Here is a 72,089-nt window from a genome sequence, read left to right as displayed (position 1 = left end):
TCTGAAGACACCACAACTGGGGGTATCAAGGAAACATTTTCTGTCCTTAAACAAGAGGTTTCTACCAATGGGAAGTCCCTGCACTCACACAAGATCCTTTCTGTATTCTGGCGATAGTCTTTGGCTATTATTCTTTTCTCCTCTTTCCATATCTATTTCATGAATACTTATTTATTGTTAGTAAATCAAAAAAAAAAAAAAAAAAAAAAAAAGTGAGAAGATTCCATTCGTCTATTTTTATTCTAAATTTTCTCTACTACTTGAAATGAGTAGTGACAGATTATTATCACTTTATTAGACAATATACAATTTCACTAAATATTATCCTTCTTATTAGGATACTCATTTAGAAATGTGCTTATACCTTTTTGTCTTCTAATTAAAGCAAAAGGAAGAAGATTAAAATAGAAATTATCACAGTTGAAATTTGCTGACAGAAAAGAGTGGTTTAAAATAACAGTAAATAAGCTTTTACAATAGATGTGAATGATACTGCAAGTCAAATAGTTCTTTAAAAATCCCAATGCAAATTTCCTCATAAAATAGGTTTTCTTCTTAAATCTAAACCTTTTCTATAGTTTCTCAGAAGTCAAATAAAACAATAAAATATGAACATTAGACCTATTCCTATAGAGCAAAAAAGGCATTGCTCTGTAGTAGCTTTTTTTTTTTCTTTTACATTTTGCCTTATTGCAAAATTTTCTTCAACTGGCTGAAAGCACATTAACTGCTAGATAGGCATCACACTGATGTCTCCATGCTGTAACTTACAGCCGTGAATTTGCTACGATCTGTTTAATCATCAGTGTATTGATTTTCCTCAGCTTTCCTTCATTTTAGCCCCATAGCAGGCTTCTGTAATTTCCTTTGGACAAAGTGTAACCAAACTGTGCTAAGTGATGTTGATTTGCAGGCAAAAGTAAAGGGGTAAATATAAATTAACAAGCTATAAACATTTTACAAGTGGGGAGTCAATAAAAACAGTGTCTGCAGTTCTTTAAAAAAATGATTTGAAGCAGATTGTTAACAAAGGTGTCCAAAGAAACTGACATGAGTCTGAGAATAATTTTTGCGCTTTGTGATTAAGAATTGATCAGTCTAAAAGCCTCTGATGCAACTGAATCACCCATAAGCTGCTGGCCTGAAAAGGCTCAGCAGGGGCTGGTATTTGTTTGCTCAACTCCCATGATTCCAAGTAGATAATTGGGCTGTGAAGTTCATGGCAGAATCTGAATTTGCTTTCTTGCTTCCCAGCTGGCTGAGCACTGGTTTATAGACTTCTGTGTACAAATTTAGCCAGCAGCAAACCTCACATCTTTAATGTAAAAGGTGTTTTGTTGTGTTTTCCAGGTGCTGAGTGGAAAGCCCACACTCCAGAAGCTCATTAAAAGGGCCAAGTTACAGTACAGGTTTATTTCTGTCACAGCGTTTCAGAAAACAGTGACAAGGATTAATATATTTCTGTGGTACTGGAAAAAGCCTGATACGATCCCTTGTGAATTTGATCATCTGTTTCATTGCCTGTAAAAGATTCAATCTCCTATTATATCCTGAAGTTACAGCTGTAAGCCAAGGCTGATAAGAATTCAGACAGCACCACTAGAGCCTTTGCAAAACTAATTGTTTTATTAAGTAGCAGCTTGTTTATTTGCAATTTATTTCATACGTCACTCAGAGAACCAACTCTTCTTTAAAATGATAACGCGTGATAAATCAGCTGTACATTATCCATGACAGGCACTATATTGTATAAATATGTACAAGTAATGGAGTTTTAAAATCTCTCAAACTGTTACTTCTATTCTGTTGTTGCTTATGAATAGCTATTTTTGAACACTTATGGAATTCCTTCCAAGGCTTTTCATAATTCTGACAGTAAACTCAGATCTACAGATTGCCTAAAAAGTCATCTCCATTTGAAGATAGAGCCTGACAGTGTAATTGCATGCTCTGGCCTGAGCTGGGGAAAGCATCCCGATGCGAGCACTTGGCAGATTCACAGACCCCCTCCTCAACGCACAGGTAGCCCTGTTTCTGGAAAGCACTCTATGGGCACTGCTCTGTCCTGAAAGATGGGCAACAGAGAGGGGCACTGGGTCTTTTTTGACTGAGATTTATGTTCACATCAAAGCCCCTCGGGCATTCTGGGCCAGCATACCTGAGGATAATGGCAGCTTTACCATTGCCTCTGATACCTTTTTGATTAGACCTAGAGACACTAGAAAGAATTACAAAACACTTTTAAATCACAAGCTAGAACAGATGGGCTTCACTGCATATTTATGAACTACCAGTATAATGGGATCGTTCCTGGGAGTAGGAGGGAGAAGGCTGAAGGTCCACTTTCATTTCTTTAGGATTTACGTGGGGAACAAATTATGTTGTCCCTTAAAGAAAGCTTGCTTCATGTTCAAGCTGAAACCTAAGCTTCCTTTTTTCCTTGCTTGCATGTAGTAAAATGTGTTTGTATGACTAGTTCCACTGGTTTCATGGGAATGCTCATGTGAACAAATGCTTGATTGGTGGTGCTGAGGGTGGAGCTTTGGTTATTTGTCTTTTTTCTGTGATTTGTTATCGTGCATGTGAAAATAGGCTTCAATATATTCAAATATATATATATATTCAAAGCCCACATCTCTATAGAGAAGGATTTGAGGACTGCACATAATCAAAGCAAGAGACATAAAGATGCATATTTTTCTGCATATGTCAGAAATTAGTCAATAAACCCACATTATTCTTAACAGTAGTTGTTATTCCTAATTCCTTAAGTGCCACACCAGCATTTTAACCTGCAATTGATTGTATATGATTGTCTGTACAATACATAGCTAAACAGAACCTTGTTTGCAGCTGGCAATTTATTGCCCTCATGCATTACAACAAAGAAACCCAAAATGGTAGCCAAAGAGAAAACTGCCAGTCAAAACACTCTTGCTCTCTTATTCACACTGTTGCTTTCTACCTCCACACTCCATTTTTCTCTAACAACAAATTTAACTTATGAATGAGAAAGGTTAAAGAAAAAATATTTAGTTGCCAAAAACATGGCAAAAATATTATAAAAAGATCTGTTACTGTTAAACACTGTATGTCCTTAGAAAAATGCTAGGAACCACAAGAGTTACACTTTTATCTAAGAGGTAGCATATGTGCCATATAATACATATGTTGCAATCACAGCAACTTATTTTGCATGAACAGCAGCAAACTCTGAAAAAAAAAAATTGTCCAGTGCTCAAACGAAAGCTGTCATCATGCCTTCATTTTAAATATGCATTCAAAGGAAAAGCCGTTTTGTATACTTTCCCTGACAGATTTTTTTTTTTGGACAACGGTACCTGTTATCATAAAAAGAAAAGAAGCACAATTATATTTTTCTATTATAAGATGTTTTGAACAGTTCCATAATGTCATAATTTTTATGTGGAATGATCTATGTTGAGTTAAGATAATTATTCTCGTTCACATGCTCTTATTCCATTCTTCCAACGATCACCAAAAACGAGCTTTCACATTTACCTCATAAATAAATTGGCATTCCCTTTAAATATTTGCTATCCAGCCATTGTAAAATCTCATCATCCATGTAAAATAAATATTAAAAAATCCTGGAAGTTTCTGGACATAGTAGGCTGTGTAGTTAAGTGCTGAGTATTAAGTATTCAGCATCCCCTATTCTGCGTGACTGTATGTGTCCATTTGAACCATAATAAATTTATTCTAATCCTGTTCTGATAAAATTTGCCCCTGTCCTCACTGGGGCAGTATTGCACTAACTCTGTATATTCATGTAACAAAACCAGCATCTCCATCCTAGCCTGTCTTGATAATGGACCAATGTCTCACCTCCAGGCCATTCTTCAAACACAGGGATGATCTTATAAAAAGTAGAAAGCAGGAGTTTGCAGAGACACAGTCTCTGGAAAGACACTCACAAGTCCTGAAGTCTGGATCACTGTTTTCATACACAACTACGTGAAGTAATCTCAGAAACTTAACACGTTAAAACCAGACAGATTTGTCTCCATATTCCTCCTATTAGAAGGCTGTATCCTGAGCCTTTATGCTGCCAGCAATGATGGCAGATAGCCCAGCTACCAGCCTTTGCAGGTTACATTTGCTTCAGACCTTAGGCAAGAATGATTGATATCAGCTTTTTAAGGAGATCTTCTTCAAATAGCATAAAGGCAATGATCAGAACAATTTAAGATTTGATTTATTAAACAGCATTCTGATTTGAGTTTGTGTACTATAAAAATGGAGTATGAATGAAACTAACAAAGTCAAACTGTGTTTCAAAGCATCAATTTTATGCAACATTCTTACAAAATAACCCCAAATTATCCTGCACTACAGGACAAACATCTTTTGCCAGCTTGGTACAATTATAGATTTATCCAGGTTCATTCGTAGCCTTATCACTTTGAATGCAATGGTCTAGATCCTCAAAAGGCACAGTGGCACTTAATTCCAAAAAAGACCACCCTGAATTCTTGCAATCTCAAATTAACAACATCTTAAAACTAATTAAAAGCTCATAAAAACTCATAAAAATTTTGATTAAAAATTTAACCACTAAGTACTCTCACATATGAAAAGAACAATGCTATGGAGACAAAAAAACTGTCACTAACCACAGCCATGTTATCATATTTGAAGAAGTGTGACCACATCAAAACAACATGAACACCCTCTCCAAAGATCTGCATTACTGTATTCTCTAAATCAGGGAAAGGATAAAGAATATTTCTAAAGAAGTAAATCCTTTAGGAAAGTGGCATGGATAACCACAACACAGTTTCAAGGAAAAATAAGTTTATGTTACTTCACAGAGAAAGACCTTTCAATTGCCTGGAGGACAAAACCAATCAAACAACCAAACAACCAAACAAAAAAAAAAATAATTTTTCGAAAGAACCTTCTCTCTCCAAATAACAAATTGGCACAGTAATTAAGAGAGTTTGCAGTTAAACACACTTTTACTTCTACCAGACCCTGTAACCCTGTAACTATTTGTCTTATATTTTTCCTCCTGACATTTTGCAATACTGCCTTCACAGTCCCTCAACCAGAGGGACACACAAAGTGTACAGTCCACCTAGCTGTGGGGGAAGGTACTCAGTGACACAAAGCCCTACTCCATGGTCCTTTAAATCTCTTGGAAGCACAAGTGTTACTTCTGGCAAGTAGATGGAGAGTCCTCCACAGACAGGCTACACATGTGCTCTTTAGCCACATCTTTGTGTGTGAAATACAATCTCCAGAGCTTTCACAGAGCCTAGATGCTGAGTCTACCTATTCAAGCCGGGCAGTGGAGTGAGACTGAGGTTTTATTCAGTGCTCAAATATGAAAATGACTGTAATATGCGTGATGGACGAGGACTTGGAGAACAGTAACTCCAATAGATCTGAGTATTTGCACACATACACATTCTATTCAAAGCATCTGTAGGCTATAGAATGTTATCAGAAGACTAATATATCCCAATCAGACGGGATTTATTTATAGAGAACGCTCTTTTCGCAGTGTTAGATGCCTCATTAACTTGATTCAGCTTGCACACAGCAAAAATATTCCCTCCCTCTTCAGATTTTTGATAGGGAATTATAATTTCTTGTTTCATTTGTTAAAATCCTTTTGCTATGAGGACATTTCAGAAATGCTTTATCACACATGACTTTTTAAAATGCCAGAGTATTCATTTTGACCAAAAGGCTCTCCTTTTGCTGATTTCCTCTTAACAGAGATAGCAGAAAGGATTGTCCTATTTCTTCTTTTCATTTGCCTCTTCCAGAAGCCATTAATAGCCAATATTCTATCCTCCTACACAAAAGTTCATGATAGCAAAGTTGAAAGAGTGGGTTATACATCGTGCTATGAACAGATTATAACTTTGGTATGTCACTGCTACTGTCACTATAATGCTGAGGGAAATTATACTGTAAGAATTTTAAATACTATCTAAATTTAAGTACAAACTCATTCCTGCAAGATTTAAAGAATCTATGGCTTTATCAAATTTGGAGACTTGAAACAGCATTTCAGGTTAGTGTGTGGAGGTTTACAGGAGTTACCAGCAGAACCTAAAGTAAGGAGAAATTGACAAAGGAGTATAACTCAATTTTTGTTAGTTTATTATTTTTCTCTTGATTTCATAAAGCAGCAGGCTCCCAGACCTCTTTCTCACTTGTTTCAACTCCACAGCCCACTGTCATTACTGATTACAATTAATGATGGAACAAACAAAAGACATCCAAAACATATATGATCCTATAAATGTATTGAATTCACTGAATTCCAGCCTAGAAGATCTCTTTAATGACTGGAATGCAATAGGGAGTAGGGTCTGGTTATGCTATTTTTAAGAAATGAATAGGCAATGCATTCTTTAGGAGTGGCAGTTCATTTATAGTTTTATCTAAAACTACTGATATCATTTTACCTCAGTGTGTTACTAATCAAACTATCTTAAAATCTTTCAGATAGATGCAGCCTCCTTTTTTAGTATCTCTTACACACATGCGCACGCACACAGAAATTACGTATATTCAAACTATTGGCACAGCAAGTCCTGTTCTCTTTTCTTAACCATTCTATTTTTTCAATATCTGAATATAGAGAACTATCCTTTAGGGATGGCTTATTGGATTTCTTTTTTGGACACCATATGGGAAGATGATATGAAAATAATTCTCTCCATCACAAGCATATTTGTTGCAATACTGCTTAAAGAAAGCTCTCATTCTCTAAAAATCAGTGCAAAACAACCTTCACATTAAGACACAGCAAATATAAAGTTAATTTTGTGTCAAGAGTAATCTGAAGGCCTAAAACAAATAACTAATGTTGCTGAATATTGTGATTTGGTTGCAAATTTTCATGATGATTTGGTGGCTTATTAAAAACAAGACTGAAGACTGTGAAAGCTATGAAAGTTGTGAATCTTCAATCTGATTTTTTTTTTAATAGACTTCTGTGTAGGTCTTGAAAATGTGATCTGAATTAACGCAAGACAAAAGAACTGTAAATATCTCTAGCTCTATTCCTATCTCTGTCTCTATCTCTACCTCTCTAGTTGTCTCTCCAGTTCTCATTCTCTGTCTCTCCAGATGTGTCACATTTTTTAAGGCAATCTCATGATTTCTGCACCCACGACATAGCTCTTGAGCATTTCAAGTATGTGCATAATGTTCTGGAATCCAAAGGTCTTTGAAAGAGAAAGAAATTATTACAGAGTAATCAGTTATCAGGTGTGATCTAATCTGTGGCAAACGTGTCTGAGAAGTCCCATAGCTCATATTATAATGATGGTGAGCTATCTTGAATTAGCATTATAGTAAGAATAAAGACTTAAAGGCTTAAACACTTAACCTGAAGCAGCTGATGCATGGCAAATCAATAATTACGTTAATTTTATTGCAAAGTTATTTCTGCTCAAGCTTTTTAAGTTGCACAGAGTAAAGAAAGTTATGTATACATTGCAGGCACCATTGAACACCATTTAGAATAAAAAGGAAACTGATTTGCTGAGTGCCCTCCAGCACCATTCTGGTGTCCCACAACCCAGGGATGACAGGGATTTCTTTGGCTGTGTCTTACACAGAATGTCTAGATCACAGACCAACTTCTCTCTAAGCAATATGACAATGTTAAAGATTTTTTTTAGTTGCTCATGTGTGTTTTATTTTTCTCTGTAAGAATGCTTCTTTCATATTTTGGCAATACAGCCATACTGCATTTCTGTCTGTATTTCCTTCCTTGGTGCACTAACATTGATGAGCCTGTGCAATTTCCTCAGTGACGAACAAACCTGCCATTAAAAAGACTGTTTAACCTAAAACATATAACTAGGATAAAAACAGCAGCAGTTCATAAAAGAGCCTGAGTTTCCATGGAGGTACTATAGATCTTGCTTGTGTCTTAATTAGCTTCTCTGCTCTTTAAAAGTGCATTCTGGCTAATCTGATGGTCTACTGACCATTCAGACTGTTTTTATAAACACAGATACCTCTTTCTTCCTGTATATAGTAACTGAGATGATCAGGATGGTCAAAGATCTGAAATCTACAGTCTGCTGATGTAACTACATAAGGCATTCATCCAAGCAAAATTTGCTTGAATACAAGGTCATGAAAAGTGGAAATAACAGTAACAATAACTTAATTTGAAGATCTTAGAAGAAACTTTTCTTTTTTACCTCCAAGTTATTAAGTTAAAAGACACAAATACTATTTTTTCCCCTGTAATATCTCCCTAACATCTACCTAATGTAAACTTAATGAAAATCTTACCTGTAAGGAATACAAGATGGCTGAAATCAGTTGTTTAAATGAATAAAGGAGGATACATACATCAGTCATGAAACCCTTCTACTAAAATATATTTATTGTAAATTTATAATAAAATCTGGAGCATTACCACATAAAGATCAGATGAAAAGTGCAAATTCTCCAGAGAGTTTGTGAGTTTCAGCAACCCAAGTGAAATTTTCATTATACCCTCTCTTTTCATCTGTATACCTCCTCAAAAAATTATACCAGTCTAAGACTCACAGTCATATTTTCCAGTTGTGTCATATATTTTCCAGTTGTGTCATATATCTGTGTATACCTTCTTCCATGGCTCACAAGAACTACATTTGGCATGGTCAAACCTTTCCAAAGGATCATCAGCAAGATTAGTAATTACAGAAGAATATTGGATATTTTTCTGATACCTGATCAGCTCCATTATGTATTCAACCGCAGTGAGGCTTAGTTTCTTCCATGCTGTAGAATAGCACAAAAATAGTCAGCAAATGTTACAAGATGTTATGTGTGTGGCAAACTGGTGTTGTTGCTGGGAGAACTGACCTTCATTTATGGTATTTCATTTTTTCTCTGAATACTAAGCCAGCACCTTTCTGTGACATATTGTTGTCTTCACAGTTTCCAAGGAGGTTCTCTGTTAGCTGTTCTCTCATTGCCAGAATGTCGGGCCTTAGATTCATATGAAGCCATAATCTCTTTTGAACCAACACGGATTGTCATTATGATAAATTATTTCTCTGCAAATACTAGAACAATATTTGACATGCCAAATAACATCTGATAGGTAACTTCTGGAGGTCCACTACCTCTGTTTTAATCACCACTAGATTCAATGACAACAATAATCATGTTAACTGGAGTTATTTTAAAGACAGGTTCAGATAACACAGACTAAAATTGTGTTCCCTTATTAGATGTGTTAGGCTACTGTGAAATCGTTCCTCCTGCCTCCATACACAAATCTGAAGTACTAAATAAGCTCACAGTAAGATTCCAAGAGGCTTGAACATGCACCAGAGGTATTGAAATACTCATGGAACAATGTGGGAGTCCAGATAAATAGACAGATAGATGGACCTCAGAAAAATTTGTGTTGATGTGGTGGTATTCATGAACTAAAAGAGCAGCCCCCACACAGCCCAAAGTGAGTCAGGCTGATCATAAAATGCAAGGGATACAGCCTCCCACATCTGATTCTAAATTCCCATTCATTCTGCCAAAAAAAAATAAAAAATTAAAAAAAAAAAATCATTTGCTCAATCTGGTTTGAAGATTGTTAAGTACTTCTGTGGCCAGTGAGAGCATAGCAAAGCATGCTACAGCCTTTAGACATTGCTGCTTAATGAATTAGACTGGAAAAGTGTTTTTGAGGCACCATAGTGGGAATTAATTTTAAAAGAAGAACAGGAATCAATGTGTCTAAGCAGCAGAAGCAGATTAGAGAGACAGAAAATCTCCACGAGGAAAGGTGTAAATGGCTGCACAGAATACTTGGGAGAAAGAACATTTTGGGGGCAATAGAATGTGGAAAGGTGAAGAGCTGCTCAGAGCTGGAAGAAATATGCACAAAGAATGTAGGGCTCTCTGGGTCATGAATTGCATGGAAATATAATTTATATGCATAATTTCCCTATATGTTTTTTCAGGTTGCCATTAGCACTTTTCAGTAGCCATTCTTCAACCTGGGAAAAATGAATATATTTCAATCTGTATTAAATCCAGGCTTAATTGCAAGATTAAAACAGGCTGTACTTCAACGCATGATGTTTGAGAGCAAAGTACTTCATTCCCTTCAACTCCTACTGCTGAGAAAGTGAAAGAATATCACAAATATAATACGAGAATATATTAAGTACTGGCAAGGCAAATATAAAATTGTTCTTTGCTTGCCTTCCATCTTCATTGTCCAGTCCAATGACTGGAGTTGGATCCTTTAGCACCGGGTTCAAACCATCACAATCAGCTGCACAACTTCCACTGCCACCTGCGCTCCTCCCTCCTAGTGAATTTCACCACCTCACTCATAGCCAGTCTTACCTACACGCATCCAGGGACTGTGGTATAACATTAAAGTTAGTGCAGTATTAAAGGTAGTGTAGCCCTAAAGGCAGTAATGGCTGAAAAAGTAACTGGCAGAAATGAGACATAGTTTGAGAGACGTACTTCTGTAGTCCTTAGTCAAATCTTATTTCAGATTCTGTTTTGTCTCATTTCCATTTAATTATGATTTTGGATTGTATCCCTCTAAATCTGTACTTCATTATTACCACAGTATATCTGGTTTTTTTTGAATGGCACTAATTGGCATGCTTGCTGGCAGTCTCAACAGAGGCCAAAGATTGAATGTGTAGGAAGAATGAATTGTCACCTTCTTCGAAATTGTTCTTCTTAAATAGTGCAGAGATATGCAGAGTTTGCGGGCACTGATCATGCTGAACATGCACCCTGGAGGCTGGCTGGAAATGCTAGCAACCCATCAGCCACCAGCCAAACTCCTCTTCAAGAGGCCTCACACACAGCCATTTCCAGGACCAGAGAATAGATGAACAGCAGACTTCACCTTTAGAGGACTTGTTATTTTTAAAAGTAGCAAAACTCAAACATACAGTTAAAATATAAATGCCCAAATACCTGTGACTTTCAGCTTCTGCTGCAGTATAAATTGGATATATTCCCATTCATATTGAAATGTTAATGCAAAACATAAATCTAAAAGGTAAAAAAAAAAAAAAAAAAATGGCCAGCTTGGAAAAAGATAACGTTTTTCATCTATGCAGAAGATAATGATACAATATTCAAGTTTTCCACTCTAAAGGTAATATTTTTTGTCTAAGTCAACATACTTTACCATTTTTAAACTTTTCTCATCATATTTTTGACAGCAGGTTTTCCAATTTTGACAGCTTTTAAAAAGTAATTTTAACAGACGAGTGATTTCTCCTCTCAGCAAAGTCAGATTATGTGAAATGTCAATGTAAAAACTATATACTGTGACACATAATCATTTTTCATTGAATTTACTTATTAATTTTACTTGCTATTGCTAATAAAATGTAAGTGCTTAGCTAATTGTATTGCTTATTTAAATTTTTTAAAATAATGTATTCTAAAACTGCATTTTTTTCTGACTACAAAATTTCTCAGAGGCAGCTATAATTTGTCACCCTTCCGATTTATTTAAAGAAGAAGAATTACTATCACAATTGATATTCCCAGCTGAGCGGCCAAAGAATGAATCAGCAGAGAGGGGTTAAACCAACCTTTCATCCGTAAGGGTGGGCTCTTTCATTTAAAGGTTGGCACCTATCTGCAGAATTCTGCAGGAAAGCTTTTTTAGACATGGTGCATGTACTCCATAGAAAGCTTCAGACTTTTATTATCTGTGCTGTCAACCAGGCACCTTCAGTAACAGTAAATTCAGCAAACAGGAGGAAGGGAAAGCTCAAAGTTTTCTCTTCCAAATCAAGCTCAGCTCAAGTGGGTCATTAATGAGTTGGACTTGTTGCTACCTCTAAGGCATTCCAGTGTTTCTAAATCTCAATTTTATATTTCAATTTTGCAGTGAGTTTTATATATAATTGTCTGCTCCAGAAATCTAAAGGGATTAATTATTTCTATTCTAGAAATCTAAATTAAAACAAACAAACAACAACAACAAAACACCATTCTCAAGATTGGTACAGTAGGTAGATCTTGTCTTCAAAGATTTTGTGTTGCAAGTCCAAAGTCATGGATTCACTGCTGTTTTGTTCACCTGCAACAAAGACTGGAATGCAACCCCAGTGTACATGTCTTTGTTTGTCTCACTGCATTCAGCAAAACTCCAGTGCCCCAGAGAAAGTACCGATATGAGAGAAAAGAAAATGAAAGAAAAAGATTTTCCCTTTTTATCAGTCCTTGCAGAGTCAAATAATCTTATCAAGTATGTCTCCCAGAACGAAAAACTTTCAGTGTCAGTCCCTGTAATTTAAAGTATTTCTATATCAGCTCAACTTAACTGTCATTACAATCTATTTTGTGTTCCGTTTTGATCCATCCTCTTCATATATCACTGGGCCAAAAGCATGCTTGCATTTGAAACCACCAAAGAACTTCCATGATGTAGGCTGCTCCTTCACAGCATTAATGTAAAACTGTTCTAAATCAAGCAATGTTCAATTATCCCTGAGAGTACAGATGACTTAGTTCTTCGTTAACTTAATTGTTTTCCAGAAAAAGTGAAATGTGCTGTATGCAAATTAAATAATACCAAGTGTCAGCACTTAAAAGAAATGCTCATTTAGCTTCAGTAGAGGGTTTTTTATTGCAAATTTTGTTCATTTATTTTGTAAGAAATTGTGTTTGCCTTAATTTGTTCCGAGTACAATACAATTGTGAGACACATTGCCTGCTGGCAAAGTTGGGATTGTTGTCAGCAGGAAATGGCAAACTAATAATACATGGTGGTAAAATATTTATGTTATAGTTTACTGGGAAAATGAATGTCATTTTCTATTTCATTCCTGCTTGAGACAGTACACAATAATGTAGTTGTTTTCCAAAATAAGCGGATAGGTTTCTAAATGCTGTGGTCTTATCTTGTAACCATCAGTTGAGAAAAAAAAAAAAAAAAAAGAGAGAAAGAAAGAATTTATAAAAATAGAGCCTTTTACTTGCTCCAATATAAGAAGTTTTAACTGGGAGTACATAGTGCAGTAATTAGTAGCATCTCACATTCAGTGTCATCGGACACTAGTCTGATAGATCAAATGCTTGTGTATGTAGCCTACATACTTCATTGCTCACTCATAATTTTCAATAACAGTGCTGTTCTCATGTAGGGAGGGGTGGTCCAGAGCCACTAGAGCACTCTGCAGGATGGTGATGTTCAAGTACAACACTCTGTTTATGTACTCCCCAAAGTGTATCAAAGCTCAGATCCACAGAAATAAAAGAAAAGTCAAACAAAACAAGCATTAGACTGCGTAAAATAAGGTATGGACAAGGCAAACAGGTGAGGTATTGTTTAGGTGGCTAAGGTAGATCAATATCTATGCTTGCAAGCCAGGAATTCTGCCTACTTTCCTCTAGCACTATGCAGATCATCTTACGGGCTGCAGACAGACTGTCGCCTAAACCCAACTGACAGACAACCTATTTCACCCTTGCAAAAATCATAGCCATCTTCATTCCTGCAGTTCATGAGAGAAAAATAAAAGCCTCCATGTGCACATGAAGTCATACTGAAGTATAGGCATGAAACAATGCTGCAGCTAACTTTTTTTTTCTTTTAATGTTATGTATATGATGAAAACAGTTAAGTTTTCTATTTCTTCAGCTACCAGACACAAGTCCACACATTTTTCCTAGACTGGCTTATCAAACACAATACAGTAGTCTTTCAGGTTTGAAAAAGATTCATATGACAAGCTGTTACCATTCCCTCCTCTCTCAAGTGATCTGTTTTATTATCAGAGATGTTTTGTAATTTCAGACAGGTAGACAACCAGACAACCCAGACCACAGCTACCAGAAGCAGAAATGGGATTTTCTAGGAAACCATAAAGTACTTCTCCAACACCAGAACTTCACATGAGAAAACCTACCTATAGAAGAGGATTAGCTACAAATCATGCCAGCTTCAGTACATAAGAGACAACTCCAGAAGCCTGCATCTTTTAGGTCTCAGATACACTGTATCACAACCTAAGTTTGGGGATGGAATCCAGGATAAGAAGACCTGTTTAAAACTTTAGAGAAAGCATCACTGGTGCTTTTATTAAAGATGGTGTACAGATACTATGTTCTGTTCACTTTTTAAATTGAAAAACCTACTCATTTCTAAATGAATTAGCAATGAAAATGCAGTCACAATTTCAAAATAATGTATATATCCATGTTTTAAGGGGGTAAAATATTCAGCTTTAATCTCTAGAGTGTAAAAGGTCACCTTTGTAGACTGATGAGTATCATATCTCTGAGCAATGAGAACAAGTGTGCTTTTCCTCAGTGCAACAACCCTAGTTACTCTTATATTGAAACCATTTTCCTGCCTTACCTTTCTTTATAGTAGAGGAAATGTAATTTACTTGTCAGATTGAAATGTTTGATATAAATCTTTAGCCTTTCTTTCAAACAAGTATTTCTGAAACATTATATTATAAACAACTGGCATGTTTAATTAAACAACTGCTTTATTTTCAGCAGAACAAGGAGGTATGATTATATTAATTGAATAGTAGGACCTGTGACCAAATTTAAAGAAAACATTTTCAGCTCGACAAGGAGGTATGATTATCTTAATTTCAAAGCAAGACATGTGACTAGAATTGAAACAAAATATTTGTCTCTGTCTTCACAATTATTAAAAAATATTTGCATTGTAAAGAAAGGGAATACATGCAATTTACAAAGTATATAAAGATTAGTACTCTTGCTTCAAACCACAAACAGGCTAACAAATCAAAAGGAGTAAAATAAAAGTCTTAGAGAAAAGTATTTCTATAATGAAGAGTATTTTAACTGAACTGCAATTTTAACATATTTACTTTTGAATTAAAATACTATGATTCTATTGCATGATAGCAAATCTCAATGTTTCGTAGGAATATTTTTCCAACTATGGAAAGAACCAATACATAAGTTTTCATCTTAAACAAAGCTTTTATTTGCCTGAAACAAGAAAAAGCAAGACATGCACAATGTAAATGCTTGTGACCAAATGGAATTATCAATGAAAAAGAAGATGCTGTTAAAGGAAACGTATATTGATTTATAGTCCTAATTACCCATGTTTAGATTTGTTTATTTAAGTAAACAGATTAAATATTTTTGATCCAGATGTGCCAATTTCCATGCTGTCGTTTGCCTTGCAGAGATCATAGAATTTTTGCTTTTATCACATTCCCCCGAGTACTTTCATGTTTTTGTTAAAAAGCAGTAGTTGGGAAAACATGTCAGATGCTAAGCACAAAATCCACAATGCAGCAACATGGAAAAAAATGTAACAACTGTTTTGGAAGAAATGTCTGTAAGTCAACCTACATACTTACAACCTACATACTTACATACTTACAAATGACTTGCCAATTAATGTTTAATTAGCTTTAAAGTTACACCATGGCATGACTTTGTGTGCTAAATAAAACACTTGCTGATTTAGCTGTTGTATGACCAAACAACAAAAATTAACGGATATGCTTTCAGAGAACAACTCTAGGTAAAGTTTTATTGCTGTTTGTGATAGCACTGGGATCCAATGCTAGCTAGAAATGAAGCCAAAGGCTAAGTAATATCCTCAAGCAAGTTGTGATCATTAGAGATGTGATTTTTTTCTTAACAACTGGCTTAAAATGGAGCTTATACTGAAGTGCATAAAACATGCTACTGTCTGGGACTAGAACATTTCTCATCCTATGAAAAAGCTTCATATTTTACTTCAGCTGTAACTAATGAGACTCCTCAGGGATTTAAGTTGAGTATACTATATGAGTTCACTGTATCAGTAGCCAACATATCTAACAGTCTGTAGGGTACTCATTAAGGATATTTCCCATCACAATTAAGTTGAATATGAACATTGCTTAAGTAACCTAAAAACATCAATAAACATCAGAAGTATTATGTAATAGTATTTTGTATAGTAATGTTATTTTGTTAAATGTAGACAGAAGATTATCTCCCTCTAATTTATTTACCTTTATACAAGTAACTGCAATATAAAAGGACAAGTCTTCTTATACTCACACAAATTGCTTAGATGTCAGTGGAATTATTCATGAAGAAAGTTAATGAAGTTTAGTGCAAGATTTTGAATTGTTAATTTACTTTTGGGGAAAAAATGTATATGGGTTAACGAAGATGAATTTTTCATTTTCCTGATAATAGGATATCTCCTTAGACTCTTCCATGACATATCTCATCAAGATTCATCATTCAACAAATGATATAAAGAAATCTTAAGCAAGCATTCACATTTTCTAATATATGTGAAGCCTGTTGAAAAGAAATAAGAACTGTCTTTATTTTTGTGTTGATGTACAAGGCTAAGCCGACTGTCCACACTAAACAGATAAATGAAAACAACTAGCTTGCAGGAGAAGAAAGAGACAACAAAATGACAATGAAAATTTTAATGGTAACTTTTGAATATTTCTTTGTAAGGCATATTTATATACCTTTATATTCAAGACCCGTCTGGACATCAACCTGGGCAATCTGCTCTAGAGAACCTGCTTTTGCAGGGAGGTTGGACCCGATGATCTCTTGAGGTCCCTTTTAACCCCTAGAATTCTGTGATTCTGTATTTTTCTAGTTCTGAAGTCCTTTCATGAAATCAGTAAAATGCTTTGCTGATTCAAGTTACACATTTAACTAATGATTCTTTTCTACTTCTACCACTATCATTTCAGTACTTTACTTCTTCCCTCCTCTTTGTTTCAACCCTTCCCTCCTTCTTTCTGTCTGTATCCTCAGCTGAATTTTGCAGTTGTTCCCAAATCAAGCTGTACCTCCTTCTCTTTTGAGAAAGGAAATAGCTTCTATTAACACTTGTGATCCCCAGCCTACATGTGGTATTGACAAGAAAATAAAGGTCAGCCACTAACTTTTGTGCTCATCACCCCAAAACCCTCTTCTGCACTTTAACACAGGAAATCACTGATCTTTGTGGGGCAATACAAATTTGCTTTGGTCGTTCCTGCAGTTCAGCAAATTGTGGCTGCTCTTTCTGCCTTTAAGGAACTGCAGTTTAAACTGCTGTTTGCTATAAACTCTGTCCCTGTTTCCTCCCAACAGTTGAAGTCACTGATCCTGAGAAGTCCTTCTACTCAAGTGAGCCTAAATAGCACCCACTCCCTTTCACACACCATGCAGCTTGGATAATTGGATGACTTCCTGTCCTTGGTCCCTGAACTTCATAATTTGGAAAGGTAAATCAGAATGACTGGTATTGAGCTGATCTTCCAAACTGCAAACTTGTTCACAACAGGAGGTATTTTTTTCAGACCTTTAGGACAACATCAGCATTGTTTTTTCCTAAATTACTTTTTTATTTTGTATTACAAAATTTCAGGAAAATCTCCATATTTGCTTGTCATTTTACCACATCTAAGCCAACATCCATGTTGATCAGTAGTATTCCAGGCATCTTATAAGCAGCTGCAATATAACAGTGAAAGCAGCATATGTTCCACTTTTCTGGTACACCTGGAAGGACTACCCACATTCTTCAGTCAACCAATAACCCTACTTTGGATTGTCCTTCTCATCCCTCTTTCTCCCTGTAAAACAATACGGTTGCTTAATCCTAGTAGTCTTGTCTTTTACTCACCAACCTTACAGTTAGAAATATGATAATATCCCTGTTATCTTTCATTGCACTGACTACAACCTGCATCTTCTGGATTTCTATTCCATACACTCAAAATCGTTCACGTTAGAATAGCTTAAGCCATCTTTTTCACCATCTGTTGGGAATGATTCCTTTCTTGGTATTCTTTCACTCTGACTTCCCACCTAAAACTAAAGCCACATGCCCTCTTCTTTGAGTCTTTTCCTAGCAACACCACACTTGCAACTATAATACTATACTCCCCAGTCACACTTCTTGGTGGATCAGTTATGCCACAGTTTTCTGATGCTGTTGCTTCTGCTTCAGACTCTGTATCTTTGTCTGTCCCATGGTACCAGCCCCCTTTTTGGACACTTTTTTTTTTTTTTTAGAGTACCTTCCAAGCTTCCTAATCATTTTCTCTCATTGTTTTTACTTTACAAATATATTTGAAAAAGAATCCATTATCAGACCTTTTTCTCAGCGTGGCTTTTATCTTGCCCATTTAATTAGACTGAAGCAACCCTGGGCTAATAAGCCAAGATATATAGTTTTAAAACAGAAGCCAAATGTTAATTTAAGTGTGAGAAACTGTGCTTTCCAAGAAACATGGTAAGTCCTACATCTTTGTAACCTGTACTTTAAAATACAAGAACTTCATTCTATTAGAATACATGTAGATACTCACAATCCACGCACATCGCTTTTGAGAGTCTACAGCAATATAAAATATAAATAAATAAATAAATAAATAAATAAATAAATAATCCACCCTCGGATGGGCTTGTGCTAATTCGTCACATGTGTGAAGAGCAAGAACGTAAATGGGCTCATAAATGCAGAATAAATTCTTATATCTCTTAAACACAGGGTAGCTGTAGAATCAGATTTGTGGAATAACATTATAACTTCAGCTTGGATATTTAATTTTGTGCTGCTTTCTTCTTGAGTTCTTAAGTTTTATGCCGTACTTTAGAAATCTTAGTTTCTGAAAGATCAACTGATTGTTCTGAAATTATAACAGTTGAATATGAATCAAATTACAGTATATTCAGATTCCCTTCATGTTAGTAGTACATGGTAGTACATGCTCTCCTGAAGGCAGAGATTAATTTTAGTCTCTAATTGCAGAGAGAGAAAGGTGTTCTGCATGGGAATCTTATGCTTTCTTGTCACAGCTTACTATTTGCCTTTATCTTACACAGACTTCTAGTCCCACAGATGACTTATTTTAGAAAGATGAGATTTCCCAATAGTTTATCACTCCTGCATTTGCCATTTCCTGTGTCCCATGCATGCAGCTAAGTAAATGTATTTGAAGACTTTCTGTGCCAATTTCTTAAGATAATGATTCGATCTTGTGGCCATTAAACAAGGCTACTGTCTATACAGTTATTTAGTCAATGACAAATGCTGAGCCCCGAAAAACAATAACCAGAGCAGTATTACACAAAAAATAAATATTTTCCCATGTTTCTGAACAGAGTGTTAACATTAGGCCTAGCTATATATAAAAAATAAAAAATAAAAAAAAAAATTAATAACTACAGCTAAAGATATAGCTAAAGAATGGATAGGGGTCTGTGAATGAACTCTGCCCTTTTTAATAATCTTAAAGAACAACATTTAAAGATAGTGCTTGAAGTAACCATAATAACTGCAGGCAGAATATATCTAGGGGATCCAATGACAGAGACTGTATATGAAATGGAAACCTCCACAACTTCCCATTTCCTAAGGAGTCTAATCTTTTCTTACTGCAACTGAAGACATCTGTCCTCTGTGAGCTTTTCTTCTTAGGTAGAGGGATGTTGGCATTACTCAGGACAATTCAAATGATTTCATCTGAAGAATCTGTAGAAAAAGTATCATGTAAATATTAGCTCAAATTTGAATATGAATATCAGTTTGACTGCATTTGTAACAAGTCAGATTTTATTTGACTTTTTTTTTCCTCATCTAAATATGTCTTTCCATTGAAGCCAAAATGTTTCATAAAAACGTGTCAGTTTTAATGAAGTTTTCAATGGGAATGTTCTAAATATCCTGGCTTGTCTATTTAGTCATTTCCTAATGAGTGAGTGAAACAAAGAAAGGAATGGGAAGAGAAATACATCCAAAAAAAAAAAAATCTTTCTTTTTTTGGCCCATAAACAGTTATATGTAATTTTATGACATAAAAATGTTATGGAGAGTTTTGTTTTATTTCCAGGGAGGAACAAAAGAGACATCTCAAACCATAAATATTTTCATAGACTAGGAAATAGCACGTTGCCCTTAGGTATGACATTTTGATTTCTTCCTGCAAACAATGCAGTAAATCTGTAATAAGGAATACATAGGAAAACTTTTTTTTTTTCTCCAGCTTGAATTCATTAGTAGTCACAAAAGCAAGTTCCATTTGACTGTGATTTTTATATCTACAATTTGTTACATATATTGTGTTGGCCTATATAAATCAACAATTTAGAGAAAATAAGCAGTGCTAACAAACATAGCAAACACAAAAGACTGTGAGGATTATGATCAATGACATTTCAAATATCAAATATATTGACTACATACATATATCAGGTACCAGATATATTACATTCAAATATACTTTAATATCATGTTTATACTGGTTTCTACCAAAAAAAAAATGATTTAAGGACTAAAAAAAATCAAATTTTAATTCAGGATTTTGAATTTTCCATTCCTGGGTAAGAAGAAGGAACAGAAATTATCTATAAGGCACTACATGTAATCCCCTATAGCAGCTAACAATTCAGTAGGTGCAAGGACTATATGAATTTCCCTTGATCTTCTCAAGAGCCAAGAAATTCAGCATATAATGGCTGATCTTCCTGCCTCTAAAGATCTACAATATGAGCAACTGTTTGCTGCAAACTGTGTCCATGGTTCTTCACAATGTTCAAAGACACTAGATGTCCAAGGATGTCTAGTATGTCAAAAATCACATCCCAAAATTTTAGGATTAACTTAATTTAGGTTTTATAGCAGAAGGTCAGAAACTGGAGTTAAGACATGTCAGAGGTAGAGAACAAATGCCATAAGTCTCTGTAGTAATTTTAATATGTTAAATAGAATTCCTGTATAATCCATGGAATACTATCTTATTCTTCATTACAAACGAAAAAAATATATATATATTCAGTGGCTCTCTAGTCAGAGCTGGAGGAAAGTAACCTTCCTAGTTGACATTTGGCAACTGGTTTTACCTTCAAAGTCACAAGTACGATATTGTAACTTTTGAAAATGAATCAATACAGCATACATGTACATTTGAGTCATTACTCAGATTTTAAGCTGAGGTAAACTAGCATAATGTAGAGCTAACCATCTAGAAAATGAGAGCACAAATAAATTTGCATAGCTTTCATAATTAATAATACAATATAAATTGCAAATTGCCAAAATTAACAACAAATAGGAATGGTTTATAGAATAATAATTGTTCCCTGACATAATCTACAAATAATTTTGCAGGGTAAAAGTAGTAGAGAATTTTGCATCGTGTTTGCAGACAATTTGAGAAAAAAAAAAAAAAAAAAAGGAAAGGAAAAATTGACACATCATTTATTCATTCTATGTTGATCTGTTCAGTTTAGCTGATAATACAGCAGAGACATTTTCTATTGGCTTTTTATAGTGCAGTGATGTAACGCATGCAGCAGAGAAATGAGGAAGGCCATTTCTTGGCCACATTTTTTTTTAAACTAACAACTGTGTAGAGTTTCTTGAGATTACCCACACTGTTTACAAGGTGGTATATAAATCACCTATAAAAACATCTGTGAAGCACAGTATCTGCTAAATGTTAGTCGAGAATCGCTTCCTTTCAAAGTGATTATTGAACCACAGTTAAAACATCTTATAAAAACAACTATTTTGGAGAAGACTTACATCTTTCTACTGCTATTCCGTTACATACTTTAAAGAGTTATTTTTAGAGGAAATTTCAATATTGCCAAATAATTTTTTATCTAATTATAGATGCCTATGAGATCTAGGAATAAAACATTATTGGTATTATTTATATTTCTACAGTAAGGAAAGATAATGTCCAGGACGGGCTTTTAAAACTATTAATGAGCTCTGGCAATGTGAAAAAGAGATGGATTAGGTAGATGTAATGAGATATGATTAAAGGGTGTAGCCACTGAAGGGTGTTGGAGAAATTCTTTTCAGAAAGAGTATAATTAGTGTCTGATAAAAGTACTTAGTAGATGAGATTTTTTTAAGAAGAAAGGTTAAGATAAACACATACCATATGACAAACCTGTTTAATTTTTTTTCCCTTTGGTTCTTTGCATACTCAATAATCTGTTGAAGTTTTATACATAAATAACATTTGTTGAATGCTTGATGAAACATCACAAGACAATTAAAGGGGTTTTTATTGCAAAAGATAGAAAGCAAAGAAAGTGTTGAAGTGTCCTATTGCATTTCAATTATGCATTTTTTTTTGATTTATGGAACAGATAATAACATGCAACCTTTTTCTGAAATTAAACAAACAAATGAACTTCTCATAAAGCAAGATTTCTAGAAATTACTTAGCAACTTTCAAAGCACTTTTTATTAAATTAGAAGCTACTTCTCTTAGTTTAGGCTTTAAAATATGCAGCAGCCTACCCCTGCCACCTTTATATAAGTCTTGGATTTTTTATTTTTTATTTTTGTTTGAGCAAATATTATTTGGCTATTGAGCCAATAATATTTTGTACACTTTAAAATATCTGTCAAAATGAGGTATCGGGCCTTTGGTGCTTCACAGTTAGTTGTTAGCTTTTGGACCACAACTGAAAGCTGAAATATGCCTCATGTTAGTCCAGTTAGAGCACTCATAGATGTATGGCAGGTGAATACGATAGATACTTAGTGATCCAAGATAAAGGTTCAACATTAAGGGTCTTTCAGAGTGCACTTATGGTCATGGATCTGTGTAAGGAATTTATCACACAAAACATGAAAACCTGAAATAACAAGTGCTGCTCCCCATGCACCCAAGGACTTCTCACTGAAAGAGTTAGCGTTTCATGATCTTCATTCTCTATTTCCAAGACCGGCGATGATGGATTCCCCTCTTGTTTTCCTGCCCTTATCATATTCTATAATTTTATAATGGTTCATTACAACAGAGCAGTATTCAGGATTTGAAGCATTTAAAAGTGTTCTTCTACTCATGTCTTCATAAGATTTAGTAAAGGTCAACCTTGGAAGCTGTAGCCTGACATGTGACTTCTGAACTGTCTTCCCTGAAAGCTAATTCAGACCATCTACCAAGAAAACCTACCTCAAGATAGCTGCTTCTGCACTTTTGGACACAGAATAAAGAAACTTTTTTAACAATAGCAGAGCAGAAAAACAAAACAGTAAACCTGAGATCAGCTTTTACATGGGAATCACATGCTAATCGCACTATCCCTGTTTCAGGTTTTCCAAACCTGTAAATAATGAAATAATGAGCATCCTGCTCCTTGCCAAAAAAAAAAAAAAAAAAAAAAAAAAAAAAAGCTTAAAGGACACATCAGGAGCAACCTTTCTTCCTCTCTCTATATACAGGAACATCCATAGTTTCATGTGTCGGATTTGCTGTTGTGCACACAATGCATGTGATACTGGTGTCCTTACAAGGAAAAGAGGGCAGTTTATGAAATTTGTTTCTTCTCCAAACATCAGGAAGGATTTCCAATAGTACTGAAGGCAGCTCCCTACTCTAGGTGCCAGAAAGCAGATTCAAAGTCAGTCTTAATAGCCCTAAAAAAAAAAGTTTCTTGTCATCAATATATTATTTTTGAAGTGTAATGATAACACTCTGTAAGTCACCATTGTTCAGTGTTGTCAACATTGTTCATCACTTTTCTAACTTCAGTTAAATCTGAAATCTGAAATAATGAGTATCCCAAGCTAATATGCTAATTGGCCTATTATTTTCATGAAAATGTATATTTTGAGAACCTACAGATGGAAGATCCTGTTAGGTCATCTATTCTCCATCAATAAAAGTACATTTCTTTCAAGATCAATGACACCATTTCATAGTTTCAACACAGGTCATGGTGAAAGAGTACAGGAAAATCCAGGATGGCATTAGTATCTACATGAAAACAAAGCAGCAAGCACTTCTCTGCTTTGCTTGTAGGAGCAGAGATGTATCAGAAAACTTTTAGGAACATTAGTGGATGTGGCTTCCCATGCTGGAAACCAGCCAGCACTCAGACATCCATGACCATCACTGTCTTCTGTTGTCACCTGTCTGAGTAGTACAAGCTATGGTCTGCTGCATATTTTTGGTAGGATTTATATAGGCTAGAAATCAGTAGTACTGTCCTGCTCTGCTAAACATTTATATTTATCTTCACTGCTGTTCAGATTTCTTTCCTCTTCATTCTTTCTTTTTTCTTGATGTGGTCTCAATGTTGCTGTTGCTATTGCTGATGCTGCTGCTGTGCTTGAATCAGGAACAAAAACATGACTTTTCCTAGCTATCTTTCTTGCAGTTCCTGCTCTCATCAGACTGATGACACAGCCTCCAAAGCAGCAGTTCTGGACCTTACATTGGCAAGACTTGAAGGTGCAGTACAAACACACCATAAAGGGAAAGAAAGGAGTTTGTCGATAGTACTCTACTCTGCTTTTCACTGGACACATTTTAAGCTGATGGAAACTGGCTGCAGAGCTTGAGTAACAGAATTTACCCCATCCAAACTGGAAGTCAGAGCAGAGGAGAGGAGCATCAGAAATATAATGAAAATCTTTACTAAAAATGTGAAGAGGAGTCCCATTTGGGGGTAAATATTTGTGGACTAAACCCTGCTAGCCTTAAATGCTTTATGAGTTTCTGCAAAAAGAGAACTGAAACTCATCATTGATTTAATTTCTTTACACAGGAAGATTATGACTAATGTTTTCTGCTATGGAATTACCAGTGTATGTGGTTTAGTGTTCCCTACAATTGTTACATATCATTTCATGCCTCTTTCTTTTTTTTTTTTTTTTTTTTTTTTTTTTTTTTTTTTTTACACAGAGAGCTTGAAGGGTCTCTCTTTGCTGCGTTCTAACTCATTTTTTTCATTTTTTTCTTTTTTCTTTATTTTTCCTTTTTTTCCTGACTACACATAAGTAGATTCTACTTCTAGGTGAAGGGAGTATTTCCCTCCTCCCCTCTTCCCAAAAGAAAAATAATATCACTGTCCTTCAGAAAGCTCCCTGCAATCTGTAAGAGATTAAGGACACATTGTATGCAGGAACGAAGTTATCGGGAATTATATCAGGCAGTGGAAAACAAAACAAAACAAAACAAAACAAAAGCTGATCTGAGAGACTGCAAGGCATCCAGCTCCTTGTATAGTAGGGAAACGTGTCCTTTCCGCACCACTGAGGAAAAGAGTTGAAATAACTATTTGAAAAATAAGGAAAATTGCTCCTCACCTCGTCTTAAAACAATAACGAGATTAGGTACTCATCATTCTGAGCTGAAGCTTTAGGAAAATATTTGCCCCCTTTTCACCTCTCAGACTGTCACAAAATTCTTTGCATGTTCTGTTTCAGAAAACCTCACAAATAATGGATAGTTCCTTTCAGAAATTGCCAGTAACACCCCATTCTTCCCAGGTTTTCAGAGCTCATAGTAGTGGCTGCATAGATGAGGCCATCATGAGCTAGAGACATCATCAGCACAGAACACTGTTATTTATTTAGACTCTGAAAACGAGCCTTCGCGCTTATTTTCCTAAAATAATTAAAATGCATCACTTCAGTCCCTATTTGTTCAAAAAAAAAAAAAAAAAGACGTGGGAGCATAAATGTTTTGGCTCTGAGATGACAGTAAATATATCTTCATATCATGTTTTTATTTTACCATCTTAACGCATCCATCCTTCCTAGCCTCTTCCCCTCCCCCACTAATTCCTGAAGTGTTTGAAGGAGTCCTGGAGCCTACAATCTCTCTTTCTCCCCTCTTTGCAGCGGAAGATCAAATGTATTACTTTCTCCTCTTTGCATGCCTGATGACGGGATAGAAACATTGTTTCACCCGAGATTTACGGGCCTGCGTCTACAATGATACCCTGGGAGAGTGCGCCAGCAGCCCCCGCTGCTCGGAGCCGCAGGAGGCTCTGCTCGTCGGGGTCAAACCCTAGGCAGGGCAAGCGCTGGGGCGCCCGGTCCGTGCTGCTGCCACGGGGCTGCCGGCGGGCACGGCTGCGCATCACCCGTGGCTTGCCCTGGATCGATGAGGGTGTAATTTTTTTTTTCTGTTCGTTTATTTGTTTTTATGGTTGGTGGTTGGGTTGAGTTGGTTGTGGGTTTTGGTTGGTTGTGAGTTTTTTGTTGCTCGTTTTTTGTTGTTGTTGTTGTTTGTTTAGGGTTTTATGTTTGTTTGGTTTTTGTTTTAATCAGGCAAAGCAGGTTGAGGGGCCAGCATCCCAAATTCCTGCACTGCTGTCTGGATACAGTGGGAAAGGAGTTTCTTGAATTAAATCACGGGAAAATACACACATATATAAATAAATTAAAATCTTCCTTCCCCTCGAAAGCTAAGAAATGTTTGTTATTTACACGTTGTGCAAGGAAGCTGGCTCGATATTAAATTAAGGAGGGTAACTCCAGCACTGCTGGTGATGTTCATTTGCAATTCCTACACACTGGCTATTATGTGCAGTGAACTAATCCTGCCTTGCCTTGGAAACAGAGCTTCCACTTAGCTCACTACGCTCCTCAGATTTCCCTTACAAGAGAGCCGTTGTTTTGCTGGGATTTTATGATTAATAATAATAATAATAATAATAATACATAGAGACCTGAACGCTCTCTACACTTGTATAGATCTTCCCTCTTTTTTCTCTTTTCCTGGCCTTCTCTCTTCTGAACTTTTGGGGAAAGTGGGCAGTGGACGCTGGGAGCACCCACGTTCCATTTCTCCTCCCTGTTGCTGCTGCCCGGGGTGAACACCGACCGCCGGCGCTGCACGACTGCCAAGCCCCTCGCACCGTGTATCGGTGTCGGGGCGCAAAGGAAAACTTGGTTTAACCGCATCCTATTGCCGGGTGCACCCCTGGGAGCGCCGGTTGCATCGCAGGCCTAGGCAGACCCATGCAAGGGTATGGGTCTGGGTGCCGGTGCAAAACGATGGAGGCACAGCAGCCCCCCGCCCATGCACGAAGAGCACCCGAAAGCGACCCCGCAGCCCCGGGCCGGGTCAGAGCCGGGCCGAGCAGGGCCGGGCCGGAGCGGAGAGGCCGGAGCAGCTCTGGCCGCCAAATTGAGCCGTGCTCGGAGCGTTTATTGGCACGGCGGCAGTACAGTGCGCGGTCACAAGCAACGCAAGACGGACGGGCTCGGCCACTGCAGCCTTCCCAGCGAAGTCCGAGGGAGGAGCGGGAGATCTGCACCAAGCTAAGCGAGGAATTAAATGGGGTTTGCAGCCCTAAGGCTGTTTCATGCCACCCCCTCCGCGTCCTGTCCCATCCCCAAGCCTGGGATGATCTCTGCGTCCCTCCGACGGCACTGCGGTCATCGAGGAGCCCGGATGGACCCGGGGAGACGTTCGGGACTGGCTGCGGTGCCCAGCGCTGCCCTGCAGCCCTCGGGGCTTCGGACGAGCGGCGGGGGCCCGGGGTGGGCCGGGGGCGCCTCCGCCCCTTCTGCGTCCTGCGGCTCCGCGGGTCTGTCGAGCGCAGCCGCCCTTCTCCCGAGGAGCTGATGGACTCGTGTTTACACTCCAGACAGCCACTAACTTCTCTGATCTCTCCCTCCCAGCCCCCACTGCTTTCCCTCCTCGCCCCCCTCCATGTTTCTTTTTGGTTGTAGCGAACAAAAAAAAAAAAAACACGCGTTTGGTGCCAGCACGCCGTCCCGCTCTGCCATCGTGACCACGCAGCCCTCGTCCATCACGTAGCCTTCTGCCGGGCAGTTCCCCGCTCTGGCTGGCAGGCGGTTCTCGTCGCGGCACCTTCTTCCTCCACAGATACCTAATCAGGGAGAGAGCACATCCCAGGCACAGCCGCAGGCGAGAAAGCCCGGCCTCCCCGCCCCCCTTCTCCCCCCCACCCCCGTGCTCGGAGCTACCGCCCTTCAGTCCCCATGGCTTGGCTTTCCCAGGGCTCAAGGAAGCGCTCGGGGACTCTCGAGAAAGGCAGGAAGGGAGAAAAAGGGCCAACGTTCAGGACCCGGTGCTAACGCGGCTTCCTCGGGCCCCAAATTAAGGGTATCGATTTATTGACACATTCCCCCAGCCGTGCAGAGATAGCCCCAGACACCTTTCTGAACGGACTGGTCGCATCAGTCTCCGCCAAAGTGGCTTTGATGCCAAGGAACAATCCTGTTGAGACACTTAAGGGCACCTGAAGGTAGGCTAGGAAATACTGAACGGCTGCTTAGTGGGGAGGAAAAAATAAGAAAAATAAGATCCCAAGGACAGGCATTCAGAGCTCCTAAGAAAGCCCCAGTAAATCGCCAAGACTCTTTTTTTTTTTTTTTTTTTTTTTTTTTTTTTTAGAAGACGATAAAGGCATCTGTTTAACTCCCTTATTAGTATTTTGAAGAGCAGGAAATAAGGTAAAATCTTTAAATGATGGTTCTTGAGTCACACGGTTGGTAGCTTTTCAACTATCGGCTACTGCAAGATGTGCATGTGGCATTTTAAAAATAAACAGGAACTGGAGGCCCTAACTCCCGTGAGTCACAGTGTTTAATAACTACCTAGGCTCAGTTCTGCGTGTCTATCTGTGTTTGTGTTTCCATTGTCAAAGAACAGGGGTGTATGTTCTTCACATGTTAGATTCGCGATTTCATGTTGATTTCGACATTCCCTAACGACCCATCCCACAGAGGTGTCTAAAAGCACCTACAGATTATCTCCCATCTCTCTACGACTCTGATGTGACACACCTACCTACATTTTAGGGGTACATCATTTGAGACAGATTTACAGTTCAACCCTCTCGGCAGACAGGAGGAGAGATCTGTGTGGAATATAAATTCAAGAATGTAATTCTTTCTCAAACAAATAATCTGCTCCCTTTCAAATATAATTAATGTTTTGATAGTGCATTTCTTGTGAGAGAGAGATACAAAAACAGAGGCAACCTCTTGGATCTCTGTTTGTATATCTGCAACAGGAATTTACAGTACCTATCTTGTGAATGTGACAGATAGAGTGTTTTAAACATTTAGAAGTTTATTTATTAGCAGAACTACAGCAGGAAACTGATAGGTCGTTGCTATCCACTGTGCCCATTTTACGCGTGTTTTTGTTGCAGAGGAAATTGCAATTGCAGTAGGAGGGCATTATTCTTTCATTTGGATGAGAAATGTTGCCTAGCTCTCAGGATGCAGTCTCCTGTCCTGTTGTGTTCAGGAGCCACATGTTCTTCTGCTTTGTCTTTCATTCTCCTCTATCTTTCCTCTGTGGGGCTGATCCTACATCCCTTTTTCCCCCGCAGAGCCAAGGCAAAGCTCCCCAGTGCAGCGGGAACAGACAGCATTTCGACTTTGACAGTCTTCGCCAGTCAGACTGGCCCGCACAACGATGTGTTTCAAGTCCTACAGTCCGAACAAAGCCATGCTTGAAAATGCCCAGAACATTTGTCAGATGCTCGTTAAATACTGACATATGATCGTATGGCTCATTCGTTATAGATCCGCTTCCAAATCCTGCGGGGTGGGTTATTCTTTTTTTTTTTTTTTCCTTTATTTTTTTTCCCTTTCTCTCTCTCTCTCTCTTTTCCTTCACTCCTGTCTTTCTAACACTGCTCTCAAAGTACGAGCAACGATTCTGCCGTGCTTAGGAACACGAAATGAGCGATATCCATTCCTAAAGCCTACTAGACTGCTCCTAAAGACCAGAATAAAATTGCGTTGGTAAAAATAATAATAATAATAATAATAATAATAATTTAAAAAAAACCACTGTTTTAATTAAAATGTTACAAACTCTGGAGATATCGGCTTGAGACTAAAGCCTTCTTTATGTTCCTATTCAGTTCACGAAGGGCCAGATTCAACTTCCACTTGCATCAAAAGTAAATTTCCCATTCGTACCACTGGAAACTGCACTGGGTCCCGCTTCCATCTATAGACTTAGGAATACATTTTGTCATGCCTTCTATTTTCTGTTGCCATATTAATTTTGAAAATACGAGTATTAAATGCAACTATGTTATGGAGAAATTTTTGAACAGCCTAGGTTTCCAGCTGGGGTTGCTTTGCCTCACTTTGCTCAAACTGGTATTTTCAGAGAAAGGGAAGACACACCTGAAAACGAGTTTTCACAGAGAGAACCAGACCTGTAGTTGCTCTGGAAGTCCAGCAGCAATAATAATAAGTAATATGAGCCATTAAATAATCATCCTTAAAAAAATAATAAATTGACTTAAGGAGTGGGTTTTACATTTGCAAAATAGTGCAAGGCCCTCGAGTTGTGGAGGAAAAAGACCTGGCTATTCTCATGGCAGAGGTAAACTCCATTTATTCTTTCTGGAATTTATAGTCCCTATATAGATTACTGCAGAACACAGTGTTACTTCCCCACACGGTAGGAAGAAAACTTTGACTTGGTGTGTACAATATTGTAACCACGTTTTAATTTTATGATAGGTATTCTCTGGATTTACCTTTTCTAGAAATGCCTAAAAATTCTTGCAGACACCTGGACGTAATGTCAGAGATAACCTCAGTTCAGCACAATGTTACCGATCTCAGTCACTGAGATCCAATTAATTCGATGTTTGCCTCCAGTGATCTGTGAAAAAACATACGGGGGGGAGAACACAGAGGGAAAATATTTACCGTATTATTCTGATAATATCTAGGAAAATGTCAAACACACTTTTAAATTCATTTTTTTAAAATAATAAGAAAATAATGGAAGGAGCTTCGATACCTTTTGAATATTCAAATGGTCTTTTTTTTTTTTTTTTTTTTTTTTCGTCAAAGGCTAACATAAGGGACGGTCGCACTTACGTTCAGAAAATATTGTTATTTTTCTTAATGGGGAAAATTGGACTCCCGCGACTTAGATCTGTGGTATTTAGAACTGGGATGGAAATTGGACTGACACCACTTTGCACTTTAACAATCGGATTTCGTCAGGGTACAAGTTGTTTGTTTAACCCGACAGCTCCGTGCACCCCGTCGCACGCTTTTACACACTCATTAAAACGATTATTCACGACCTGTCGAGTGTTTTCTCGTTCATTCACAGGAAAGACTTAGCGCTCTAAGATTCAAGCGCATACGGTCAACTATACGAGGGACCGAGGGGAGAGATTACTTATCTCTGCGATCATCTGATGGGAGGCCGTCTTATCTCTACAGGTTGTAAAGCAGCAGCTGCTGGAGGTAAAAGAAAAAAAAAAAAATCACCCCCCACCCCCTTGACAACAAACAACAACAACAACAAAACTTGCCGAGAGGGAAAGGAGGAAAGAGAGGGCTCCGCCGCTCGGGCAGCACCGCGGGCCGGCCGGCTCCCAGCGCCCAGCCCGGAGCGCGGAGCCCCGCGACCCCTGGGCAGCGCCCCACGACCCCCAGGCTGCCACCCCCGGGCAGCACCCCTCCCCCCGGGGATCGTCCCCCGCACAGAGGAGAACCGCCGGGGACCGTCAGGAGGCAGCCGCGGCTACCACCGGGCCCCGGCTCCGGGGGGACGCCCGTGCCGGCGCTGTCGAAGTGGAGAAGGAAAGAGAGGGATAAAGCGGAGCTAACGAAACGGCAGCTAAAGAACATGCCTGGATCGGGGGAAAAAAAGTGGATTAAAATGTATAACAAAATATCAGCCTACTGCCGTCCTGGGAGGGGACGGCTGCAAAGCAGGTCGTCCACAGAGAGGCTGGGGAGGCAGCTTTAGAACAGATTTAATCACTAAACCAAAAAGCAACTGAAAATATCGCCTTCTTTGGAGAGCTCCGAAAATCCGAGTGCTGATCCTTTTTTCCTTTTTTCCTTTTTTTTTTTTTTCCTTTTTTTTATTTTCTTTTCTCTCTCTCTCTCTCTTTTTTTTTTTTTTTTAATATACCCTTTCCTGATTTTTATACTCAGATTACTCCGATTCTTAAATTCCATCCAAGAGGAAACCCCAGGGGCCACTGTATTGCTGGAAAGGTGCTTCATACTGACAAAAGAAGGCCCGGAATGCAAAGCACACATCGACTCCTGCTCAGCCTCTGCGGATCCAAAAAAAATCATTTTTAATTCGGAAAATATCTAAACAGAATGCCCCTTTATTTAAATGAACCGACCCCGAATGCAACAAGGGATTTTAATCTGAAACGGTTTCCTAATTGCTCGAAAGGCAAGCACGTATAAGTAATTTGTTAAACTTATTGGATTGCAATAATCCACTATCAGGTTAGCTAAGAATGGATCTGTCAAGTGTGTTTCCCAGTCTAAGCTCTTTCTTTCAAACCAATCTGGTATAATAATTAGCAGACAAAGAACTCGAAATATGTAAGCAAATAGCTAAAGTTCTGCATAAATAAACATACTAATCAATAGCAAGCTACTCAACACTTGTCTTATTGATGAAGAGACAATCGATTTTGCTGTTCCAACCTGCAATCAGAGAGATCTGTATTTAATTATTAGTACTTCTACCTTCACTGATTTAATAATAAAAATAGAGCTAATAAATCCTACACTTCCGCCTAAATGCAAATGATATTGATGACATAACTAAAGGCAACTTACGCTTCCCAGAAAAACAAACAACTTTGCTCAAACAGAATAAACAAGCAAGCAAGAAAAGTAACACGCAGTGCTGCCTTTTCTGACGAATGCTAGAGGACACGTTCACATTCAGAAAAGATCAGGCAAATATATGCATGCATATATATGTATATATATATATATGCACACGCACATATATATAGCCAGAGATATAGATATACAGGGAAAAGATCACTGGTAGAACAACACTGAGATTTTTATTTGCTTAGTTTACATGTGTTTTTCATAGCCCCGTATGAGTGTGTATACTCTTCACTAATAAAAATACACTTGCCCTTCTATACCACTGTGATTCCCTCCTCCAGATGTACTTGCCATTAGCAGTGCGGTTCAGACACCTAAGTGGAGATTTACCTATCACCAGAATGTTTGAAAGTCAGCTCTGAGCCATGGCAAGATAAAAATATATGTCATTATGTGATGTGCGTTTAACCATATCCCTCCACAGACCTCTCGAATAATAGGTCCCGGCTTTCGTTCGTTCGGGTTCTAGTGAAAAGTCTGGTCGGGGCCGACATCCCCTTTTGGGAACACACTTGTGTGGGGATGACGGAGCTCTTCGGTTGCGTGGAGCATGAAAAGGATGCAAGTCCTCATGTAGCATCACCGGGATTTTTGCATCAAAAGCACAGTCTAGTAACCGATGCTTGTTACCCGTGTTTAACACTCAAAAGTATCGTGGCCTTTTGGGAAGCGCGGTGCTTTAGAATAAGGTTTTGCTTATTTTTGTGAGAATGCAACTTCCTTTTTTTTATTATTTATTTTTTATTTCTCCCTTTTAAGTCGTCTAGCTTTGGTGCGAAAGAATTCCTTTTTTTTTTTTTTTTTTTTTTTTTTTACCAGATAGGCAGACTTCAGCCAGATTTCTTGGAAGATACCTGTCTCCTCTTGGATACGACTAATTTAACAGACTATCTAACCTCAAATACTTGCAATCAGATTATTTCTGGGTGGGAACCTGGCAAAGAGGGGGGCGGAGAGGGGGCTTCGAGTTCCTTTCCTTCCACTGAGGAACACCGAGGGGCGAAGACTTCGGTGGAGGGCCTCCAAGTCACCCAGGAGCTCGTCGAGGCTGGCCTCGCAGCCCGGCCTCGCACAGTCCTGCCTCCGCCGTAGCCTCCGGGGAGGCACCGGGAGTGCCCCGGGCTCCTGCCGCAGCGGGGCGGGAGCGCCCCGCAGGGGAAGGGCTCCTTTCACGTGCCCCTACCTCCCTGCAAGAGGTGCCCCTGCGAAATCAATTGGAAAGATTTCGGAATGCCCCTGGGCGGAAAACAGACCCCGGAGAGCCCGGGCTTCGTGCCGCCTTTGTAGGTGGAAATTCAGGCCGCTTCGTGCGGAGAGCTTTCACCTCTCGGTCTTAGGTTAAGCAGCTCTTTGCAGCTAACTTTACAGAGATGCTTTACTCACCTTAGCGAGGGTGACAATGGCAGGCTTTCCTCAGAGTCACTCTCGTTTAGTCTTTCCTCTCAAATCACGGGTAACCCCAAGTACACTTGGAGGACTCCCTAGAGATAATTCTTTGAAACGAACTCTGCAGACAGTCCGCATTCATTTCCCCGACTGAGAATTGCAAATCCTGTCGCTTCAGGTTTAATTCACTAGCCTGATACTGTATACTGTTACACGGTCTTAAGAAAAAAAAAAAAAAAAAAAAAAAAGTTGCAGGTAGTTGATTAGTTATTTAATTATTTTGGCGGTTCGTTTTATTTCCTTTGTTTTGGGGGGGGGGGGGGGCTTTTTTCTTTTTCTTTTTTTTTTTTTTTTTTGTTTTGTTTTGTTTTGTTTTTTGTTTTCCGGGTTTTCACTGTTTTATTTTTCACTGGTGGAGGGGGAGGTGACTTTTCCTATACCTCTCCTGGATCGGACCATCCTCAAGCAGGCCACGGGAAGATGACTTTAACCGCAATTGCCTACTTCACCGTGTATCTCTCGGTGGCTACCAAGACGCAAAGCTAAGCCTGCGCGGAGAAGGACGCTTCCAATTGTTCCTCCCATCCAAAGGGGAGGGAGGGGGCATGGCCCCGACTCCTCCACTCCCCAACGCCGGCCGCCTGCAGCACGCAGGTTAACCGAGCGGCAGGTGAGCGGCGGGCCTCCGAGGATGCTCCGGGCACTTCTCCGAGGCTGCTCGGCTTTCCGCCGCCAGTTCCCCTGCTCCGGGAGAGGCGGCCTCCCCGCAGCTCGGTATCCGGGCCCGGGCCTCTCCCGCTAGGCAAGAGCGCCCCCAGCCCGCGGAGCGCCGCCGCAGCGCCGCCCGCCGCCCCCCGGCCAGCACGGCCCCCGCACCGCCCCTCGGACACGCGTGTCCGGGCCCCGCGACTCTGTTCTGAGGCCCCTCTGTCGCTATGGGCCCCTCTGTCATCATGGGTCCCAGCTCAGCGGAGAGCGGGGAGGCAACCGGCGCCCCACGCGTGCCCCCCGAGAAGTCTCTGTGCAGGTGTGAGCCGGGCCGGCCACACGCCGGGGGTGGACTGAAAGCTGTCGCCTGCGTGTGCTGCGTCCCGTGAATCGCCTCACTTCCCGCACAGCTAACGTAGTCAGGGACAAGGCAGCGTTTGCCCTCTCGTTGAGGTGTCTCATCTCACGGCAGCTCGGAAGATTTAATTTGCGGTGTATTAGAAATTAATTATTTTCACGAGGGTACACGTGACAGGAGCAGTAGAGTTCAAATCACTCAGCGAGTGGGCCACGGACCTTTGTTATTTCCCTTGGCCGCTTCGGGACAACACAAACCGGGACGAGGGGGTCCATAGAGGGCCCCGTCGCCGGCGTCCTGCCCACGCACCGCACGCCTGCCCCCATCCGCAAGCACGTCCGAACTGAGCAAATCAGTGCTGCAACTCCCGTTCCTACCCCGAGATTTCGGCTGGTGGCACGGGAGGGAGCCGCGGTGCAGCCGCGAGGCGGGCAGGGAGTTTGGGGAGTGGGCAGACAAAGGCAGTGCCTAGACATTTCAGAGGAATCTGCGCGCTTGTCGGGTCGCTAGCTCCGGAGCAAAGCTTTATAGGTACGGCTTCCTACAAGGTCCCTCTCCCCCGGCTCTCCCAGATTGCTGGCATTTAGTCGCTTTCCTGACAATCTGGGAGTATTAACACTATTTACATACCGCCGGAAAGGAGAGAAAAGCCCGTAGCTTTTTCTCGAATGACAGGGTCAGATGGAAAAAAATAATAATTTTCAAAGCCACATTCCTTACAGATCCCGTCCACGGCCACCGTCCTAAAGCCGCCTTTGAGAGGGCGGCAACAGAGAGAGCAGCCCGCCTCGACCCGAGCGAGAGGCGGCGTAGCCCCGTGGGCACCCCCGAGACGCCCCCGGGCTCAGCCGGGGCCGAAGAGGCAAGCCCGCTCCGGGGGCGGCGGGGGCCCCGCTCCCCCCATCCTGAGGGTAGCGGACACACGTAAGAGGAGGAAAATCCGCACTCACCCGGTGCCGGCGGAGGACTCCCGTCCCCAAGTGCCATCGTGCGCCTTTGTCGCAGGTAGAGGCAGTACCTCCTGGCATCTTAAAAGAAGCAAACAGAACATTGCACCCGGGTGACTGTCTGTGGCGTTAGGGTCAGGCAAGCAAACAAAGAGCACGTTAATAAAATAACCAGAAATGTCGAGAGAAAGCGGGAGAACTGCTAAAGCGGCGAAGAAAACTTCCAATTTACCGATCGAAACGAAAGAGCCCGAGGGGGAGGGGGAAGGCCGGGGGAGGAAACACTTTAAGGAAGAGACAAAAAAAAAATCCTAACATTAGGCACACACAGTTCTAGTGTAACCGGTGCTTTGAAACTCTGCTTCGGTTGCACGGGCGATCTGCTTATCAGGGGGCACGGGGAATCAGTACGTTTAGACAGAAGTCTGTCATCTCGGTTCGCTCAGATCCCACGGATCTGTCTGCCGGGAGAAAGAGTAGTGAAGGTTTTCCTGAAGTGCACCTACCCTTCTGGCGGGAAGGCTCGCTGGGATTGCTGGGCAGGTTTCTTCTGGAGGGTCCCATCTCTCTGGAGTAGCTGCAGTGGAGTTGAGGGCAGGTTCTCCGGTGAGGTAGGAATGTGCAGGAACTCCGCCCTCTGGGCACAGTCACACAAACCCAGCAAAACAGCCACAGCCAGCCCTAAAACCTCTAATGATCTTCACCTTCACCTCTCGCTAACCCAGTTTCTCCAGCACTTTTGACCCATTTACCCAGGCACCTTCACCGCGGGGCGGGGGGGACCGGGGGGAGTGAACAACCCCAGAACTGCTCGGGGCGCCGAGCTGCCCAGGAGCTGCTGCAGCCACCAGTGCATGGACCGACGGCTCTGCAGGGCTGTGTAGACACATAGATTTCTTTATTTCCACCCTTTGGGCTCTCAGGGCACGTAACATGTATGTGCATGTACCTTCTCTCAGGCGGCCGTAGTGTAAAAACAAGCATACAGCAGTGCCTATCGACAGGCACATTTTGCAAGGGATTTTCAGAAGGGAAAATTCAGGGATATAATCCCTACGTCTTGTTCGACGTTGGTTCTTAAGCAAAACTCTTCTGTGGTTAAGTCTGAACGTAACTGGAGTTCAGTGGGAGTTTTGCTTGAGCGTACAGTGAATACGTGGTGATTGAGACCTCGTATTAACACAAGTGGTGAGGGGGTGTGTACCTGAATCATAATTCCTGACATAAATCTTAATGATCATCAAAAGAAGGTATAAAGAGCAAAATGACGTCCCCGTTAAACTATTTTTTCAAGCAACGCATTAAAAAATCTATCACTCCCCCAAACAGGAGATTTGTGCCATTTAAGGCAAAATATATAATTCTTCATTGTCTTTTAAACACTTGCGTAAGAATACATTCCACGTAAAAGATATTCTTTTATTGAAACAAGAGATTTAAAAAAATATATATGTCAAAAATTAGTCGAGTAAATGTCCTATGGTGGATTCGAGTTACAGTTTATATAACATGTTTGCGGATGCAATCTTAAAATCTTAAAATTGGAGGTTTCTTGATAAGCAGATTTCTTCTCCTACGATCTATGCAAGCAGTTAATCACCTCAAACATCAGCTACAAAAATAACAATAGCTCCTTAATTCCATAAAGACCACCCGTCCCCCATAAACATCCTAAATTAGGAAACACTGAAGAAACGATGCTAAGATGCAGCAATGTTCTAGAAATGCATATTAATAAAAATAAATAATCCTGAAAAGACTAGGACGAGGATTTGACACATAAAGCACCATGGAAACAAGTATCAGATAACATAATTACTCTTAGATTAGCATAATAAAATAAAATAAAATAAAATAAAATAAAATAAAATAAAATAAAATAAAATAAAATAAAATAAAATAAAATAAAATAAAGACTTGCATTCTCTACAGAACGAACCTGTTTAAAGAAGAGCTTAAATGATATTCTCAGCGAACAAAAGGGTAGCAGGCAAAGGTAAAGGCATATTTGGGGCCTTGGCAGTCCTGCTACAACCCATGACAACTTCAGCATTTTTTTTTTCTTTCCAAAGCCAGTCTCTTTGCTGGTAATGTGGGTATAGAAAAGTGAATAAATTACCAGCCCAACCACCACCCCTTCCCCCAGAGTAAGGGAAAGAGGTAAAAGCGTGTGGCACCTGAATTGCTTAGGCAACACTTCGCTGTTCTAAACCTAAAGCAGAGCACTAAGAGTGAGAGTTTACTGAAACGAAGTCTGGAGAGACATACATCAGGGCTACCCTTTTCAGGAATTATGATGCATCACGCTTATCTAATTAATGTTTATTAGCCAACCCAAAATTCTGACATGGTGAGATTGTGCTTTCCTCCAACCTGACTTCTCTTCTTCCTCCTTTTAGTACACTGTCAGCAGATTTTTTCACATTGCAAACTAAATAATACTTTAAGTATGTGCTATTGAATTTCCTACAGTATACAACCAATTGGAAGTAGTAAATAATAAATCATTTCCTTTGTCAGCTGTAGCAGATGCCATTCTTTACATTTGCTTGGGCACAAATATACAGAATGGGGTCTAGGGACTTCAAGAGTTTAAATCACACCTATTTCATTTTATTATTTCCAGTAGGTTTGTTGCAAAGGAGGCAAAATAATTTTTATTTATTTTTCATTTTTTGCCATCACTTATTTTAATGACAATAGAGCGAAGAATGTGGGGGAGGGTAGGTGCTTCCAAGTGGTGGTATCATCTCTACATCCCCAAACAAAGCAACCTTTTTCACATAGCGATGATTAATTTTGAATTGTAGAAGTGAGAGTGAAAGCCAAGAATATCAGAGATTTCTCTCCTTCTCCCCCACATAGTGCAGAGCTGGGTGTCCCATCTCTCATCCATAACCTTTCACTCCTCTCTCTTCCCTGCAGATTTGCTTGCATCTGTTTATTCATTACCTATTTTCGGAAGATTTCTTCTCTCTCCCCTTATTCTTTCAGCATGACAAATATTCTCTTTGCAAGAATTCAGATTTGCTATTTTTTTCTGTATTCACCCCCGGTATTTTTTTTTTCTTCCTCTTTTCTGCCTTTCTAAGTCCAGCTTTTTAAAGCGTTTGCGATAACATCTTCGAGCTAGAGATTATTTTTCATGGGGCCTATTGTGAGCAGTCGCCGGCTTATTGCATTGCTGCGGAGCACAGTTTAGTCTACACAAACGTAACAAATGAACAACTTGTCCTCTGCGGACTCGCTGCGGGATCCAATTAGTTGTTAAATCTTTTGCACAAGTTTTCTAATTATTTTCCAGAGTCGTGGCTTTTATAGGGCTCCCTAAACTCTTCAAGAAACCAATTCTTTTTAGGATTAAATGCTTCTTAAAATTAGTCATCGCGTTGCCTCCTTTAAAACTAAGGGGCGATTCTCCGGGCAGCCGAATATACTTACACACGTTTGCATGGGCTAGCGGGTTTCAGCCAGCCTTCGCACCGGCAGGCAGACAGGGAAAAGAGAAATCCATTCCCAAACTTGAAATTTAAGTGCATCCACACTTTTTTTTTTTTTCCCCTCTCCATTAAGACCTTTAAACATCGGTATGCGAGCACGGCATCACGTGAGCCGCAGCTCCCTGCCCCGCCGCCCTGCAGCCCCGCAGCCCCAGCCCGCAGCCCCCCGGGTCCCCAGCCCCGCATTCCCGCAGCCCCCCGGCCCCACGGCCCTGGCCCGGCTCTCGTCGGCCGCAGGGCGAAGGGGGCGGAGGAGGGAGGCTCCGGCTCCCAGCGGCAGCCGCCTGCACAACCGTGCCAAGCCAAAGGGTTTGCAGCATGCAAAGGCTCTAAGTACAGAGAGTATAGACGCTTCCGGAACAGTGTATCTTTAAGATAAGGATTGCATTTAATACACATACGCATCATAGCTTGCCAGATTTGATCAAATAATTATAGGAAAGCTAATATGTATATGTATATACACACACATACACATCCATAGTTAATAGAGCTTCAGTTATCATACAGTCGAAACGATTTCCTTTCAGATGGATAACCCATTCAAGCCATTGCAAAGACTGAAAGAACAACATGCACTTAGGAAATAAATAAAGTACCTGTACTTTTTCCAAACGTGTGTATATATACTCACGTATGCATGTACGTATATATATGTATGTAACTATATACATACGCAGTTTTAAGCATCTTCAGCTTAAGACAAAGTTTTTAAGCAAGACACCCTACCTCGTACTACCAGTTCTCAAGCAGACCCGATGAGAGTCCTGCCCCAAAACGGACATCACAGTAGTGGCCGTGGTGTTTAATTAAATACCCTATTTCCCTGCTCTTTTATATTTCAAAATACCGTGGTTAAATACAAAGTGATTGGGGGAGAGGAAGGGGGGAATGAGCATGTGAAAAATGGTGGACTACTGTAACAAGCAGCGCTCTGATCTCCCTACAACTTTAAAGCCTCAGGCGTATTAATTTTAGTTAATAAAAGAGACAAAAAAACTATCAAGTATATATGAATTTAGCCTATTTTTTTTTTATTTCTGTGTGTTCATAGTAAACATTTTTGTAAGTGACAAACACGGGCATATGACCACAGTATCACAATCAAGAAATTTTAAGACGACATTAACAATCACTCAAATTTATGCGGCATTTGCGCAACACAGGTTACATATTTGCAAGGTTTACCTATAAGTACAATAGGTATTAACATTTCACTACATTTAGAAAAAAAATAAAGGTGACCTGTTAGTGACCACATACATCAAAATATACACAACACAAACTGAAGGCAATCATTAATTTTGTCCCCTTCTGATTCATTTGAACGGGCAGTGCTGCAAACTGAAATAATGTTGCTGTTTTTAAATTACTCCGTACACTGAGTGCATTTTCTAAAACCCAATCTTTGGTCTAAAAGTAAACAAACAAACAAACAGAAAAAAAATAAAAAGAAAGGAAGAAAAGAAACCCCAAAAATAAGAAGTTCGGTAAAGAAAATGATAAAATATTAAATGGCCAAAACGTAGTTCTTGGGCATCTTTCAGGATGAAATTCTGGTTAAATACAAATTATGTTTTTAGATTTTTATAGGATTCATAAATTTCGTGGCTTTTTTTTTTTTTCAAGGTCTGCACCCACCGACATATCCATGATAACTTATAATACTGCAAACATGGAGAATCTGGCGGCTTTTAGTGATAGACTTATCGTATTTGAATAAAAATTGCGAAAGCAGTCACTATTTAGATACACATTCTACTATAATTTTGTCTTCCAAACTTCATAGTCTACAATGTAATCTCCCCACATTGCACCTTGCTGACACTCCTCACCTTGGTGGAATAATAAACAACCCTAAAGACTGAACAAACGTACAGAAAATGGGGGACTTAATAAAAAATACCTGGACTTTTTTGTTTTGCTTTTTTTTTTTCCTTTTAATTATCATTTACAATGCAAATGTGTGTAAAATGTTCACTTACAGTCTGATCCCATGGATGTTAATGTATTAAAGGGTTTGAAGAAGACCCCTGATTTTGATGTGTGAAATAATCAGAAAGTCCTCCGGAAAGTCCCGTTGTGAAACTTGGCAAAGAAGGTCTTAAGGACTCACAGGGGAGAGTGGAGGGCGCCTGTGGCGACGTGGAGGAGGAGGCTGCCCTGGCCGTCATTGAAGTGCTGCTTTGAGAAGTCATTGAAGGGTGAGGAACGTGGGGGAAAAAGTAACTCGTCTGTCCTGCTAGAAGGTTTACAGAGCAGGGGTTTAGGGAATAGGTGCCGGAGCAGGGAACTGACAAGCCACACGGCACTGAGGCGGCCAGAGCTGCTGCTGTGAGGTGATGAGTGGCATAAGGTATCTCTCCATTGACTAGTCTATCAACACTTAACCCATTAGACGTGGAAAAGGAGTGGTTGTTTCCCAAGGAGTTTTGAGTCAACACTGAGCTGTAGGGCATGGGGTGGCTGGGGTAGGCGGACGTGGTCCCATTGTAACTCAAAGTGCTGCTGGCCCGGGGGTGGTGCAGGGAGAGGAAGGGGGACATAGGCCAGTACAAGGATCCCGCCCTGTCCATGAAAGTCAGTCCGGTGGAGGTGAGCCGGGCGCCGCGCTTGAAGGCCAGCTTGGCCCGTGAGGTGGTGGAGCGCCGGCGGAGCTTGCCGGTGGTGCCGCCGATGAAGACGTCGTCGCTGGACGGGTCCAGCATCCAGTAGTTCCCCTTGCCCGGGTCGTCGTAGTGGCGGGGCACCTTGACGAAGCACTTATTTAGGGAGAGGTTGTGGCGGATGGAGTTCTGCCAGCCCTGCTTGTTCTCCCGGTAGTAGGGGAAGTTCTTCATGATGAACTCGTAGATGCCGTTGAGCGTCAGGCGCTTCTCGGGGCTCTGCCGGATGGCCATCATGATGAGGGCGTTGTAGCTGAACGGCGGCTTCTCGTACTTGCCGTTCTTCTTCTCGCCCTCCTTTCCGCTTTCCCCTTCCTTGGCCCCCTCCGCCGCCCCCTTCTTCTCGTCCGCCGCCTTCTCCTTCTCCTCCAGCTCCGCCGCCGCCGCCGCCGCGCCCGCCTCGCCCTTGCCGGCCAGCATCTCCGCCTTGGCCACCTCCAGGGCGCCGGAGGCGGCGGCGGCGGGGGGCGGCAGGAGGAGCTGCCCCTTCTCCTCGTCCTCCTCCTCGGCCGCGGCGGCTCGCTGGGGCTGCTGCTGAGGCGGGTGGTGGTGGTGGTGGTGATGGTGGTGGTGGTGGTGGGGGTGGTGGCTGTTGTGGTGGCTGTGGCTGCTGTGGTTGTTGTCGCTCTGGACGGCTTCGGGCACCAGGCTGTTTATGCTAAAGGAGGATTTCGGCAGCATTTTCGCTTCCTTCCTATCTCCCATGTCCAACATCACACACTAGTCTCAGGGGGGAAGCGGCAGCGGCCGGGGGAGCGGCGCCCGGGGCGGCGGCGGCCGGGCTGGCGGCGGCGGCACCACCGGCGGCGGCGACGGCAGCGGCGGCGGCAGCGCAGTTGGACCGCAGTCTCAAGCGCTGGCAAGTCATGTAGCAGGGACAGGAACCGCCGGGGAGGGAAAAAAAAAATAATAGGAATAATAATCACCAATCAGAGAAAATCAAACCGAGTCGGAGCGGAGGAGAGAAAAAAAAAAAAAAAAAAAGAGGAAAAAAAGGGGAAAAAAACCCTCTGGAAACCCAACAACAACAACAACAACAAAAAAAAAAACAACACGCACACAGACAAAAAAAAAAAAAAAAAAAAAAAAGCTACTTCATGGTGCCTGGCTCCCCCGGCAAGCCAGAGCAGGGGGAGGACGGACGGAAGGAAGGACGGACGGAAGGAAGGAAGGAAGGAAGGACGGAGCAGCCGCGGCGGGTCGGCGCGGAGCGAGCGGAGCCGGGCTATACAGAGCGCCCCGGCCACAATTAGTTTCAGAGCTGCAGACACGCACCGGGGCTGTAAAAAATTTTTTGGTTTAACCTTTCCCACCGGCCGCCCAATCAGCGCCGCCGGCGTGCCGCCGCGTCTGCCCGCCCGCCGCCCAATGGCCGGGCACCGCCGCGCTTCGCCCCGCCTCTCGCCCGCCAGCGCCACGCCCGCCGCCGCCGCCGCGGCTCCTGCGGCGCAGGGATACCGGAGGTGGGGCGCATCACCGCGGCGGTGCACAGACACACACCTCCCCTCACAGCCCCCCCCCACCCCGTCCGGAGCACGGAGCCCCTCGCGGCAAACGAACCGCCGCCGTCCCGCCGACCCGCGCCGGGCCCGTCCGCCTGCCGCGCAGTCCCGCGGCGGCGCAGCGCTGCCCCGCGCCTCTGCGCCCCCCTCCCGTGGCGGCGAGGGGGGCGGGTGGGCGCGGAGGCCGCGGTGCGGCCGAGGTACTACTTTGCGGATCCCGCCGAAGCCGGCGGGCCGCTCGGCTCGCCAGGCCCCGCCGTGGGTCCTGTGGCTGCGGTTATTTTTTTCCGAGGGACACAAAAAAAAAAAAAACAAAAAAAAAAAACAAAAAAAAAAACCGAAAATTCCGCCGGAGGGCCCCGGGGCGGCGGGGCAGGCCCTGAGGCGGTGAGACCGGGCCGAGCTGGGCCGGGGCCTCTCCCCGAGCGGCGCGGGGCTGCCACCGAGCAGCACTCCCCTCAGGCCCCCGGCCCCCGAGCAGCGCCACGACGGCGGCGGAGCCGGGCTCGGCGCCCCCCTGCCCGCCCCAGTGCCCGCAGGGCCCGGAGGGATCGGTGGCGGAGAGGAGAGCTTGCGGCCGCAGTGTCCTCCGGCCGAGGGGGTCGGCGGTAACCGGCCGCATCGAGTGATCCCTCACTGCGAGCACGTGAAAAAAAAATAAAAAAAAATCATCACTGTAACAAACAAAGCAGACTTGCAGCTTTCTTATTCGGAGAGGAGAAGGGGAAATGTAATAGATAGCGTACTGGTGCCATTAAAAGTGAAGCGCTGTGCAAAGACGACGTACAGCCTGTGCCTACCGCTGCGTTAAGCCACCCAAAGTTTATGTTTGTTCTGCAGGAAAATAAAATGTTCTGTAGAAATAACGCCTGTAGCTCAGTCCCAGATAAAACAGTTTATCCCGGGCAAATTCAGGTTAGACCTCAGCGCGACAAACACGGTTATGTGTGGATGTGCACTTTATATATGTGTTTGTGTGTATGTGTGAGAGAGAGAGCGAGTGTGAGAGAGAGAGAGTAAATAACGAGAACAATTATAATGGACCGGTAATAAACAATTGCAGTTGGGAATGGCACGAACTCTGTGCATTGGATTAACCTCGAATGACCTTATCACAATTGTATTTATCCAATTTCATAACAGGTTGCTACTGACAAAAAATAAAATAAAATAAAGAGGGAGATAAAAGTAGATTATTGACTATGTTTATTTTTTATTTTTATGTTTTAGAAACGCGGTTGTTTAAAAAATCATGTAAATTTGTAATCATTTCATTGCACAACACTGAAGCCAATGTATGGGAATTCTTGAGGAAGAATGCGGTGTGGAGGACTTGACTCCACAATGGCAAGGGGTAAGAGGAAAGGTAAGATTCGTGCATATTATTATGATTATGACGATCATTAACTAATATGTGTCATTATGGTGCGCTGGGATCCCATTAGAGTGGCTGGGCCAAGTGCATTTTCCTACTCGGTCTAGCATGTAATGATTCGGTGTAACCGGATTCTTGAGAAAGGACAGGTTACGTAAACATTTACTGATGTGGAGTAACTATACTATTTGTACTCTGATATGCAGGAAGGAAAGTGTTGATTAACACAGAAGAAAAAAAAAGCGAAATTAGCTGATTGCATGCTCATAAGTGCAAGCTGTCATTGAACTGCTTTTAAAATAGACACAGCTGGGTGTTTGTGTTGAAAAATTTCTTGTGTTTTTGCTAATACTGAAATAAGCATGATTTTGTATACCAAACATTTTCAGATCATTAAAATTTGTAATCTGTGCTGGTTTTAAACACAAAGAAAAGAAACAGATTCATTTCGCTGTAAAATTTGCTGATATTATATTAACTCAATCAGGTCTGTACAAATGGTGTATTGTGCCTTATCAAATCTCTTTGATCCATTTAATACACAAAGTGCCAAACGTGTGTATTGTTTGTTAACATTGAACGTTTTATTCAAATCCCAGCTCTGCAGCAAACTGGAGGAGTTCTCGTTTAATGTAACACTGACATTGCCTGTTGAAATTTTAATGCTCTGAGGTGTTTCTCAGGTCAAAGCTGAGTTTACTTCGCGTTGTAATCGGGGATGAAAACGTAGCAGGGAAGAAAATAAACGTTTCATCCTTTTGCTTTTCTGAGAAAAGGTCTAATACCGTGCTTTTAAAACGTTTGGTGATCTCGATTTAACACTCAGTCATTTGTCACGGCAGCAGAATAAATCACTGTGCACAAACTTAGGATTTATATTATATATATTTTTAATGCCGTGGATATACAGTTCTACCAAAAAAGGAAATGTTGTGTCCAATATGTAGTACATATCGTTCCAAGCCCTTGAGATTAATTCACTGTTTATAGGACAGAAAATGATATGTAAGAGAAGCCACGTCAATTATTATTTCTGCTGGACTATAACTTTCGAGTCTGGCCATTTTTTCCTCCCCAGAAGATTGTCCGTTTATAAAACCGGAGATATTTACTTTGGAAACGCGGAAGTCTTGCTCTAATGCCAATTCTTCTCTTAGTTCTGACCTGGCCACGACTCCCATTCACTTCAGTGTTAGCTTTGTATGTTGGAGCCCTGAATAAGTGGCTGCTTTGACCCCTCAGCTCCGCTCAAACTCGGATTCTTGTCCGTAACGGCAGTATTTTTTAATGTGAAAGTTTTTGTGGGGTGTCTGGAGAAAAAGCTTTTACGGAGGTTGGGAGCGCACGGCCCCAACCTTGTGAACCACGGCGAGGTGTGAAGCGGAGCCCCAGCTCTCTGCAGAGCGTGGGTGCTCCCTCACCTGCGCGCTCGCCCTCGGCCGTGGACTTGCTGCGCTGAGCGCCAGGGATGGGCTGGGGATGTCCGAACCCGGGATGGAGGTGAAGACCTGAGCTGAAACGTCCTGGCTGAAGCGCCATTCGCCTGAGTGCCAGCAGTCTCCACAGAGTTCCTGGATATAATTCGCACTGATAGTGTTTCATCCGCGCACTTTTCTCCCTTACATTTTTTTTAAGAATCAGAGGCCGAAGGAAAAGCAGCCCGTCTCCACTGTAAGCCCAATGGATACAGATAGGGTGCACCCCCTCAGCTGTAGCCTACAATCCCTTTTCACACGGCTATAGCGGCTCTGTACTCCCAGGCTTTTTCAAGGGGTTAAGCTGCTAAAATGTCCTGACAGCTTAAGAAATGAATGAGGGTTTTTTCAGCCATGAAGAAAGGGTATTTAATAACCACGCTTCGATGGCATCATGCTTACATGAAACGAGTCAGGACACTTAGGTTTAACAATCAGTAACGTCGCATTCGGTACAGTAAATGCCTGGATGTACGCATATATAATTCTATCCCCCCTTGACTCTGAGCTTGCCTTATTTATCCCAGGTTACCTGGGCAATTAAGGTAAGGACTGCTCAGCAGACACCGATACCCCGCTGCTCAGGCATGGCGAATGGGGACGGAGCAGTGCGCTAACAAAGAGAGAGAGGTGGTCAAACAATTTGAAGAGGGGTGAATGGGACTAGAGGTGGATGGATGGATGGATAGATGGATGAATGGAAGCAAAGAGGGAGAGGAAGAAGTATTCAGCGGTCCACCCTTATATCCACATTTGAAAAATTAAGTTTAGGTGTCTGTCTCTAGCCAACTTTCAGTTAATCCGTAACAGCTGGTAGTGGTGCTAACGTCTAGTGATTAGAAGTTACTCTATTTAGCATGCTGTATCCTTCTTCCATGGGTTTTGGTTACAGGTTATACGATTAGGATTGCGAGAACAGTAGTGAACTAAACTTCCCAGTAAGAGGTCTTCACACCAGGGAAGTGTTACTTTGCTGCAGCAGCCCTGCCTCGTCAGTCATTAGGAAGCTGCAGGTTGTCAGAGGCTTCTCTTGCGCGCACACACGCGCAGACACACACACACGCACACACACAAAACCACAGCACTAAAACTAAATTAAGAAGCCGATGATTAAGACAAGCGTCTACGAGGCCTGTCATTTCAGCATCCTTCCATCATAACATTGTGGCACCAAGAAATTTGCTTGAAAACCCTGGAAAAAATGTCTATGGGAGAGCCTTGTATTTGAGATAGCTTAAATGTTAGCATCAAATGTAGACTGGGAACTGCCTCGGATGCAAGATAGTATTCCAGAGAGGACACAAGTGCTGCAGAGATCTTTGGGCTGTCCACACACTCCTGAAACTCGGGTGAGTATCTTTCCCTTCTATTGAAGCAGGTACGCAGGCACTGTGTGAATCGAACTGGACCATGTTTGAAATCCGCAGCTATGTTCCTTTCGGAGTCTTCGGGGAACTCCCCCTAAAGATAGATCTGTAATGAAAAGTCCCTACTGGATGACTAATGGTTATTGGCACTCAGTGCCCCTTTAAGGAGAGCAGCACATATTGTGCCAAAGACCTTGCAAGCACCCTTTAAATACAAACATTTTAAGTCCCCCTCCCATGCATCCCCACCCCTGTTGTTTTCGGGCTAGTTGTGTTGTATCTCCTCTTCCCCCCTCCTTTAAGCTCTCTCGTCTTCCCTCTCCCCACCCCCATTCAGAACTAATTGCTCAGTTGCTTAAATGTTTCAAGAAGAGCTAAATTTCTCCATCCGATGATCTTTTGAGAAGCTGCACTGTACCATAAAGAACAGCCAGCGGGGCACTGTATACCTTTGAGAAGGCTGCGCAGCTAGAGAAGAGAGCGCGTTAAAACAATGCCATTCATCGACTAGGTGCAAAGAGTTCCCCTAATGCTGAACTTTAGGAAGTTTCTCGGACGGTAGGGGTTGCACAGAAATGTGGAAACGGGAAGCTGTTGCTGCAGGGGACAGCTTTGCTGGTGCCGTAAGCGTAAGACAAGACAGAGCAGTGACAGAAAGAGATCTGAATAAGCATCGGGGGCTGCGTTTTCCACGGCGGCTACACGGGGTGGAGAGGTCTGAATTTAGCTACCTTTATTAGGAGCTAAAGCTTTGATTTATTTATTTATTCCTATATCTGTAGAATAGCATCCATAGAAAGCCTACCTATAGAAAGTAGAGCATCCATTAGATTTTGTGTGTCAGAATTTTTCGAAGCAGAATATTTTTACACTCTCTGCCAACTTCAACGTTAAGACGTGCCATTAAAAAAAAATCCTAAATTTAGACGTACTTTTATATGCGTGTGTTTAAGAGTCGTCACACCTGCCTATGTAATACGTCCCATCGCGTAACAAAAAGAAAAAAAAAAAAAAAAGGAAAAAAAAAGCTCTTCCTAATTTAAGAATCTAAACGGAAATTAAAATATCCCCTAAGAGTTATCCACAAAGCTATGCAGGCGATGACAATAAGACGTGGGGGAGAATGGGCAGGTTAAATGTCGCATGCTGTTCTCGAGGTTTCAGTACATCATTTTATTTTCTCCAGTATTTACTGGCAAAACATTCTTGGCTAACACAGCGCTTTTGCCGGAGAGACTTCCAGGTGCTCTTTGACTCCTAAGAAACTCTCGCTATGATATTTTCATGGCGTGGCTCTAAAGCTCCTTAGCCTCTTATAATCGTAATCTTTAGCGAATGACACATGGATCTGGTTTTGCAGTTTTTCGGTAACTCGAGAGGAAAGACGTCCCCCCCCGCCCCTCCGGGCCCCCCCCCGGCCCGCTCCCCCTCCCCCAGCACAAAGGCAGCCACCGGCCCTCCCCGGGGTTTATTTCACCCGAGCGCTCCGAAAAAGCCGGCCGGGCGCGGGCTCCCGGGCGGTGCCCATCCTACCTGACCGTGCCGAGCCGTGCCGAGCCGTGCTGTGCCGCGATGCCTGCTCGGCGCCCCGCCGCAGCCCGCTCCTCGCACCGCGCTTCCACCGCACCCCTTGGCTTATAGCGGAATCTCGGGCTCGGCGAGATGAGCTGCGGATGCGATTTTTAGGGCCTACAAAAGCGCAACATCCTCCCCTCTCCCCCCTCAGCCCCCCCGGGGCCTCCTTGTAACCATAGCAAAATGCTGGAGGTAGCACAAAAGACATAAACAGCTATACGCCCGTCTACGAGAAGGCACTTGGCGAGCCTCGGAGCAAAGCCGATTTCGGCTTCTCCATGCCCGGGGCTTGGGCAGGAGGAGGAGGTGCCGGGCCGAGGGGCTGCCGCTCGCTTCGGGCACGGGGTCGGAGATGCAGCTCGCTCGGGCTGCAAGGAGGCTCTGGGGAAGCAGACTTGGCTTGCTCCTCGGTCCCCGGCATGAGGAGGGCTCGCAGGAGTGGGCTCTTTATGTCGGTTGTTCTGAACACTTTGTATATTGGACAGGGTGGTCTCCGTGTTCTTTCTTTCTTTCTTTCTTTCTTTCTTTCTTTCTTTCTTTCTTTCTTTCTTTCTTTCTTTCTTTCTTTCTTTCTTTCTTTCTTTCTTTCTTTCTTTCTTTCTTTCTTTCTTTCTTTCTTTCTTTCTTTCTTTCTTTCTTTCTCTCTCTCTCTCTCTCTCTCTCTCTCTCTCTCTCTCTCTCTCTCTCTCTTTCTCTCTCTTTTTCTCTCTCTCTTTTTCTCTCTCTCTTTCTCTCTCTCTCTCTCTCTCTCTCTCTCTCCCTCCCTCCCTCCCTCCCTCCCTTCCTCTCTCCCCTCTCTCTTCCCTTACCCGCTTTCTCCCTCTCTCTCCTTCTCTCTCTCTCTTACCCCCTTTCCCTTTTTCTCTCTTTCGCGGAGGGAGGGGGGAGTGATGGTAAGGGGCTTGCTGGATGATTATAACTGCTACCACTTATAAATAAGTTTCTTGGGGAAGGGCTGATATCGTACCCTTGATATCAGTGGGTGTGTTCATGTATTATTTTAATATGATATGTCTTTTATACAGAGCTTGTTTTCCTCCTCCCTCCCTCCCCAGCCCACCCTCCCACCCCCCGCTTTGTTTCTGGAGTTTGTTTCGCTTTTAAAGCACCAGCACAAACAAACAAACACACAAAAATGACTGGCAACAAGTTAAATCCCATTTGTGTCCCTCCCACCGAGCACGGACGGTGCCTCGCTAAAGCCTGGGGTTTGTAGGTTTGCCTCGAAAATAATTTGACCAAGAAGGAGAAGCGGCTGCAGACAGACTTGCCGTGCAGTAACAATGCGGAGAGGAAAAATGTTGAAAGAAACATTTCTCCCGGGATGCATCTCCTTTGTGTCTTTTCTCCTCTCCATCCTTTTAGATGGGGCGCTCGTGTAGACTTGTGCGCGCACACACACACCGAGGTTTTGTTTCCTAGGGAGTTTTCAGAAAACAATGTTTATCATAACCAAGCTATAAACTCCACCTAAATAATGAAATCATGCCGTAGCTGCGGAAACTCCAACACATAAATAATTTCCATTTGCCTACTAGCAGAATACTAGGAGAGGATGGCATTGCACTTTATTTTCATGCTCATTTCCAAACATCAATAAAAGAGGCGTAGAGAAAAGGCGCCGGAGTCCTTTTCCACGTTGGACGGGATATAACGATATCCGTTTAGGAATAGATCACATTTTTCTCCCCTTCCGAGGCGAATGCAAGCTAATTTTGTGGCTATGATATACTGAATCTGCAAAAAGGCAAGGAACATTTTCTACTGAGGGTCGTGATGAAGTCTCACTAAGGGGCTCAGTAAAGGGCTCTTGGAGTGAGCCACCCGGATTCCAGTGCCTTAGCTTATCTTTGCCTTACAGTACAAAGAATTGCGGAAAAACATCCGTGTTAGCCTATGCTGAATGCACCTTAGAGATACCTTTTCACGCAATCGCACGGTTTGCAAATGATAGTTTAACTTTATCTGTTGTGGTGGGCACGTGTTTTGTCATATGAAATTAACTTGTGAAAGCCTTTGTATCATTTCTTGATTTGTGTTTGGCGACAACGCGGATCACATCTTATCGCGTTGATGGTTGATACAATTGCTAAATTAAAGGCATGTTTTCGGCTTTGAAAAACAACAACAACAACAACAAAAAACAACCCTCTGAGAGCTCATCCTTAGCAAAACAACCCAAAGAGCAGTATAATAACGCAGCTCAATATTTTCCTGAGTGTGCAGTATCTGTATATACTTCTGTATCATTCTGTGTCTCTATTGTATGTGCCTAAAGATATTCAAGTAGCTCTTGGACTCGTTACCTATAATCGTCACCTAAAGGAACATATGAACAGTATACGGATAATCGCTCTAATTGCTTGGAGGAATGTAATTGGCGTTATGTATATATATATATATATATATTTTTTTTTTTTTCTGTGTCTACCTGTTCTCCCGTGGTAAATATTAGCAATTGAACTGCTTGTCTTGACGTGTGTTACGTTTGAGCCCCACGAAGCACACCGAATCATCACAATAAAGTGATCAAACCTTATTATGCATGGCGCAGTTTTGTTTTCTCTTTTTATGTTCTGCTTCTCATCTCAAAGGACATCACGTTGAGCCAAGTGTTTTGATTTACGAGCTCCTCTGGACTTTGAGATTTTAAGTCTAAAGCTTTCAGTATGTTGGGGCTGAAATTATGATTTTCCACATTTCAAAAGGGACGAGGCTCTATTTATAAATGTTACAGAAGGTTTCGTTACTTCAGGAACAACAAAACAGGAACAGAGCTGCAATTTTCAAGAAAATAGGATTTCAAAATATAGAAATAAAAAAAAAAAGTAGTGGAGACGATGTATAATTCAATCAAATTACAGAAAATTGCTTTAAAATTCAGAACAGTAGCTATCCATTATGTCTCTGTTTTATTAGTGACAAGTACAATTACTCTAAAATAAAGAACACTGGTGAATATATAATTGGCTGTAATCATGTTAGTGTTTGAATAAAAATGACGGGGACATTTAACACTTTGACAACAAAATGTTCAGAAACAACTTATTTATTCAAACAGTTTTTATTTGCATCCACGTGAAGGAGAAACACACTTTTGCTTACGATAAATCAATGCTTTTTCACTTTCAATAAATATATAACTAAAAAAAGATTATTAATTATTTTATTATCCAAGGCTTAATAAAGTCTCCTGAGTACGACTCTATTATTATTGATTACTCAGTACCCAAAGGACGCCATCTACAGGAACAGGTCTTCAGGCTTAGCACAAATCTAATCACTGTTGATTTAAAAAAAAATAATATAAAAACAGAGTTAATATTCTTCTATAAACCCGACTCCGATTTTACCCACCGCACCGATCACAATATTTGCTTTGCAATAGCTTCTTACTATTCAGGTTGTTGTAATTTGACACAGTCTAGGAATCTGTTACAAGAGGCCTTTTCTCTGAGATACGGCATTTAAAAAATAAATTGAACTCCAGGAAGAAACACTTTTTCTCCTTCTAAAGTAGCTCTTTTCTCTCAGGGGTCCCTGAAAATGCAAAACACCCCGTGAGATCTCTCCCTTCAAACCAAGGGTGTGGAAGATGCTTGCAAAAGTGCCCTGAAAACAAAACAATTTGACCGATAGCAGTTTGTGCCATGGAATTGTGCCATAGAATTAACTAACATTTCTTTAACTTTAATTTAACTTATTTTCTTCTGCGTAAAGACAATAAATAACAGCTATCCCAGATACAGTTTCATCTGTTCTTGCAATACATCCTTTGCCCCTTACCATGGTACTTAAAGGTGCAATTTAGCTGTATTGCTCCTTTCAGAACCCTTGCTGGGAAACTCATCGAACTAGAGTGTCCTTTAATATTTTGATCAGACAACTACACACCTATGGAGGTGTGATATATCCTCCGTGCTACCACTCCAATACCCTAATTCAAACCATGAAAAATAAGAGGGAAGGTAGAAGAAAGTTTCAAGACTCCTCTTTCTGCAATATTTCTTTTTGTTTCTTTGCTTTAATCCCTAACGAATCGTTCTTCACCTACATTTATTTGTCCATTTCTTATTTATCTTCCACTCTCGACAAGTTTTCAAATGCCTGCCCTTTTGCCACGTGTGTCCCTAAGAGCCCGGATCCCAAAGTGCCCCGTGCAGCCCCTCACTCCCGTGGCGGTGAAGCGCAGCGCAGCCCGGGTGCTCCGCAGCCGGTTCCCCAACCTCTTCCCTTCCTATGCGGGTTCTGCCAGCCCTCGCGGCTCCTCGCAAATCAAGTACCTTCCCTCTGAATCAAGAATCAAGGCTTCCCTCTGTTTAACTCAGGCCAGAGGTCTGGATGGGCTTGGAAAAATTCAGGTGTGGATTAATCTGTGCAGTGAGGAGTCAAAAGCAGCGGTGCGTTGGCACAAAGGCTGGGAAAAACTACCCACGGTACACTCTCGATTTAATGCGTTGTTTTGAAAACCGAGGACAAAAGCCGTGAAACTTTATTATTATTCGTGCTTCGACTGGAACCTCACTCAAAGTTTATGCCCGAGGTCTCCCTCTATCTTCTCACTTCGTAGCACTGACAATGAATGCCCCAAATCGAGAGAGACTGTGCAGCATCCCTACTTTTAAACTTCGGGAAATCCTAAGAGGTGCGGTGCGCATCCCTTGGACCGGCCGCTCCCGCAGGACCCGCGGGTCCCTCCCCGCCGGCAGCCGAAGCGGGAGCTCCCCTCCGAACCGGGAGGTCTGTCATTTCTCGGGTGCCTCGTACCAAACCGCAGATGTCAGCCTTTCCCTACGTGTTCGGGCTGCTAATGCGGGGACTTCACACAACAGAAATGCTCATCTCTGGAGCCTTTCCCAGGGCCAGCCGCGGATTTCGCGCGTCGCCTCTGTCAAGGGCGGCCCCGGGGAGCGGGCGGGGAGCCCGGGGTGCCCAGCAATGCTGGTTCAGCTCGTGTCCCCCCCCCCCCCCGGGCGCCCAGCACCCCGTTCTGCCCTGGGCTGCCGCCTGCCACCCTTCCCCGGCCCGACCTCTGCAACTCCCTGCGGGTGCGCAGCTCCCGGGCTCCCAGCCCGACACCCCCTTCGCCGACAGCTTCCGCAGAGACAATTTGTTTCGGCCCAATTCACACACAAACTGCCTCACCTAACACCCTCCCGCCCCCCTGACACCACCCGAGGGAGAAACCCGCAGAACCCTCCCCGCCCCCGGGACCCCCGGGACTCCCCCCTCGAGCCCCGCTGGAGGGACTCCCGCCGTCCCCCTGTCCCCTCCCGAGGCTGAACCGAGCCGAGCCGTGCCCGGGCCGGGAGGGGAGCCGGGCCTCCCGCCCTCGCCGCCTGCCCGCGGAGAGGGAGCCCGATGCGAACGGCGCCGGCGACATCTAGCGGCCCGCGGTGGGCAGCGCAGCCCCGCCGTGCGCGGCCGGCTGCCGGCCCGGCAGGAGAGGCACTACCTGGGCCTCCCGCCCGCCCGGCTCCCCAGGGGTTCTCGCACCCCTCAGCCTGCGGCTTTCCCCGTGATTCTGCTAAGGAGCGGGCACCGCTCTTCTCCCCCTCTCTCTGTTTTCGCCTTCCCCAAAAAAGGTTCCAAAGTTTTCCGTGCAAGGTTGAAATCAATACAAAACGCGCGCTCCCTTTCCGAGGTGTCCTTTTTGCGTGTTCACCCCCACGGGGCACTGAGAGACAAAAAAATGGAAGCTCTTTCCCCATCTTCTCCCCCACTGAGGACCTCCATGGGAACAAAGGAGCAGCGCGGGGGGGGGATGGCCCTTGCCACCTTCCCCCTCCAACGCGCCCCCCGGGCCGGCACCACCCCGCAGCACTGCCCGCGCCTTCTGGGGCACTTCCCGGAGCCCTGAAGGAAGGAACAAATAACTAAATAGAAGCAATATTGTTGAGACACCGCTGGCAAAGCGAGCCCATCCTGTTTAAATCGCAGTGTCAGCTCTCATTAACAGCTCAAGTCATCTTTTCCCCCGGGCAGACCTCGTCTGCTCTATCGACTTAATGGCAAACAAAACACACGTTTGCGCTCCGTTCTTACAGCCGCGTTCCTCGCCTCGCAAGAGCGGGGCAGGCTTCGCCCGTAGTCTGAGGGGCTCCCCGAAGCGGGGCCGGGTCCCTCGGCCTTCCCGGGGGAAGGTGGCGAGGCCCGGCCTCCGTCGCCCTCCTGCCCGGTCGGGGAGCTGCAATGGCAGCCGCGGGGAGAGGCTGGAAGGCTGAGCCCAAGGCAAATAGTGGCGGGTATGTTCAGCCAAACTTAGCAAAGCACAATGGGCTCTGCGGGAAACTTTGGGGGTTATTTGTGCATCAGGTGAAGCACTCAGCGGCGCGGAGCCGGCTGCCAGGACCACGGCACCGCCCGGGGAAGCCGGCCGTGAGGAGCCGAGCACGCTAGGCAATAACAAGCAACAGACTGAGTGTTTCAAGGCAACTCAAAACAAACAAACAAGCTCTCCCGACTCTCCCGCCGGGAAGGTGGCTTTGATAAGGAAACAGGGGAAGTTTTCAAGAGCTGCAGACACTTTTGCAAATGTATTTTAACTCCTCTGTGCAGAACAAGCTCTTTTATTTTTTTTTTCTTCTCCCCTGACACAATGGAGGGGGGATGGTGTACCAGCCTCATAGAAGGAAGGAATACATTTCTCGCCCAGTGAAAGTCCCTAGGAGTGGGACTTTCCTGGAGTGGGACCTGACCTGAATAAGGGAGCGGATTTTGGTGCCCGAAGACTCAGTGACTCCCTCCCCTGCCGCACCGCCGGGCTGCGGGTCTGGCACAGGGCACTGGGCTCAGAACCCTCCCGACGTCCACCTCCTTACTTTCCTAAGACACCTTTCAGCCACCCCCCAGCTGACCACATATATATATGTATATATTTTCCTATTCAGAACACGCAGCTCAAGAGGCCCTTGAGAGAAGAGGCACTGCCCGGGCCTGGGGCGCTCCCTGCGCTGCCGCGGAGCGGGGCTGCAGCCCCAGGAGCCCCCGCAGCCCCCGCAGCCCCGGGCCCGAGGAGGAGGGCCCTAAACTTTCCCGGAGCCGAAGCGGCGTCGGCTCTCCAGTGCTTGGCTGTAAATAAACGGCAGGCAGTGACAACACAGCCGTCCTGCAGTCAGAGCGGAGGCTGCCTCTGCACCTTTCCTCTGCAACACACGCCGTCAGCGTTTTAATTCCAGCTCCAAAGGGAACCTGCAATTACGAGCCCCCCTCGTCCCCTCCCGCTCACATTCTCTTGTTTGAAACGTTCTGCGAGGAAGGTTATTTGGACTGCGAGTAAAATCAAACAGGGAGTGGAGGAAAAAAGAAAAGAAAAAGCTCACAAAACCAACAACCCAGCAAACCCTTCCATTTGCTATTTACAAAACTCATTGTCATGCTTCGCTCAGGCTGTCTGCCTAGCTTGGGGAAATAAATGTGACTGAACCACAGACAAAGCCGATGCAGCTGTATTTGAATTTCTCCAACACTGTCAAACGTGCTCTTGTCTCATAATTCTCGGAGTTGTTGTTATTATCACGATCATCATACCTAACGCGAACATAATCGAGAGAGGTGCTTAGCGGTTTATAGACCTCGCTCCGGTCGGGAATGCGCAGAAATTCCTACAGCAAAAAGCCAAAGGCTCCTCTTCCCTCCTGCTTGGAAGCCTTGGCAGATAAACTAAGGAAAACTTGGGACCTGAAATTTCCTTTTATTTTTATTTTTTTTCCCCCTTTGGCCGTCCTTTGTGTTTCCCCAGTTCCCGCAGAAGCAGGTAGATGTGACTGTCTAATTTTTCAGAGGATAACCCACAACTGGCAGCCGTGGAGGTGATGAAAATGAGTGCTGGTCTTTTGCAAGTGGAAGGGTTTCCCGTGGTGCTCCATGCCATCCGTCACCCAGCTTCCCTCTCTTGGGGACTGTTAGGAGCTCGCCAGCTTGTTTGACATCACCAGGGCTGTTACGGAGCACAGCCTCCTCTCGACTCGAGAGGAGAATGACTCCTCTGGAAGAATGAGGAAAAACATACAGTGGTTTCCTGGCCTGAAGTGTTCGCCCTGACCAGGAAGGGCAGCGCAGATGCCCCGCGCCCCGCCACCCCTGCGGACAGCTCGGCTCCGGGCTGCACCGCTCGGCGGCACGGGACGGGACGGGACAGGACGGGACGGGACGGGACGGGACGGGACGGGACGGGACGGGCGGGAGCCCTCAGCGCTTCGCAACCGGCCCCGGCTCTCAACCGCACTGCTGCTGCCCCTTCACACGTCCTCCGAGAGCCACCGGGCCGCTGCCCTGACAAGCGGCGCCTAAACCCCATGGCTTTGGGAAACCGGGGTCCTGAAGGCTGGGGCACCGCCGCCCACGCTAGCAGGCGTAAGCTCGGAACTGGCCTTCAGCCTGAAGAGCATCTCCCCAGTCCTCCTTTCTGCCATCCTGTTCCTCGTTGCCACACTTGTCAGAGGACGTTCCTGAGCCGTTCTGCGGGGAAGAGGTGGTGTGTCACTTCTATCCAGCAGGACCTTCGCCTGGTGGCACGGCCACCTTTCCTTCAAGGCATGCTTCATTCCTCTACCGCTCTCGGTGGTTTTCGTTGCACGGTGTCCTTCGGAAAAATGGAAGCAGGGAAATGAAAAGTAATGTGATCAATTATTATTTTTATACCATATTTATGGACGGGTTGAAGTAATAACAGTTATTTGCTTTGTCGAAGTGTTTATTTCACACTTGGTATATTTCCTTACAATTGGAGAACCGATGTGGGAAAAATAGGCACAAATAAATTAAAGTAACGAAAATACGTTTCTAGCAAAAGGCGATCCTTCTCCTGTCTAATTTTCCTGGGTGTATTTCTTCCTCCTGACATCAATTCAAACCAACGAAAGGGCTAAATAGATTAGTCTCTAGCCCTCAGGACAAGCAAGAAGCAAAATAATCATTTGCTTGTCTGGATCCTTCGTAAAAAATACTTCTATTTTTTTCAGTTCGGGGATAAGGAATAATCCAAAAGCAGGGCAGCCGGCACGACGGAGCCCCGGCGGGGCTCTCCAGGGTCCGGCCCCGATACCCCTGCTGTGCCCCACTCCAGCGGGCTCCCCTGTCAGCCCTCTCTGCCCGGAATGCTGGGCATCGCCTCTCTCCCAGGCGCGGGGCTCCGAGCTGCTCCAACCCCTCCTGCCCTCCCTTTGTCCCTTTTGAAACTTGTTGACTTCTATAATTTGTTAGCAGCACTTCGGCCGCCCTCCTCCGCCAGCACTGGCTGAATGATGCCAGCGCCGGGGAAATGCCCGCCACGCTGAGATTTCGCAGCCGTGGTGATAGCGCTGTCATGTGCGTGTGTCACATACAGCGTGTACATCAGGGTCACCTCGGCGATGGGGACAGGAAAGGGCGGGGGAGAGGAGAATTAAAAAAAGATTCAGCTCTGCCGTGTGTGTCAAGGATCTCAAGCAGAATAGTGCTTGATACCAAGGTAACACCTGCTTATTGCCGGCTTTTGGTCTTCTCTGAATAGCTTCATTACCCGCACTCCAGCAGTATTTTATCTCCAGCGATCGTGTGCAACAGTGCCACAGGTTGGGTAACCAGTGCTAGCAAAGGGGAAAAAAAAGGACCCTTGGCATGGCCAAATCCGCCAGCACGCCCCGAGTCCAGGCAGCCGGCACCGCCCCGCCGCGGGGCCGGGGTCTGCTGGGGGCCGGGAGCGCTGCGGGCAACCCGAGCCCCGAGCAACCTGCAGCCCCTGCCGCGCTCCTCCCGCCCGCTCCGGCTGCCCGACGGGTCTTGAGGCTGAAGCACCAGGTTCTGGGCAGGACAGGGCAACCCATCGGTCCCTCCAGGTGAGATTGCTGTAAACACGTTGCATCGGCCTCTGTGAAACATGCAGTCTCCAGTCTGTTTCCTCTTGTGGGGACAGCAACGTCACTAGCTTTTCACTAGCTACCCAGTCTTTGTTCTGTGCCCAATATTAGGTAGGTTCAGAGCCTTCGATATGTTCCTCCCTGTTCGGCGGTTGGGGCTGCCTCCCAGAAAAGATCTCACCAGCTCCAGAAGATAGCTGCTCTCAGTGTGCTTCAGGGCCATAGCTTTGTGCCCTGGCTCTTGAGGGCAGGGAGAAGGAACGAGGAGGAAGCTAAGCACTCACCTGGGCCCTCATCTGAGCCCCACAGATCCCTCCACGCAGCCACATCCCTTTTGCCACACTACTTGTGCTTGAGCATCAGGCACCCCAGGGAACCTGCTGGGTTCCTGGCTCGGTCTATCAGTTCGCGTTCCTATAGCCCACTGGAACCAGCTGGGCTGAGTGAGGGCATCCTCTGCTCTCTTGGGAAAGCCAGGCCACTGGAAACACAGTAGTTGGAGGTAAGCATGTTGACAGTCCTGGAAGAAGGGAGAGAATAAAGAAGGAAGATGCTTTTCCTGAGACCCCAGTTCTGGGGCTAGTTTGGTATGGGGTGCTTGAAAAAGCTCCAGCAATGCTATAGTTAGATAAAGTGCTTCCAATTCGTGAGCCAGTTAATTCTCCTGGTAGCTGTCTGAAATTATAGCCCGATCTTTCAGACAAAGTAAGGCAGATAAGTTAAACCTCTATAAAGTTTATAACCACAAATTACTTTTTTTTTTTTTTTCTCAAGTGAACTATTTTAGTTGAGGTAGACAGATTACTCTGTATAATAATAAACCATCTGAAAGCTACCGGGAAGTTTCCAACACATAAAAAATGGCAATCTTATTTAAACTCTGGGAAAGATAATTGTCTGCCCTTGCTGTATGTTTTGCATTTTTGAAGTATATCTTTTAAGGCATAATATACATTTTGAAATCCCATATATGCATCTTTACAATAGTAATGGCTTTCCACAAGCTCTGTGGGAGGTGACATTTCAGCAAGATACTTCCCCTTGACTTTGTTTATTCCAGCAGTTTAAATTCTACCTCTGGTGATAGCTGTTAACTTGGCAATGTGAAAAGTGCTACATGATGTGTACTGTGCTCAGTCAGCTCATCAGAAGCTTACCAATTATGACTGTGGAGCCCATTCTTCCTGCCACAGCATGCCACCCACCATGCATGCCTGGGACAGCCGATCTTCACATGTGAATAAAATCTGAAAGTATGCACACATTTACCCAGAGCCTGAACAAAGCAGGCACAATAAGTCTGGTGCATCCTAGGAGCCTTTTTGTTTCTCACACAGCTCATACATAAGCAGTTGTAGGTCACCTCCTGCTCCCTGCCTGTCTTGGAAATGTCAAAAAAGGGAGGTATCACAACCCCAGACTGCAAGGGGATGAGCTTTGTACCTATCAGGCAATCAGGATGCTTGTGTTGTGGGCAGGGGACCACACTGCTAGGATGGCTGTGAAATAAGATGCTCTTGCTGTCAGAATTATACATCTCATCTGTGGCTTGGTTCTCATCCACGCCTGGAAGTAGATTATTGACTCAAATAACAGAAATATGCTGGAAGGGCTCATGAGCTGGGCACCTCCACATTATGAAATGAAGAACTTTGTTAACAAAAGCCTTTGTAAGTCTACTTCCCCTGGATGAAATCTAATCTCTGTTTAAGGTCTCCTAATGACATCAGTGAGGCAAGACTTAATTGTAGACAGATGCTATTTGTCAAGCATGAAGTGAGCATTCAAGATTCGAAAATAATGTTACCTTTGAGCATTAATTTTTGTTTGGAATATCCCACTGAACTTGCAAAATCCAGATTGCACTTTTTGTTAAACTGTGATTTGCACTTATCCAAAGACATTATTTTTCTTTATTTTGAAGCAACTATTTACAAAGCATTTTAGTGCCAGACTCTGTCACCTTTGACTGTAGTCTCTTTTGCATCAGCTAAAATAGAAGTAACTCTGTTCAAGTAAGCAGAGTAACACTAGTGAAAAACCAGAATAAATAATCAGAGAATCAAGCCCTTTGAATAGCAAATGACTCCATAAATAGTCCCATTGATTTCAGTGGTATTTCATGGCATAAGTAGCTACATTAATGGAAACAGCATACTAGACCCTTAGCACACGGACAGAGGAAAAAAGGAGCTTATAATTATTTTCAAAAAAATTTTCCATGGTGTATTATTCAATTGATGCGTTACTAGCTTATTGTATGACTTACCAAGGACAAAATCAAGTGAGTTGACTACAGCAATGACTTCTCTGTTAGCTGCTATGGTGATTCAAGATACCTGTGGCAAGAAAGTTTTGTCCCTTATTTAAAATACAGAAAGCAAATAAAATCACTCCAATGGAATGCTTTACATTACCCTTAAACAAATGCTTCTTTCAGCAAGAAATAACTGCATTTTAGTGAATGGAGTCACCCCTTTTTTGCAGTTTTATGGGCAGTATTGAAATATGAGAATGTCATAGTACGGTTTCCTCTGGCTGTGTTGCTCTGGAGGACTTGGAGAAATTCTGTTGCTTGGTTTTCCTTGAAATTTACTTGAAAAACAAAGTAAGGTCCAAGTATGCTTTCTTAATTATGTTTCTTTGGCTAAACACATTTCAAAAAATAGTGTTGCCTGGAGGAGTTTCATGGTGTCTTTATATGAGAACTGCATCTGGATTCAGAGAGTAGTGAAACACCTACCTAGCTTTGAGAATTCTGGAGTCAAGAAGGCTGTTGCTGGGATCTAATTGCTTTTCTGTGGACCCTGTTTTGAGTGTGACTTTGGATGGCTTGACTCCACTTAGGGAGCTGAAATAGGATGCATACGAACAGAGGAAGAAAGCGTGATGATCAGGGGAGCATCACAGCCTGACTAGCAATAGCATCAGGTCCCCACATCTTCCTGCCAGTACTGCATTTGCTGTCAGCATACTCAGGGGTACAGGTGATATATTTCAAGCATTCAATAGAGAATGGTGCACCCACGTACACAGTACTCCTGAAAACTTTTGTAATTACAGTAATTCTGATGAAACCACATCAGCTCTGTCCTTGCTTTCCTCTCATCACTTTTCTTTGTATTCTCTTCTTGTCATATCACATAGTAACTATAAAAAATGCTTTGTCCATAACACAAACTCCCTGTTCTGAATGCTGCTCTGCTATCAGCAGGAACAGTATTTCAAATAAGCTGGTGGGCATTTGCCTCTATGAATAGCTGCTTCTTTGCTCATGCTAGACTGTAAAAAGCTCATATGTATCTTTTGAGTGCACATTTTTCATTAAGAACCTCCAGCGCACAAAAGGAAGGGGTCATGAAAGGAGGAAAAAAGAGATTTCTTGCTTTCTCGCAAACAGTTCTCTGCTGTGTTTCCCCAGTTATGACCAAGCTATAGCTATTTTCTGTTGCGTGTGGAACATTCATATTCCCAGGAAGTTTTTAAAGGAAGGACTTTGAATAAAGTTATACAGTGCTGATTTTTCAATACTAGCTGAAAGTAGTCTACCATTTTTCTCTTTCCATGTAACAGTGAAATGACATAAAATGGATAAAATATCTCTTCTCTATCAGGTGAGAAGGCTATGTACCAACCCCCACATATGCTGCCCACACTGTTATCCCACAGCTGAGGGGGAAGAAGGTCAGTCTGGATCTCCAGATCAGGGGGAAAGACACTGTTTGTCTGCTCATAATGTACATTGCAGCAATGGTTGGAGGAGAATTGTCTTCTGCAATTGACTTCCCTGTTTGGATTAGGAATAAGGCCTTGCTTAGGCTTCTATAGAATTATTGCCCTTGAAATAGAAAACAAAGGAAGGTAATGAGATATTTGTGAAAAAATACAGCAGTGAAGGACTCCTTAGAATGGATTTCTCAATTTCTCACAACCTCACTACAAACCTGAGGGATACTTGGTGGTAGCTGCAGTTCTGTCCCTGTGGAGGTCTTTACAAGGTGGAACACTAACATTAAAAAATAAGTGAGATTTTAGCTTACAAATCAAAGGTTTCCCAAGCTCCAGAAAACATAAAAGAAGATTTAAATTATGCTGCTTTCTGAAAATCAATTGTTTTTAAGCAATCTTGTAGCACTGAGCAGGGAGAGGGATGATGCTTTGTTCATGATTTTCTGGTGTTTGTATAAGTTTTGCTATACTTATCAAAGTTATTATTATTATTTTGAAAATAATTTCTCACGATCTTTTCTTGACTGAGAGATTGTGTTATGTCTTACTATATTCCCCAAACCAACATGTAGTATAAACACTGTGAGGCTTTTAATTTTCTGAACTAAAACAAGTTTTCCCTTTCCCTTTCCCTTTCCCTTTCCCTTTCCCTTTCCCTTTCCCTTTCCCTTTCCCTTTCCCTTTCCCTTTCCCTTTCCCTTTCCCTTTCCCTTTCCCTTTCCCTTTCCCTTTCCCTTTCCCTTTCCCTTTCCCTTTCCCTTTCCCTTTCCCTTTCCCTTTCCCTTTCCCTTTCCCTTTCCCTTTCCCTTTCCCTTTCCCTTTCCCTTTCCCTTTCCCTTTCCCTTTCCCTTTCCCTTTCCCTTTCCCTTTCCCTTTCCCTTTCCCTTTCCCTTTCCCTTCTCTCTGCCTTTTTTTTTTCCTTTTTCTTTCAAACCAACCAACCAACCAGTGAACTAGACAATATATATATATGTATATATATATATATATATATTTTTTTTTTTTTTAATTTATTTTTTTTTAACCCTTCTCTGAGATAAATTTGCTAACCAAGATAGTACCAGCCAGGCAGCCCAGCAGTCCAGTATTCTCTAATTACTCACAAAGCTCCCCTTGCAATATCAATGTAACTTGATCTTACTGCATCAGTAACATAGCATCCGGTTTTATGAGCTTTTTTTACGAGTGTAGCATGAGAAGGAGTGAAAATTGACAGCAAGTTGACAGAATACTACTGGGACCATTCTGGGGTCCATCACACAGTCATCTTATCCCTTTACCTTTAGAAAACTAATAAATTTGCCATCAGATTAGCTGTTACAAGGAGATGACAAGGTAATTTTTAAAATTTGTTTGTTGTGAATGAGGTTTCCCTCTTCAGCCACCAGAATTATCCTTATGTATACATAAGAGGATACATGAAAACAGGTGGGTGAAAATAAAATCACATGAGAAGTAGAAAATATTTTTTTTTGTTTGTGTGCATGCCTTGTGCTGAGTGCTGTGGGGTGCTGTGACTGCTCAGATGCTATCACACTAACTGCAATATCATGTAGCTGTGTATCTCCTTCAAGCTCCTCTGCAAAATTCTGTAGTGTGATCCCTTAGCTGGCTGTGTTCAATCTATACAATCTAAAATGAAGATGCATTTTTTTTAGATAGTAAGCTTATTTTCTGTTCCTAATGGTGTTCAAAAGTCATTGTAACAAGGAGTCATTTTATCATCATAGTTCCTTGTTTGTGTTTTGGCTTCTGTTTTCTTAACAGAAATAATAATACAAATTGTTTTGTGATGACCAGAGCTAATGAAATGTCTCTTGAATATTTTATATTCTTACATCCCTTTCTTAGCCCCATTGTCACAGCCTTGTCCATGTATGCTGAGCTTGAGCTTTATGCCCAACTCCATTAGACTTGCCTTCCCAGTCCCCTCATCAGTCTTTCATGTCTTCAGATATCAGCTAGGCAGAAGGCATGATATCCTTAGTAGCTGAGAGCTACATTTGCATTAATGTGTTGGAAGAATAACTGCTGACTGGATAGCAAGAGATCAATGAAAAAAAGATCATCAGCCACAACTGATGTTCTATTATGAGTAGGACATTAACCTGGGTCTGTGTCCTCCAGCCAGGTGCCATATCTGATGAAAGCTGTGAGATTTCTCTGTAAGGTGTTGAGCTCCTTCTAGTCTTTGTCTAAAATCGGCCAACAGTTTTGGAAATTACGAGGAGCGGGGGGACTGAAAGGAAAAGAATCAATGAATTAATAGTGCAAAATCTATAATTTTTCAAATGCATGTAAAATCCCAAACAATTTGTCTCTCAGAAATAAAATAGATTTTAATTGAAAATGAATAGAACTCATATTCCTAATTCTTACATGTATTTTGAAAATTCTAAGAACATCTTTTGACAGAGTTGGAGCAAGAGAAAAACTCATCTTGTAAAGACATGATAACAAAATATGTTAACTATGAGTCCATTCTAGCTGGGAAAAGAACATTTGAATCATGGCACTGACACTGAAATGCTTTCTTTATTTTAAATTTGTGTCTGGCTCAGAACTTTGCACGCTTGCTGCGTGATTTTGACTATCTGCTAGCGCATTCAAGATGTATCATAAATTGCAGTATTGAAAACATATGTCACAGGGGAAAGAAATCTGTAATAATACCAGATGCCATTATATGATAATGAATTTCAGTCACTACTAACCTGGATAAGTGTTTTTCATAGGGAAACAAGTGGCAAATTTACAAAAGAAAATTTTGTGCAAAACTTTCAAGTTTTTCAAGCCAGCCCTAGAAGAAATAATATACTTTGATCAATGGGAAAAATCAGCTGGGAATAATTTTGAAGCTGAATACATCTACTTTGATTAAACAAGGAGTGAAAGTAACATGGTAACAGTTTTCACATATGTAGGTGGGTGATCCTTTTAAGGCAGCAGTTTTAGGGTACATATTCATAAGAAAGAAGAAATAAAATACAGACAAATTTAAACTGAGTGTTTAAAACACTTCTAATGGCTAGAATATAATGGCCAGACAGCTAAGTCATTTGAAAAACAACAGTACAGGTTTTATTATCCGGGAAATCCAAGAAAAGTTTGTCTGAATTATCAAAGGTACATAAGAAAAATAGGTACCAAAGTAATATAGTTTTGGAGTGAGATACTTTTGATGATCACATTAGTAATTCACAGTTTTAATTTCTGTGATTCTATGACTGAATTTTACGATGAGGTTGCTTTCTTCTTTTAGAGCTAGCTAGCAGATAAAATAACGGTGTATTGTGGCAACAAACCAGGTTACTGTTTGCATTTCATGGCCACTGAATATTTTGTTATTAGGACAAAAGTCTGTATGTTTCTTTCAAATTCTCTATTTAAAGTAGGTTGTATTGTAGCTGGTGACTATTGTGTCCTGAAATGGTGTGATTATATCCAAGGGAAATCTGCAAGAACACAACTACTTCAGGAATCTTTCGTCAAGGACAAAGTCTATACCCACCCCTGTATATGTACAGAAATCTCCCTTAATGAAGAATTGTAATTACAGATCATATTTTAGTATAACTGGAAATAAATTATTTCTGTTTAGAAGGACAGAGGGTCAGTTGCACGATGTAGGAGCAAACACAGAAAAAAAAAACAAAAACAAAGCTGCAGGTTTCTAAACATGCAATATATCCACATGAATAAATCCACATGAGTAAACTCGCTTGATTCAGTGATGTTTTCAAGATACATGAACTGAAGAAGAATGTCAGTTCATAATAGGAATAGCTAGACTTTTGAATCAGAAGTATTTTAACTCAGTAAGGGTATGTGAGTAAGCTTGCAAAGTCTTAACTGGCTTTTCAAAGCAAAAATAATTTATTTGCACTGTCAGAGATTTCATTGGAAAATAGGTTCATGTAAACAGGTAGGATGTAAATGTAACTTTCAGCTAGGATTACGTAGGTTGCTTGGCACAGTGTCACATAACTAGTTGCAGAGAATATCTTCTGGATTCATTGATGTCATCTGGATTTCTGTCACTGCTTTTAATGGAGACAGGATCTCATGGATGTTTTTACAAAATTTCCAAAAGTCACAGACCAGATATTTTTAATTGAGTTTTGGCCTCAGGTATTTGCAGGAATAAGCAAGCTGATAGGCTTGATCAAGCACAGCCTTCCTTGTCTGTTGCACAGGTGGCCCTGACAGGCCAGTACAGGATTAAAAATGTTTTACAATAGGGCTTCTTCGTCTTGAAGACACAGCTGAACTGGTATATGGAGTAGGTAAAATCTTTTCATTTCTGGTGCTCTAGGCTGCTGTGTTAAGAGGCTTGGGCCCCACAGCCAGGGCTTCCTGCATAGTGCCTGGTCCAAGAGGAAAGACATTTTCCTGAGACAAAGCTCAAGCTGTTTTCTGACAGATCCACGCCAACCAGTCATAGCACAGACACCCTGCTGTTAGTAAAAATAGTGCACAACAATGTTCAGCTAACATATAGTTCTTTCAGAAATGTGTTTACTTGGCATCATTTAGAGCAGCCCCAAGGCACCTTTGACCTCTTCTGAGACACAGGATTGTACAGGTCTGTTCTGCTGAACTGATCTATGGCACCATGCCATAGATTTCTTGTATGCAATACAGAGAGCTGTTTCTTATTGAATGGTTTGTTTTTCCAGCACAAATAAGGGTCAATCAACATTTTCAAATAACACACAAAAGCACCAGTTTTATTAGAATTTGTTTCTCTAGCACTTGTGTGATGGTCCAGGAAAATCAACCCAAGATAATAGCAGGAATAATTGACCAAAGAATAGCAGTTTCTTTAATCAAGGGAACATGATGATTAAATCAAAAGCTTTAGATCTGTGGATATCATCAATTGTCTTTTGTCTATTAATAAAAATATGTCATCAGTGAATTTTAAAAAGGCAGTTGCCAGAGGGTGAAATGTCTACATGTAGATGGAGAAAGGTCAAAGCAGTATTATTTGTAATTAAATACATTAACTGTATTGTGGACAGTTTTTCAAGTGATTTGGATTAAAATATATTACCAAAGTACAGAATTACTTATGAAGAAATATGCTCCAATCCTACAATTTCTCAACAAGTATGTTTCCCTTGGACTCTTTATTGTTGGGGGGGGGGGGGAGGGAGGGATTCAAACTCTAATATTTTAATTAAAAAATAAAAGAACAACAACAAAGTGTTGCTAATGAAAGGCTTGGTTTGCTTTAGAAACATTGGCAGAAATATCTCACTTCACTGAAGCTTGAGTGATATCAGAGCTTCCTGTTCCTGTGCTGTAGCCATATGGAAAATGAACATATTTCTGCAGATTTTATGCATAACAAATATCTTTTGGACAAGAAGACACACAAGCTTGTAGGGAATTTATTAACTCAGGAACAGTAGCCAGTGTATGAATGCAAAAGGAAACATACACTTATGGCTAGCATGGTATGCTAGAGGGTACAGCTTTCAGAACACAAGTTACATCTTTGCACCAAACACCATTGTGCAATGCAGGTATATTTCATTTATATTTGAGCATTAAAAGGTGTAGTAAAAGACTATTTGTACATACAAAGGACATGAGAAATTATTGCTATTTTTTGTGAAAATATTTAGTGGTCCTAGCTTTTAGATCCTCCTCTTTCTTTCCACTTGTTCTTCACAGCATCTTTCAGATTATCCAATTGTGAGATGAACAGGTTCATGCCATACTAGGCTTGATGGTAGAGCTCAAAGGGTCACAGTGAACGAGGCAGCATCTGGCTGGTGGTCTGTCAATAACCGGGTTCCTCAGGGCTTGGTTCCTGGGGCAATTCTCTTTAATGTTTTCATAAATTATCTGGATGCAGGACTGGAATACTTCCTCAGCAAGAGTGCTGATGACACTAAGCTGGGAGTTGTGGCTGATTCCCTGGAGGGATGAGATGCCTTGCGGAGGTATCTACATAGATTGGAGCATTGGGCATTCAGCAATAGCTTAAAATTCAGCAAGGGTAAATAGTGGATTCTGCACCTGGAATGGAGTAATGTTGGTCACAGGTACAGAGTAGGAGAGGAGCTGCGGGAGAGCAGCTCAGCAGAAAGGGATCTGCTGAGGTGATTTTCTAATTAATGATAATATCAAAACACAGCCACAAGGAGATCCAATGAATTTTGCAGAAACATCCCAGATCTTACACTTAACTACTGAATACAACCACTAATTTTGTGTTCCTCGGATTGTCTGATTAAAATCAATACTTTATATTGATTGCTTAACTCAGACTACGTTTTACAAGAATTCTGTAGAAAATGGCATAAAGCTATCTGATATCATGGAGGCATAAACCTCTGGTTCAATAGATGGACACATTCATAAACAAGAAATTTGACATTGGAGACTCTTTTATTGTTTACTCTGGAAAAGTCTGGACAGTATGAGCAACTGACCAACAACAGTAAACTGAGAGTCAATGAACCAACACGTTAGCTGCACAAATACCAAGATTAGAACACAAAGAATGTCCAGCTACCATGGCTTGAAACTGGCCACCTTCTTGGAAGCAAAACGTGTGGCTATCTATATAGTTCATATACATTTAGATGGAGCATGAGAGGTGAAAGGAAGTGTGGCTGCCCACACAAGTGCTCAAAGACACCCTGAGAATATGTTAAACAATTTGATCTTAGATCAAATCTTTGAGTTCTTAGACCCAAATAGGTAGTAATGGAGAGGACAGGTGAGAAAATTTATGATATAAACAGCGCACAAATAAACATATGTTTATTAAAGTATTATAAATATTTAAAACACCTATTGAATTAATTGGTTATAATTGTGAAATCTTTGCTATTGCTTTGTTTACTAGTCCTTAAGATTCAATTTCCAGCTATTTCAATCTTGTACATTTTTTTAACCCTCAATAATTTTAGTCTTTCTGTACTAGAATCTGTCATTTTCATTTTTTTTAAGTGCTCATATACTATCAAACTTTTTCCTATCCTGAACACTTTTGGTGTATCTATTTCTCTACCTTTTATAGAACCATTTCCTCTAATATCAACAGCTTTTCTGTACTTCTTTCTGACTGCAGCTCATTTGTTGAAATTTCCAGTATATCTTCTAGAATATACTGATAATTTTAACTTTTTAATGTGAAGGGATCCTAGCTTATCACAAATTGCCATAAATTCAAAAGTACAATGTGCTGTAGGTAAGTTGAAACTATCCAATATGTACTCTTCTTTCATTTTTCCGATCATCTCTATTTAGTTCTGTTAGCACTTTCTCAGAACAGAAAGTAGTCCGTTTAGAAATGATTGGATCATCTGTTTTACCCTCAACCAAGTGACATTCACTCACCCATTAATAGTCCTTTTTTCCCAACCAGATGTCACCAAAAAATAATTTTTCTACTAAAAAAAAAGCCCTTCCAAAATGATAATGGGAAATAAACTGTTGTAATTAAATATTTTATAAGGTAGAATGATATGTTTTTTTATTTTTATTTTCATTTTTATTTTTTATTAACATCAGAACTTTAAAAAAAAGAAAAGTAGGAGAAGGATGAATACTAAAAAAAATTGTCAGGTAAGTAAATTACTACAGCCATTGCCTTGGGAAAACATGCACCTTCTCAGGTTATAGCTCCACATGAGTCTAATATAGACCAATAATTTCTACATAGTTACAATTGCAATCAGTCTTCTATTTTAAGGCATATTTTTACTCTCTTCATTTAAGAGATGATTTTTATTCTTTCATAACAGTAAATTTAATCCTCCAGACAAAGTAGACCCACCTCATCCTAGCTTTTTGGAAGCAAATTGAATAAATCATTTTTTTATTTGAAAAAAAGTTAAAAGCAACTTCTCTAAGATTGTCAAGGGGGTAATGTGTCTAGGAGTTTCTCCTTTAGGTAAAATAAGAGTTATAGCTGAAGTCTGTTGAAGTGTGATTTGGATAGGGATCATCACTTCAGTTCTCACTGATGATTCTCTGAGAGGAAAGTAACACCCTGTCCAATGCTATTTCTCTGTTCTGTCCCAGGTCATGGTCCAGGTGAAGCTTTCCGTAGTATTGTTAAATATAATTTAGTTGTTTAGTATATCAAAGTGAAATACTTAATTTGTTATTGAACAGTGTTGAATTTTGTAACACCATCTCTTATTAAAAGCAGGGTCAGTATCTTTGTGCCCTAGATAGTAGCAGGATCAGTGCCTTTGTGCCTGTCTTTAGAATAGTAGAGGTAGTCCAGTCTAGTGTGATACTCCTGCCGTCTTGTTCTTTCTCTAAGGGAAAGAACTCTTTATATTACTATGTTTTGTTTCACAGACTATAAACATTGAGTTTACTGTAAGTGAGCAGTAATGTAAGTTCACAGTACAATGATGCTGGGGAACTAAACTACAAGAAGATGGATGTTGTAATTGGATTTGAAGGTGATGAACATTGGATCATTACCGTCAGAAACCGTCATTGAGGTTGGTGTTGGAAAAGATCTGTCCCCTGTACACAAGATTATAAATAAATAGAGAAATAGATAAGAGTAGTAAGAAAAAAGGTCTCAGACAGGGACATTTTACCAGAATGATTTCACTAGCTTTTAGGCACACAGAATATTCTGAGTACAACGAAGACATGAAATCTACAACAGGAAGTAGGTTTCAGTTTGCTAAGCATGAAGATTCTGTCTTTGACAGAATCTATCTATCTTTGAGCTGGGTAGCTCATGATATTATGGTGATTCATAATAGACAAAGAGAGTTAAGACCATGAACTCTCCCCTGCAGCACTATATAACAAATGTTGAAAATGAGAGCATTACAGTTGGAAATGCTTTCTGCTGTTCATATGGACTCAGAACAAACCAGTCTATGCCTGTAGGGCTAAGTCAGATGGTGTGTTTACAATGGATCCAATGCATCCATTATAGATCCGTTGAGCAGGCAAGTCAATCTGTCATTGAAAAAAAGCGTCCAGCTCCCTCTAAAAAATGAAAATAAACAGTCATGTTCCACGTGCTTTTCACACAAGAAGAAGGAGCTGAATGTGGGAAATCCTCTATTATACAGGATATTGAGAAACTAGTGCTGGCAGACAGGTTCTTGAAGACAGTAGACTGGACTACTGTCTGAGGATGGCATTTTTTCCAAATTATTTAATGGAACATTTGCCTTTCTGTAAGGCTTTCTGATGAAAATGAGTATGTTCTCCTGTATAATATGTTTTCATAAATATATTAGAATCTAAACCTTTATCTTATTGAACACTTCTAAGATAAAA

General features: G+C 42.0%; 1 protein-coding gene and 1 non-coding gene across 2 annotated transcripts; both read right to left on the bottom strand.

The window, feature by feature from the left end:
* Window positions 1-25,305: 25,305 nt before the first annotated feature.
* LOC101794251 (uncharacterized) lies at window positions 25,306-36,665 on the bottom strand. Its single transcript, XR_011809744.1, has 5 exons — window positions 36,286-36,665; window positions 35,783-35,860; window positions 30,244-30,964; window positions 28,524-28,593; window positions 25,306-27,600 (listed from the first exon to the last, which is right to left on the bottom strand). It is a non-coding gene; the product is annotated as an uncharacterized protein (transcript).
* A 3,068-nt stretch (window positions 36,666-39,733) lies between these two features.
* Window positions 39,734-42,670, bottom strand: FOXG1 (forkhead box G1). Its single transcript, XM_005031692.5, has one exon. The coding sequence runs from the start codon at window positions 42,657-42,659 to the stop codon at window positions 41,283-41,285; it is 1,377 nt and encodes a 458-aa protein (XP_005031749.3). The 5' UTR covers window positions 42,660-42,670; the 3' UTR covers window positions 39,734-41,282.
* Window positions 42,671-72,089: the final 29,419 nt, after the last annotated feature.

Source organism: Anas platyrhynchos, chromosome 5 (genome assembly GCF_047663525.1).
Source record: "Anas platyrhynchos isolate ZD024472 breed Pekin duck chromosome 5, IASCAAS_PekinDuck_T2T, whole genome shotgun sequence".
Lineage (NCBI taxonomy): Eukaryota > Metazoa > Chordata > Aves > Anseriformes > Anatidae > Anas > Anas platyrhynchos.
Note: the sequence above shows the minus strand (reverse complement) of the source record. Positions and strands in the feature narration are given on the sequence as shown.

What these genes read in the sequence shown, in the direction of transcription:
- FOXG1 (XM_005031692.5), bottom strand. Translation starts at nt 42,659, where the DNA reads ATGTTGGACATGGGAGATAGGAAGGAAGCGAAAATGCTGCCGAAATCC.